The sequence below is a fragment of the Barbus barbus genome (assembly GCF_936440315.1).
Source record: "Barbus barbus genome assembly, chromosome: 2".
In the NCBI taxonomy this organism is placed as follows: domain Eukaryota; kingdom Metazoa; phylum Chordata; class Actinopteri; order Cypriniformes; family Cyprinidae; genus Barbus; species Barbus barbus.
Window position 1 is genome coordinate 3,511,529 of NC_136730.1, and position 72,089 is coordinate 3,583,617.

Sequence of the window (72,089 nt, forward strand, 5' to 3'; positions counted from 1 at the left end):
CTGAACCTGGGAAAATTGTAGTTGCATTGCTGTCTTTGCAGGACCTGAGAGCTCTCAGATTTCATCAAAAATATCTCAACTTGTGTTATGAAGATGAACAAAGGTCTTACAGGTTTGGAACAATGTTTTCATTTTTGTGTGAACTAACGCTATGCCATGTGTAAACATATCTGTGCGGCTTTTCGTTCCCATAAACTTGACTTCCTTACCTTACAATATTTCAAGTCTTACTAGTCTATGAGTAATAATCTAATACTCGCCATAACTTAACTATGATGAATATGGTCTTCTCATTTATATTTACATGTAGTCATTTAGCAGACACTTTTATCCAAAGCGACTTTCTTGGGAAATATGCTTGTTTCATTTGGCGTCTGCTGATTCGGATCTGCCCGATCTCCCACGCACCTGCATTAGAATTTACCTTACCAACGGTATTTTATTTATAAATTTTTTTCAGGCGCACGTAGATAGGATTAATTCAGTCAATACCAATTTTCACATTCACTTAGACTGACTGAGCACAATTAAAATGGTCGGCGATTTATGTTTAATTGTTTTTTTTTACTCAAGACCGTGTTATGATTACCACAATCTATTTGTTTGAGGACAGTTATTTGAAAGTCATTTATTGAGCCAATAAGGAATTGTTAATTTCCGCAATTTTCTTTCCATATATAACTTTCATTTTTAACTATGTAGACTGTGTTGTCAAATACAGCTGAGGAGAGAGATCACAATTCTTACTTATTCTAAAATTCTGATTAATATAGCCTACATTTGCAAATCTGCTTGAATGTTTAAACAATTGTCAAATGTAAACTATACTATTGCCAATGCTCTGAATTTTAAAATGTGGACAATTAAGCATTGACATAATGAAACTCACTCAAGCTGCTTTAAAACAAAGTATACTGTGAAATGTGTTAAATAAATTGACAATCTCACACAAAAAAGTCAGTTTATTGATGAGCATTTCTGGTCATGCTGTACAATTATTCTGAGAAACATTTGCATCTGTATTTTATAGACAGCCAAGTCTTCCACCATGCAGATCAACTCTGATTCATCAAGGTCTTCCAAAAAGATATTATCTACATACAGAGAAAAAAGTGATTGATGAATATGAGAAAGTCAGAAAATGGACTTACGGGATAAAAGACTCCAGTAAACTAAACAAAATAATTCTGCTGGTGGGAGAGACAGGCGTCGGCAAGACTACCATCATCAACACCATGGTCAACTACTTACTGGATGTGAAGTTTGAGGATGAAATATGGTATGAAATCACAGAAGCAGCAGCTGGAGATCAATCAGAATCCCAAACCTCTGAAATCACCATGTATGAGGTCTTTCCTGAAGAGAGTCCCATGTCTCTCACCATCATTGATACTCCAGGCTACGGAGACACTAGAGGACTGGACAAAGATCTGGAAGTTGCTGAGAATTTAGCCACTTTGTTTCAGAGCAATGATGGAGTCCGTGAAGTCGACGCTGTGTGTTTTGTGACTCAAGCATCTAAGAATCGTCTCTCAGACCGACAGCATTACGTTATCAGTTCAATTCTGTCTTTGTTTGGAAAAGACATTGTGGACAACATTGTGTTTTTAATCACACACTCTGATGGTCTGCCACCCAAAAATGTCCTCGGTGCCATTAAAAAAGCTAAAATCCCCTGCAGACGAGACAAAAATGGCAAACCCATTTATTTCTCATTCAACAATCGACAGGCTGAAGAACGCCACACTGAGAGACGATACATCCGAGCTCAAAGAGACGCCTGGGGAGACAGTGTGGAAGATATGAAGCAATTCCTTTGGTCTCTAAATGAAATGAACAGAAGAAGTTTAGAGTTGACTTCAGATGTCCTGATTGAGCGCATTAGATTTGAAGCATTCATCTGCAACTTACAGCTACGAGTTCAGGAGAAAGAGCTGAAAATAGCTGAAAAACAGCAGATTCAGGAGGCAATGATGCAAAACAAGGAAAAGATTGAGGAGTGTAAAAACTTTACCATTAAAATCAAAAAGACGGTCAAAGAGAGAGTGCCCATTGAGAGCAAATCATGGAAGCACAGAAAGGCAACGACCTGCACCGTCTGTGAGGAAAACTGTCATGAGTTTGACTGCTGGTGGAGTTCAAATCCAAGCAAATGTGAAGTCATGAAAGACGGCTTCTGCACCGTGTGTACAAGGAAGTGTCATCACAGCAAACACGTCAAAGAAAACAAGAAATATGTTGTTAGAACCTCAAGCACAATGATAGAATATGACTCTACAAGAAAGAAAAATAAAAAAGCCCAAGAGCAAACCAACAGGTTTTCAGCTGTAATGGATGATTTTGAGAAAGACCTGCAAGAGATTGAAACCCATAAGTCAATTCTTCTGTTCAATGCTTACAGGACCATTAAACATCTGTCTCAGATCGCATTAAAACCAGACTCAGCCTTCACTCTTCAGCATCTCGACTTCTTCATCCCCAGAGTGAGGGAGAATGGGAAAAAAGACTGGGTCCAAGAGCTGGAAGAAATGAGGAGAAACGCTGAAGCTGAAGAAGTGAATAAAGATGCTCTCAGTTATCTCAAAGCTGGTCTGGCAAAAATGTTCCTTAGTAGGAAATGAACAAATGTTATTACACTTGTCTGTTGTTTCATTAAAAGTAAAATAAAATATACAGACTTAAAAATGTGTTTTTACAGCAATGCCGTAAAATAAGCATTTTTGGCTCCCCAATAGGGTTCTTTCAGGGGAACAACTACAGTTTTCTTGAAAACCTGCACAGACAGCTCAGATGTCAGAGAAAGGGACAGCTTGTTTACTGCTACTGCTCTGTACTTCCTATCTACTTCCTATTGAAATTAACATGCATAAAGAAATTAATTATTGCATAGATTTTATTCTATAATTCTATATGTGAAATTATATGTTAGAGCCCGGTCTCATGAAATTGCGTAGAAATAGTACGCCAAATAAAAACGAAAACTTGTTGTATTGATATGTAAAAACAGACCTTGGCGTATATATGATACGAAGATGTTTGGCGTGCATATGATACGCAGTTTTCGCATACATGTGATATGCATCTACCCCACAACCCTAATCCTACCCATCGCGTAGCATATACACGCCAACGTCCATGTTTGCGTATCAATACCACGAGTTTTCATTTTAATTTGGCGTACTATTTATACACACTTTCATCGAGTTGTCTGAATACAGAGACGTCAATATTGGTAAACAATACACAATGACTGTAACATTCATGTCAGAGTATAAATCTGTCATTTTAAGTAGAAAATTAACTCCAGATGTAACAAAATCACAAGTAACTAAACCTAACAAAAGCAATACTAAAACAGTGTAAATACTGAAAACAAGGGAAAAAAACAACCTTATTGATTATTAATGCCCCAGTGCATGATATCAGTAAAGTTTTACTTCATTTTACAATGTTTATATTTACGCTTTATTCTACACGTGATGCTTTCTTCTTCTAAACTTCTACAAGATTAAATTGAGTACAAATATAGATTTTTATATTTTTTTTAATTATTGACTGAACTAACTTTTTCATTTAGAAATTACATTTGTTTTTCCTGTAGTATTTACTTCACCATTTTTTATCAGTGCAATTCATAATTGTTTTACATTATTTGAAGGAGGTTTATTGTAAAATGTTTTGTTCAAGAATAAAACCACTTGACTGAATTCATCTCGTATGATCATAATCATAATTGTTAAACAGTATTTCTTTAGGTGTGCTTTTTTAATGCAGAAAAACATTATTGTGCAATCTTAAAGTAAAATGGACATCAAATATGAGTTTGTTTCCTTACACGAAGGAAATTCCTTATACTATTTCCTTATGGAGTTATATTTCTTACTGTAACTCACAGAGATAGTTTGATGTCACTCATCCAGTCGCATTTTTCAGATTCCAGCTACAAAAAACAACAAAACTGTGGTTGTGGTTACACAGCTTTTCAACTATTTTTTCAGCAGCCCAGAGTCTGAAAGTCACAGGTAAACCCTGCCTACACCCTCCCCCTTGACAGCTTTGTAAAACTAGTCATTCACCCTTGATCTGATTTTTGGACATCCAGTAACATTCCTGTAGTGAGACAGAAACTAAACTCAGCACAGAAGTGAAGTGAAGTCTGAACTGCTCTGGCATGAAGACGAAAACAATTATTTCCCCCTCATGTTGCTCCAATAAGTCTCTGAATGCAAAAATTAATATTTCAGTTGCTATGCATTACAAAAACATACAAAACAATCATAAAAACGGCCATGAAAAGCAGATGTAACAACTGGTAGCATTAGCATATACATATGTATTTAAAGTATCAGCACTTTTCAAATTCCTAATTATTTCTATGAACATTACTTCAACAAAAATACATATAAATATCTGTATGCATGATACAAAACACACAGGCAGTGTTTTAATTCATTAGTTACAATGAGCAATTTCTACCAGCAGGCAACCATGTTTTCCTCGTCATTTTATTCATAAGCTACTCAGATATTAGAATGCACATTTGCCTGGGAGGGACTTCAGTTAGTTTGACTTGTTAAATAAACCAGTATTTCCATCAAAGCTGATATTTCAGCCAGACACTCGACGCAGAGGCTGCTGTGTAACAATATTTCTTTATATTTGTTAAATAGCTTCATTGTGTCTCTAAAAATATTTTGACATGGAAAAATATTCCTCAAATATATGTTTTTAATGTTTAAATGATTAAATATAATAATAGCTTATATGTTAAATAAACAACACAGCACTTTACATAAAAACACTCAAACTAAGTAATTCATTGTTTTGTTTTTTCCCTGTAAACAGACTGCAGAGAGAAGGCAAAGTTCTTCTGTTTAGTCCAGTGATCACCATGAATGGCCAGTGAGTTGAAATTCACGTGCTTTCTGTAAAGCTAAATTATTTGTGTATTTATTTATTGCTAATTAATATTCTCTAGTGATACTGAACTATGAACTGATTTTATAACAATCCAATACTGGTCACATACTAGTCCTGATCAGGTGCTCGATATTAAAAGGACTTGACAGAAAAAGTATCAAATGAAGGAGCATCATTCCATTGGCTGTAATGTTTTATGGTGACCTCGGGTGGACTGAATGGCTTTTGCACAAAATAGAAAAATGCTAGTGTAATTAGTTAAAAAGCAGCAAACAAGCAAATATATGCCAAAGTTGTATAATTTATGAAATATTTTATGAAAGTATTAAAAACAAAACATTTGTGTTTTGAAATTCAGTGATCATCTCTGGTTAATTTATATCACATCATAATAGATGTGACAATATCTCGAAGTGATTTAGCAAGCAGTCGCATGCATTCTGTTTGATTTAAAAGCTGCTATTCCAGTTATTTTTTCTAATAAATGAAGTATGAGCATAATATCCCTGAGGTAAATCTAATGTAACGAGACATGTTCACTTCATGCTTCACTGACATTCTGCGGTTAAAACACAGATTACATGAAAGCTAGATACGTTTTTAGTAAATTGTTCTGTATATTTAAACCCACCTTCTCAAGTTGATTCGTGCTAAAATTAGAAGAGAAGAGGAAGAGATGGTGGGTTCAGGTATCACTTGAACTGAGGTGCCTACACAGTGCAGAAATAGTTTGAATTTAGGGATCAATTTGACAGAAACACTGTTTCGTATTAAAACCTTCTAAGCACAAAGGTTTTGAGATTATTTGATGTGGCCTGTGCTCCAAATTATGTTAAGTGAAGTTTTATTTATGCATGAGCTTCTTCTTCTTCTTCTTGAAATTTGTATTGGCTGTTGAAACACAACAAAATTGTGTATTTCCGCCACCAACTGGTATGGAGTGTGGACATTTTGTTTTTTAAAGTACTGAAAAATAAAACTATAACAATATTTCTTGAGTTATTTTGTAAAATGTATATCGGTATAAATTGCATTTTTATTTTCTCCTAAAATTTCCATTAGAATCCTTCTTTCAGTCTCATATTTCTGACAGTACAGTATAAGAAGTTTCTTCTTGCCCACAAAATTCACTCCTTCCCATATCATATTTACCCATTTTATAAAGTGTACTATTTAATCTTGTGTCCAAATCTCATCCTTGATATTACTCATCTCTCTTGTTTTTCCCTGCACTTCTCATCTCTCCCACTTTCCTTTGAATTCCGTGTAACCATCAACCTTTTTTTTCTTCATCTCATTGTTTTTGCCACCTTTCCTTCAGTCTTTTCTTAATAATACTCTTGATTTCATTCTTACTTAGATTAACAATTAATCTTATTTCATTATTTTTAACTGTTTCTTTTGCTGCTTTATCTGCAGTTTCATTTTATGCATGATCTTAAAAAAAAACGGGATTATGGATTATGTATATTACAGGATTATGTAAAAGTAATGACAGAATGTGATGGGCCTTACCTGTTGAAATAATATCTAAAGGAATTACAATGTGTTAAAAAGTATGAATTAAATATTTACATTACCCATAATTTCACTCAAAATGACTGTGTTCTGATGGGTATTTAAAATATTGCTACCCAAACATTTTGAGAAATATTTGACTCCATCTGCATTTTACAGAGAGCCAAGACTACCAGCACGCAGACCAACTGTGATTCATGAAGGCCCTCCAAAACGATACCGTCTGCATACAGAGAGGAAATCTCTTGATGATAATGGGAAAGTAAGAAAATGGATTTATGGGGAAAAAGACGCCAGTCAACCAAACAAAATTGTTCTGCTGGTGGGAGAGACTGGTGCTGGTAAGACAACTCTCATCAATACAATGGTCAACCACATACTCGGGGTGAAGTTTGAGGATGAAAAGTGGTATGAAATCACAGAAGAAGCAGCTGGAGATCAAGCAGAGTCACAAACCTCTGAAATCACCATGTATGAGGTATTTCCTGTGAAGAGTCCCATGTCTCTCACCATCATTGATACTCCAGGCTACGGAGACACTAGAGGACTGGACAAAGATCTGGAAGTTGCTGAGAATTTATCTGCACTTTTTCAAAGCAAATATGGAGTTTGTGAAGTCGACGCTGTGTGTTTTGTGACTCAAGCATCTAAGAATCGTCTCTCAGACAGACAGCGTTATGTTATCAGTTCAATTCTGTCTTTGTTTGGAAAAGACATTGTGAACAACATTGTGTTTTTAATCACACACTCTGATGGTCTGCCACCCCAAAATGTTCTCGGTGGCATCAAAAAAGCTAGAATCCCCTGCAGACGAGACAAAAGTGGCCAACCTGTTCATTTCTTATTCAACAACAGGCAAACTGAAGAACGTCACACTAAAGAACGTCTTATTCGAGCTCAAAGAGACGCCTGGGAAGACAGTGTGGAAGAGATGAAGCAATTCTTTCAGTCTCTGAATGAAATGAACAGAAGAAGTTTAGAGTTGACTTCAGATGTCCTGATTGAGCGCATTAGATTTGAAGCATTCATCTGCAACTTACAGCTACGAGTTCAGGAGAAAGAGCTGAAAATAGCTGAAAAACAGCAGATTCAGGAGGCAATGATGCAAAACAAGGAAAAGATTGAGGAGTGTAAAAACTTTACCATTAAAGTCAAAAAGACGGTCAAAGAGAAGGTGCCCATTGAGAGCAAGTCATGGAAGCACAGAAAGGCAACGACCTGCACCGTCTGTGAGGAAAACTGTCATGAGTTTGACTGCTGGTGGGTTTCTGATCCAAGCAAATATGAAGTCATGAAAAAAGGCTACTGTACCGTGTGCACAAGGAAGTGTCATCACAGCAAACACGTCAAAGAAAACAAGAAATATGTCATCAGAATTTCAAACGTCATGATGGAGTTTGACTCTATAAAAAAAGAATATGAAAAAGCCCAAGAACAGTCAAAGATATATTCCATTTTAATGGATCATCTTGACAAAGATCTGAAGGAGATTGAGGACCAAAAGTCAAATCTTCTGTCCGATGCTTATAATAACATCAAGCATCTGTCTCAGATCGCATTAAAACCAGACTCAGCCTTCACTCTTCAGCATCTCGACTTCTTCATCCCCAGAGTGAGAGAGGCTGGAAAAGAAGACTGGGTCCAAGAGCTGGAGGAGATGAGGAGACAAGCTGTAGCAGACGAAGCCAATAAAGATGCTCTGAGTTATCTTAAAGCTGGCCTGACAAAACTTTTCTTGACTGGGAAATGATTGAATCCAGTAGAGTGAACAAAGGAAGTAGAAGCCTGCTGCTTACAATTAGAAATCAGTGCAGCTGACTGCCTGTGCACATGTGTTTCTGGGATGCTCTTCCATTGCCTTGCTTACAGTAGGCTACATCAATCAGATTTCAGTTCATTTTTGCAATATGAAGATCACATAAAAATGTATTATTTTCTTAAAATATGAAATTGTACCATCAAATTTTGTAACCTCATATTTTGTACTATTATATATAATGAGTATTATGTTTATATACTGTGTTACTTTCTTATGCCAATAAAAGGAAAAAAAAAGTGGAAAACTTGTGCTTGATTTGGCTTGCTTACATGTGCCCTAAAAAGTCATGCTAAATGCAAACTGACATGAACTACACATACTACAGATTATGAAGATGCGTCATAGAAGAACCTAATGTGTGATCCTGTACTGTTTTCAGGTGGAAGCAGAATAATTATCAATTCAATTACAGTAAACTAATTAAAGTCAGACAGGCAGACCATATACGTATATGCCAAATGCTTTACTGAATAACCATTAAGATGAGTTGGATGATCAAATGGATGAAAAATTACCAAATCTACTGTATTAAATGCAAAATAAAGAGTTTCATGAATTATGAAATAAACTGAAAAAACACGGCTAACCGCTTCACCGATCACATCTGTATGACAGCACCCAACACCCAACATAAACAATCCATATAACCTATACTGTCAAAACTGTTCTGTGAATTTGTATTTCAGCCACAAAACTGTTTTAATGAAGTATGACTGACTCCTGCTGGAGTCATGTTGCGTCACCCTTCCCCATCAAACAAAGCCTGCGGGAGAGACGCTGATGTGCGCACACATGTCCACAGATTCCGAAGTGCAAAGGGACTATTATTTAAACGTTTTCCTTTTCAGGTATGGTGCTGTATGTTCATTGAGTTATAATGAAAAAAAGCCTGTAACCCTTTATTTTAGGGTCTCTTAACTAGTTGCTTATTAGCATGCATATTACTAGAATATTAGCCATTTATTAGTAGTAATTAAGCACATATTAATGTCTTATTCTACAAGACCTTATTCTACATCCCTAATCCTACCCAATGCCTAAACTTAACAACTACCTTAATAACTATTAATAATCAGCAAATCAGGAATTTATTGAGGGAAAAGTCGTAGTTAATAGTGAATAAGTGTTCCCTATTCTAAAGTGTTGCTGAAAAGCCTAATTTTTGCATTAGGCAATTCAGCACTAACTTTGTGTGATTTCATGGATTTCATAAAATTTGATAAATAAAACTAGCCGCATATTCATTTTAATCATGTGACAGACTGAACTGGTATTACTGAAAAAAAAAAGAAAAAATAGAAAAATACAGCAAATATAGCAGGAAAGTCCTTTCTATTATTATTGTCTACCTTGAGATATTTCACAAACGGCCCAAGAGCTTTGCTGTGAGAAATCCATCACGATATGCTCTCAAATGGTGTAAGTCTTATTAATGCATGCTCTCCCAGAAAAAAAGTTTGAAATCGTTTTTGTTATCGTAATTATTCTTTCTTTCTTTCTTTCTATGAAACAATGAACATTTAGAAGACTGCTTACAAAGAGAAATCAATGCAGATGACATTCAGTACACAGGTGTTTCACTCATATATAACAGGGGTTGCTGTTATATAAATTGCCACGCTAGTGGAAATAACACGAGACCGTGGACATGAGACCATGCTACCACGACTGTCAAGACCGGCTCGACGGTGGTTAGTGTCCCATCAGCAGCAGCATGTATGATACGTGCCTTCAGCACAGCTGGAAGAGTTTCGCATTCAAGCACACAATAGGCTAAAGCTTGCCATAAAGCATCAGCAGAAGTAATTACCATGAATTTGTTGGGTGGAAATAGAAAGGACATATTTTAATTATTTATTAATAAACTAATGTTTTCTGAGTCAGTGTCGCAAAGATGAAGTTGATGATCCTTACTTGCCATCTCCTCATTGGATGCTCCTTTGCATCTTTACGTAATGAAAGAGTTTTTGTTTTCAATTTGAATTATTTCATTAGTAATTCAAAGCTTTCTATAGAGTTTTAGTTCATTTTTGTGAAGCACTCTTGTTCAAGACCGAGATGGCAGAAAGCGCATCCTGTTGTTTCCAATGCAAGTGATCGCGCAGGGTCCTCCATGTCCTGCAAAGTGCACTTTAGCTTCCACTTTCGGCACAAACGATTGGATATGCACCTATCACGTATTTATATAGGTTAAATGTTTAAACTAACATTGGGATATGCTTGAACTGTTTTATATCTATATATTTTATTTTATGCAAGTCGTGATGATTTGAGAAGGCTAAATTTATAAGCTATGATCGACTCACTGTCTGCCGCTGGCCACTTGGTCATGACTTTAAAAAACTAAAACTTACATTTAACAAACAAGAAATGCTCCAAACGTTTTTCTAAATTAGCATTTATATTGTTGTATACTGTGTTATATAGGAATACAATTAAAAAGTGAACAATTTTGTTCTTTAATTTGCTTTTTTTACTCTCGTATGAAAGTGTAAGCAGACATGAGCAAATTGACATGAAGAACACAACCACAGAAAACATAGAGAGTATAAGATGCTTTATTTAAAGAATAAGTAAAGAAGGGAAAAAATAATTAATCCTGTACTGTTAAACATATTGTAAAATTATTAGGCAAGGCATTAGGCATAATAGCTAAAAGCAGACTCCCCTTGTTTTGTGTGAACCCCTGGTATTTCTAACTGACTCGATCCTAATGATCTGAGTGGCCTGTTAGGTTTATATTCAGTGAGAATACCTGCAATGTATTTAGGTCTTAGGCCATTGAGGCCATTTAATCCTTGCAGTGTTTTTGAAATGAGAGTGTGCTGATTAATTACTGCTTTGACATGACTCCTGAAAATAAGGTCTGTCTCCAGAATCAACTCAAGATTCTTGACTTGATTTTTAGTTGTTTGACCCCTAGAGTCAAGGTATGCATTCACCTTGAGAACTTCATCTTTGATAATATAATACATATTTGATGTTTTTGGTTCACCTACAGCCGATGGAGGAGGGTTTGGGCCCTGGCGTTGTGGCAGCGGTCGGAGTGCTCTCACAGGAGGAGGAGGGAGAGCTGGGCCTGCAGCCTTTAGTGGTTGGGGGGCCCACCGTTAATTAGCTGATATCGGGGGGCTCACAGCAAAAGAGTGGGAGAGTTTGGTCCCAGCATACACCAGTTCCTCCATTTTCTATGAGACGCTTAGAAGTGGAGATGCTGGAGAAAGGAATAATGTGTCGTATCTGGGGTGGCGGATACTACATTTGAGGATTCCTCACCCACATTCATTAATGCTTCAAATCTGTTCTCAAGATGTATAGGGGGTGGTAGAATAGTGTTTGCCAGCCTTGTCGCAGCCGTATCTGGGGTGGCGGATACTACATTTGAGGATTCCTCACCCACATTCATTAATGCTTCAAATCTGTTCTCAAGATGTATAGGGGGTGGTAGAATAGTGTTTGCCAGCCTTGTCGCAGCCGTATCTGGGGTGGCGGATACTATGGCAGCAACATGAGATACTCGTGTCAATCTGATGTCTCAAATGTGTAAGATATCAGAGACTGAATCAGACAAATTTAAGATGCATCAGAACATTGAAACCCGAAGAGCTGGAATGCAGAGAGGCCTCAAAGCTGTAACAGGACAACGCCATAAATCGGATTCCTGGCTCCTAACCAGCAAGCCTCTTTCACAAAACAGCTTGCAACATTGAGACAAAAGAACACTTATTAATAATTCCAATTCAAGAAGGAGACTGTCAAATTTGTTTGCAAGTAATCAAGACTGATGGTTACATGTAAACCTGTGATAGAAAATCACGATCTACAGACTCTCTTGGGCAGGTCTCCACACACAGAAGACAAAGAACCAGACTGAAAGTCCTTCGCTCACAGAGACAATCTGTTCATGGGCACTAAAAATCATCTTAAAAGGACCTATGAGTTATTTCTCTGGATAGAAATAACCCATATTATGTTTATAACCCACACATTTGACTATCCATTGTTTTAATCAACTATTATGTATGTCTTTTTAATCATTATTGAATAGCTGAAGGATTCAGATGCATGTATGGTATGTATGAGTTTGAAAATTCATGTTTTAAATGTTTCTTCCAATCAATTCTTTGTCAAAGGCATCATAGTCTTGTTATAGAAATAATGTTCAAAAGTATACTTTGCAAGAGCCTGTATAGTTCGGACCTCTGACTGAACAGATAACAACGATTTATTAGTGGGGTGGAGAAGCAGATTTGGAAGGTTTTTGGATGGGCACAGGTGGACCTCTTTGCGACTCGAGAGTCAGCACAATGTCCCCTCTGGTTCGCTCTAGCTCCTCCAGCTCCTCTGGGACTGGACGCTATGGTACAGATGTGGCCGATGCTTTGTCGGTACGCCTTCCCACCGATCGCTCTGCTCTTGGGAGTTCTGGCGAAAGTGCGCCGGGACGAGGTCAGTCTACTGTTAGTAGCGCCGTTCTGGCCGGGCCGAGTATGGTTATCGGACCTGATTTCTCTCCTCGACGGCACCCCATGGCCGGTGCCGATCAGGAGAGATCTCCTCTCACAGGCCAGGGGCACCATTGTGCACCCTTGCCCGAAGCGGTGGAAGCTGTGGGTGTGCCCTCTGAGGGGGCGCAACTCATAGCTTCCAGTCTGTCAACCGAGGTTGTCGAGACCATCCTCCAATCCAGAGCTCCCTCCTCGAGGAAACTGTACGCCTTGAAGTGGAAACTCTTCACTTCTTGGTGCGGGGACCGCCAGCTCAACCCAGTCAACTGCCCGATTCGCGCAGTCCTGGAGTTCCTGCAGTCCCGTTTCTCCGCAGGGTTAACCCACTCCACTATTAAGGTCTATGTGGCAGCTATCTCGTCGTACCACGCCGTTATTGGTGGCCAGTCAGTGGGTAGACACCCCCTGGTTACACGTTTCTTCCGCGGTGCACTGAGGCCGCCTGTACGATCCCGTGTCGCCACGTAGGACCTGGCTGTGGTACTGGAGGCTTTGTGCAAGGCACCCTTTGAGCCCATTGAGGAGATAACAGATAGACTCCTCACCATTAAGACCGTCTTCTTGTTGGCCATCACTTCTCTGAGGAGGGTGAGTGACCTTCAGGCCCTGTCTGCGGCCCCTTCGTGCAATGACTTTGCACCCGGTTCGGCGAAAGTCTTTCTCTAACCCCGTGCGGGGTACGTACCGAAGGTTCCGACGGTCGTACCACAGCCAGTCGTACTCCAGGCCTTCTGTCCTCCTCCCTTCAGGGAGCCAGACCAGGAAAGGCACAACTGTATGTGTCCAGTGCGATATTAATCTTGCATACGAGGCCTCTGAGCGTCCCCCGCCGCTGGGAGTCAGAGCGCACTCAACTCGAGGTGTGGCGGCCTCCAAGGCCTTCTGGGCAGGTGTCTCCATGCAGGACATCTGCAACGCTGCTGGGTGGTCCACGCCCCTGACATTTACAAGGTTCTATAACCTCGACAATCGAGCCACTCCAGGCTCCTCCGTCCTCTCAACCTGACACCATGCAGGGACTTGTCCGTCTGGCGGCGTTGGTATAGCGTTCCCATATGCGTTTTGACACAGCTCAAAGTTCCTGGAAGGGAACGTACCAGGTTACGTATTTAACCCAGGTTCCCTGAAGGGCACAAGAGCTGCGTCAAAATGCATATGGGAACGCTATACCAACGCCGCCAGACTGACAAGTCCCTGCATGGTGTCAGGCTGAGAGGACGGAGGAGCCTGGAGTGGCTCGATTGTCGAGGTTATAGAACCCCGCCCCTGATGCCGCGCCCTTCCATTGGACTAGTTGTATACGATATTCAGAGCGTGGTCACGCTGATGGCGTTCCCATATGCATTTTGACGCAGCTCTCATTCCCTTCAGGGAACCTGGGTTACATACGTAACCTGGTACGTTTTTCATCAACTGGTCAAAATTTACAACAGGGCATGAAAATTCGGTCAGACAATGAATGTAATTGTAAATCCACTCTCTGACACTAGGTGGCGCTTATGAAAAAGCAGAATTACATCAGTTTCTCTGTAACATCCATGAACAAAGCAGCATTGCAGTTAAGAAGACTACTTTATTAGGTATTATATGTAGAAAGGATGAAAACAAAATGCCATCGAATCTTTTCTGAAGACAGTCAGAACCTTCAGAGGTACATTCATTTATTCATTCATTCATTCAACCACATCTTAAAAAAAAACATTCTAGGTGATAAGAGAACAATGTCTGAAAACCGAGACAAAATATGAGGACAAAGAAACCAGCATAGTCATGCCAGTCAAACAAGTCGGTGAAGGAACCAAACCTGAAACACAAAGAAACCTGTATACACAAGAAACTACTGTGTCAAGACCATTAGGTATTTTCGGGAGTTCCCAACATTACTGAAAGTGAAAGAATGATCTTACAGACAAATATTAGGATTGGATGTAGTGTATTAAAGACAGCAAACTAAGAAAGTGAAAGTGCGAAATATACAGTTTTCTGACTACAGAGTGCATTTACATGCAAAAATCTTCATGCAGGTGCAATAGATTTTGGGCATAAAAAGAAAAGTCGAATTGTTGACTTGGTGCACAATTCAGTTCACTAACTTTTAAAATGAACTTTGCACGGTTTTACAGATTTGCAAAAAATGTGTCCTCTAAACGTAAACAAATAAAACTACCCAGCTCATGTTCCTTCCAATCACATGACAGACTTAAGATGATTAATATTCCTGGGAATTCCAGAGCAGGATAGATGTCCTCCTCTTATCCAGATATAATGCAGCTCCCTTGAGACTTTCCACAAATGACTCAGGAAGAACTGTGACTGTGAAAAATATCAAGACTCAGTTTACAGTTTTGAAAATGGAAGCATCAACAAAACTACTACTATGTAGGTGTTTGTTGAGAGAGAATGAAAGCTACTGAATGTTACATTATTTACATATGATGAGTTTTAACTCAATAGAAAGCAGCAAAATAAATGTTTCAATTATTTACTTGCTTGATCAACACAGGTTGAATTTGCAAATAATTGAATCTTAATTTAAAGATTTAGGCAATGACTAGACTATACAAAAATATTAATGTCAGATTATTTTTGAAAAGATTGGATTATTCTTTATCAATGTAAAATGCAAACACATTTTTTAAATTGGTCAAACAATTTAAATAAATTGAATTGAATTGAGAAACAAATAATGTTATTTCATCAAGGCCCTCAGAATTGCATGTTAAGTTTATAATGCTTTATATTTTTTACATGCTTTCCTTGTCTTTCTGCTCCCTGTCGCTGTGGTGGAGCAGTTATGAAGTATTGTTCTTTTAAATACTTTCCAGCATTTCATAAATAAATAAATATGTATGCAAATTACACCGATGTACAACCGTTACTGCACAGTGTTCGGGAGTGTTCAAAAAGGGTTTAAACACTGACTTTTGAATTGATTTCTTCTCGTAAACTCAGAGATGTGGATTCGGACGGCAATGAAATTACCACACAAACTTGTTGTTTGTCAAAAAACAGTAGGTAATTCGGCCGGGGATTTTTACGGGGGTGGTGAGAGAAAAACACCGACATCCTGGATTTGGATGGCATTAAAGTCACCAACTACCCCCTGTATGAATGAATGAATGATGCATTTATTTAGCACTTTATTGTATATTGCTGTACACCCAAAGCGCTTTACAATCATGTGGGGGGGGGGGGTCTCTCCTCAACCACCACCAGTAAATGGTGAAAATCACTTACGTCCCCCTGAGAAACAATTACCGTCCGAATCGGGCTTTATCCTCTATCCCAGAGATGTTGTTGTTTTATTTGCTCTTGAGCAATTTGTGAAATGTGAACCTAAAACAACAACATTACTGTAGATATTTTTGGGATTTATCCCCTTCTAAACTTTTCATCTGTTTTTTTCTTTTTTTTTCTTTTCTTTATTCAGGGAGAGAGGTAAGATTATTGTCTTTTATTTTGTTTTGCCAGGGAAGTTATTTTGTTATAACCTTTAGAAAGACTGTTGTGTTTGTTATTTTGGGATTTGCTCTCTCCTGACGCCTTGGCTATTTAAGTTGGTTAACTGCCCTGATATTGTATATTTTCAATATATATTATTTTGGTTTATGTTAAGCCCTTAATAAAATGCTTAAGTATATTTCTGGTATTTGGTATTGTTTTATATTATGGTGTTAAATAGAGGGTTTTGTGTGAACCTTTATGGGACGTGTCAATGGTGAAAGTGATAAGAGCTGGGACAGAGGAAAAGGAGATTTCTCAACGTTTACTTATTTAATCACATCTTTTAAATTCGTAACTTCCGCTCTGTAACCCCTAGACTAAAGAAATGATCGTAACCGTATACTTTTCTTAAAATATGAAATTACACCATCAACTTTTAAAAACCTCACATTTTGTACTATTACCTTTTATGTTTATATTGTTGTATACTGTGATACCTTCTTATGGCGATAAAATAAAAAAGTTAAAACGTTGTCCTTGAATTGGCCTGTTACTCTCAATGTGCTGTACTGTATGTGCACCAATCACATCTGTTTAACTGCCCAACACCCTTAAACATAATCCATATACTGTCAAAACTGTTCTGTGTATTTTGTGTTTCAGCAATATAACTGCTTTACTGAAGTATGACTGACCCCTGATGGCGTTATGTTGCATCATTCACCTTTCATTTTAAGCCCATTCCCTTCCCTGTCAAACGAGGCCTGAGGGAGAGACGGGCCGTTTCTCAATATGCATTCTTGTCTGTACTTGTGTTCTTGTGGACTTGTGAAACATCATCAGACGTTGCCCAAGTACTGCTCCAATTCAAAGTCCACATCTAGCCAAGTTCAAATCCCCGTATGTGTTCTTGCTCCGCCCCTTTTATCGAGGATGCATCAAGAGGTGACTTGTGCGAACTTGAGGCAGCCAGATATCCCAGAATGCAATTCGCAAGAACGAGTGAACATTAATAATTGATGTTATTAAAGAAAACCTGCATAATTTAAAAAAAATATTACTGTTATTGTGTCAGGAAATGTAGTTTTAAGAGTATGCAGTTGTTTAAAACTCAAATCTGCGTTTTTTTTTTCTTTATAAAGATAGCGCCTATTTGAAAATTTGCTTTACTGATTTTGGAGATGTGAGCTCCAGGCCATCAGCGGGCACTCAATGCTCATGCATCCCGCCGAGAGCAGTCTTACCTCAGCTAGTCCTTTTGACATTTGTCACTGGCTCTGATGTCTCTGTAGTGGTTAAACATGAGCTAAAAAACATTTAGGGTACATCTAACAGGTAATCTTTGGTCTCATGAATCTATTATTTGTTACAGGTCATATAGTTTTGGTAGAGTGCAAAGTTTCATAACTTTATATATTTACTTAATCTTAGTAACTGTTATTGTTTTCTTTTGTCTTTATTTACCATTCGTCTCTTTTACTTTATACTTATACTTTCATAATGGCTAATATTGTTCATTAAAACTGACGTTGTGCTTTATGTCATATTTCATTTTATTATACATACGGTGAAGATAATCAGAGTATTATGAAGTGAAGTGACATACGGCCAAGTATGGTGACCCATACTCGGAATTCGTGCTCTGCATTTAACCCATCCAACGTGCACACACACAGCAGTGAACACACACACACACAGCAGTGAACACACACACAGCAGTGAACACACACACCGTGAACACACACCCGGAGCAGTGGGCAGCCATGCTGCGGCGCCCGGGGAGCAGTTGGGGGTTCGGTGCCTTGCTCAAGGGCACCTCAGTCGTGGTATTGAGGGTGGAGAGAGCGCTGGACATTCACTCCCCCCACCTACAATCCCTGCCGCCCGAGACTCGAACCCGCAACCTTTAGATTACGAGTCCGACTCTCTAACCATTATATGTGGAAATATTGCCTAAACCACATATTAATGTTTTATATTTCTTTCTGAATGAAAATGAAAAGAGAGTTGTAGCCTATTTTCTATGTTGTTTTGTAAAGTATAGCCTACATACAGTAAAGTAAATGAAAAGAGGCAGTGATGTTTGATATATTTTATTTTGTTGTAATGTGGGTAGGCTACGCCTTACATGAACCGCATGTGGCTATTAAAAGCCTATGCTTAAATGAAAATGAAAAGAGGCAGAGGTGTTTGATATTATATTTATTTTATTGTAATGTGTGTACGTGTTGCATGAACCACATTTTTTTTGACTATTAACATGTTTAAATGATGTACGCACACATGCGCATGGAAGTCCACAGTTTCCAAAGTGCAGAGGGAATATTATTTAAACATTTTCCTCTTCATGTATGGTAATGAATGTTCAGTGAGTTATAATGAAGAAAAGCTTAATTGTTGAATTAGGCAATTAGAAATAAATAAAGTATAAAATTAGATAAATAAAAGCAGCCCACACATTCCTTTGAATCACGTGACTGACTGAACTGGTATTACTGGAAAAAATAGAGCAGGAAAGACATTTCTATTTTTGTCGTGATATTTCACAAATGACTCAAGAACTTTGCCGTGAGAACTCCACAACAATATGGTCTCAGATGGTGTAAGTATATTATAAATGCATGCTCTCGCAGAAAATAAAAGTTAGAAAAATGCTTTAGGAATACATTTTTAAAACAAGCTAAATATACTCTTCTTTATGTGAAGTATCTTTTGTTGTATTTCTTTCTTTCTCTTATGCAAGCTACTTGAGCAGACGTTGAATTGGTATCTATGGATTTCTTTTTTGAAAATTGTAAATTCTGAATTTCCAGAGTTTTGAAAACGGTTAAAAATATCACTACACACGCTGCAAAACTATATATTCTTTATATTTGAGGAGATTCAACTCAACATACAAAATCAGCAACAGTATACATGTTTCTATTTATGTAACTAATTCACTTCCTGGATTCACTTGTAACACAGAATGAATTTTGCTGAATCTTTAAATCAAAGAATTAAGCAACGTGATCTACTACACAAAATAGACTAAGAAGGGAAACTTGTTTTATTAGTAGATAGAGAACCTCAGAATTAGGCACAAAAGATTCCTGGGATGTATGTTTTATATTAATATTCATTGTTAAAGTGTGTTATCCCGCCACTTTGGGTGTGGTTATGTTTCCCCCTGTGTGTGCACTCTCTCTCCCTCTCTCTCTCTCACTCTCTGCTTGCTTGGCAGTTGCCAATTGGCCACAGGTGATGCTCATCAGAGAGTGTGCTGCAGAGGGTGCTGCTTCAAAAGAGCAGAGTGAACGTTCCGGTTACTTGACTATAACCTTGTTCCATGAGAAAGCGGAACGAGATGCTGCGCTGCTCAGCGCATTGGGAACGTCTTTAGTCGTGACCAGCTGTGAAAATTGCGTGTAACACGTCGATAGAATTGACCCGGAGGTAATATAGCCTCGGTCGATGACGTCATCGGCGCGCACCCGCAACACGAGGCTATAAATAGATGAGCCACAGGTGCATCATCAGGATATTTTGTCTGAAGAGCAGTCCTGGGACATCTTCAGCATGGCAAAGCAGCGCAGCATCTCGTTCCGCTTTCTCAGGGAACAAGGTTACAGTCAAGTAACCGGAACGTTCCCTTTCGAAAGCTACAATCGATGCTGCGCTGCTCAGCGCATTGGGAACGAGAATACCCACGCCGCCATGCTTGGAAATGTCTGGACCCCACGGTTGTGCAGGTGTGCCCACAAGAACGCAAGAAGGCCTCAGACATTAGCTTGTGACGTTGACTCAAGGACATAAGAGCCCGGAGTGGCATGAACATCCAAACTATAAAATCTTATGAATGTGTGCGGAGAGGACCAACCTGCCGCATAACAAACCTGTTGTAAGGGGGCACCCCTTGCCAAAGCCCTAGAGGAGGCGACCCCCCTGGTGGAGTGAGCCCTAAGACCTATAGGCGAAGCTTGACCGCGCACCTCATAAGCAAGAGCAATAGCATCCCTGACCCAATGAGACATGGTCTGCTTGGTGGCAGCTGCTCCTCTGTTACTACCACCATAACAGACGAACAGTTGCTCTGACTTACGCCACTGGCTAGTGCGGTGGATGTAAGCCTGAAGAGCACGGACTGGACACAGTCTATGAGATTTCTCCTGCTCCGGCGTTGTGAACGGTGGAGGGCAGAAGGCCTCTAGAATGACCGGATGTACAGCCGAAAATGGAACCTTAGGCAGGTAATCAGGATGTGGATGCAAAATCACTTTCACCATTCCTGGGGCAAAGTCTAAGCAGGATGGAGAGATAGACAGAGCCTGCATATCCCCAATTCTCTTCAAGGAAGTTATTGCCATGAGAAAAAACATTTTTAGAGTCAGAAGTTTATCAGACGCAGCTCCACATCTATTGTCAAATTCGCTGATGATACTGTGGTTCTGGGCCTCATCTCCAACAACGATGAGACCGCATAATTGGACGAGGTAGAGAGACTCACATCATGGTGCCAGGACAACTGTCTCTCTCTGAATGTGAGCAAAACTAAAGAGCTGATCATGGACTTCAGGAAGAGACAGCAGCAGCCCTACACACCTCTTATGATCAGTGGGACCCCTGTGGAGAGGGTGAGTAGCTTCAAGTACCTCGGTGTAAACATCTCCGAGAACCTGACTTGGACTACACACATCCAAACTCAGGTAAAGAAAGCCAGGCAAAGACTGTACCATCTGCGACAGCTGAGGAAATTCAGGGTCTCACCAGCAATCCTGAAAACTTTCTATTCAGGGACCATAGAAAGTGTATTGACTCAGTGCATCTCAGTGTGGTATGGAAACAGCTCCAATCAGGACTGCAAAGCACTACAGAGAGTTGTGCGCTTAGCTGAGCGCATCTCAGGGTCTGCTCTCCCCTCTCTGCAGGACATCTACCTCAAACGCTGCAAAAATAGAGCTGTCAAAATCTTCAAGGACTCTAATCACCCTGGTAACCATCTATTCACTTTGCTTCCATCTGGTAAGCGCTTCCGTAGCCTGATGGCAAAAACTGAGAGACTTAGGAGGAGCTTCTTCCCCCAGGCCATCAGGCTCCTAAACTCTAACTCTGTGTCATAACATCACTTGACTCCATGTAAATATCACCATATCAATAAGCTATTCACATTTTTTCTCTACCTCATATTGCTGCTATTATATACCCTGTACAACTTTTTTGCACATTATTTTGCACATTCCTCTTAGTACTATTTAAGTCAACAACATACTGACCTGCACATTTATATTTATATTTTTTATCTATCTTTTTATTTTATTCTTTTTATTTTATTTTATTTTTTAAATTTTTTTCTACTTTTCTTCTCTTAATATTTGTATACTTTATAATTGCACTGTCCTTGGAGCGGACCTGACCTACATTTCACTGCTGGTTATACTCTGTATAATTGTGTATGTGACGAATAAAACTCTTGAATCTTGAATAAAACTCTTGAAGACGCTGATTCTATAGGTTTAAAGGGGGTTTCAACCAGACCCTCGAGAACTGTAGCTAAGTCCCATGAAGGGATCTTGGTTTTTACTGGAGGCCTCAGTCGCCTGGCCCCCCGAAGGAAGCGAGAGAGCAGAGGATGTCTCCCGAGTGGCGCCCCGTCTACCAAGTTCAAATTCTGAATTTCCAGAGTTTTGAAAACGGTTAAAAATATCACTACACACGCTGCAAAACTATATATTCTTTATATTTGAGGAGATTCAACTCATTATACAAAATCAGCAACAGTATACATGTTTCTATTTATGTAACTAATTCACTTCCTGGATTAACTTGTAACACAGAATGAATTTTGCTGAATCTTTAAATCAAAGAATTAAGCAACGTGATCTACTACACAAGGCAGAGGATGTCTCCCGAGTGGCGCCCCGTCTACCAAGGTGTGGCAAGCCGAAAGAGCGGCCACATAAACCTTAAGAGTAGCAGGGCATGTGCCTGTTGATAATTTCTCCTGCATGAAGTCCAGAACTGAAGCAACCTGGCAGTTGACTGGATCTACATTGTGTAAAACACACAACCTTTCAAAAACACCCCATTTATTGGCATAACTTTGTCTAGTGGAGGAAGCTCTAGCACTCAGAATGGTCTCAATAACGGCAGGCGAAAGCCCAGTGTACCTCAGTTGGTTCCCATAAGGGGCCAAACGTGAAGATTCCACAGGTCGAGCCTGGGATGGAATATCGTGCCCTCCGCCTGAGACAGAAGGTCCCTCCTCTCCGGAATCGCCCACGGCGAGCCGTCGAGGAGAGATATTATCTCCGAGAACCACACTCTGTTCGGCCAACGTGGCGCTATCAGCAAGAGGCAAGACCCTTGTTGGCGAACTCTGGCTAGAACTGGAGGAAACGCATACAGGCGCATCTTGGGCCATGTGTGCGCCATCGCATCCAGACCCAGTGGAGCTGGGTGACTCAGAGAGAAGTAGAGGGGACATTGCGCTGTCTGAGGTCCACCTCCGCTTTGTAAAATTTGGTCCAAATCTGTTTCACTACTTCCGGGTGGAGTTTCCATTCCCCCGTCGGTAGTGTCTGCCTGGACAGTAAATCTGCTCCCACATTCAAATGCCCTGGAATGTATACTGCCCTGAGTGACAGGAACTTGTCCTGGGCCCAGAGAAAAATCTGCCTCGCTATTCTGTTCAGATTGCGTGAGCGCAGACCTCCCTAGTGATTTATACAAGAGACTGCTGCTGTGTTGTCCACCCGCACTAGGACATGACAGCCCCTCAATTGATGGAGAAAATATTTCAGAGCCAGAAATACGATTACAATTGATGTGCCAATCGAGCTGATAATAAGACTATGCCTCCCTTAGTCACAACGCGAAGGCTGAGGTTCCTTTTACAGATGTTTAATGCACTTATGGACATGGACATCAACACCAACGCCAACACAACACCGTAGAACTAAATAAACAGGACGAATAACAAACATCAGTCACACATTCAGTTACACGGAAAACACGTATAGGACTTTAAACTCTTAAATGAACAAAAAATACATCAACATACCACTTTTGCCTGCTTGTAAGCTAAGAGAGGGGGTTACATCTTGAAGTTTCTTGGACGGATGACTTGTAATCATACAGAGAAATCTTAAACCTTTTAATGATAACAACATTCCATCTCTTTGCGCAGATGACAAAACAGGAAGTGATATACAAAAGGCAAGATGGGAATAAAATAAAACAACCAAAAACTCTTTTTCAATCTTGCAATCTTGCTCAAGTAAACAATAACTCAGTATAGAAATCACAATAAATACTGTAAAATAACCAAAGTATAAAGTTATACAAATTAAACGAATGAAAAGTTATACTATGATAAGCAAGTGTCTAAGTACACAAGCGCCATCTAGTGGAAACAAATAAACTCAGAAAACTTTGTGATGGCAAATACACTCCCACCATCACACTATGTGTGATTCTTAAGAGAAGTATTATCATAAACTTAACATGCAGAAGGAATTTTGTACACGTTAAACATGCACAGTGGAATCATTCTCTTCAAACTTAACCCTTTAATCAGCTTCAAGTAATAAGACTGTTTTGTGTATGGGTCTTTCTAGATAAACTGACTTGCTTGTGCGTGCACCCTTACTATCCAGTGTTGCATCACTTACAAAAAGTTTAAGTCTTCTCACCCTTCCATCAGTCCCTGGGAAGACTTCTACCACTTTGGCTAGCTTCCACTGATTTCGTGGTGCTAAGTCATCTTGGAGCAGAACGATATCATTTATCTTAGCGTTTCTCCTGCTCTTATTCCACTTATTTCTCTGCTGCAAACTCAACAGATATTCTTTTCTCCATCTGGTCCAAAACTCATTCGCCAGAAACTGAACTCTCTTCCATCTTTTCTGAAGATATAGATCCTCCCTCACAAACTCTCCAGGAGGTGGTGCGATGATAGTTGACTTCATTGTTAGTATATGATTTGGCGTCAATGGTTCTGGTCCCACAGGATCACTGATGTGTTCTAAGGACAATGGACGACTATTGACAATCGCCATTACTTCATACATGAATGTTCTTAAAGAAGAAGTGTCCAGTCTCGCTGCAGACTGGTCTAGGATGGATGTCAGTACACTCCTTACAGTCCGGATCTGTCTCTCCCAGACACCACCCATGTGACTAGAAGCAGGCGGGTTCATGACAAAGGTACAACCTAACTCTTTCACACGTTCTCGATCCATTCCCTTCATCAACTCCAGGAACTCTCCCTTTGCACCGACAAAATTAGTACCTTGATCACTATGCAACTGACTTACATTGCCACGAATCGCAATGAAACAACGCAGAGCGTTAAGGAAAGCATCAGTGCTAAGATCATCCAGTACCTCAAGATGAACGGCCCACGAACACATGCAGGTGAACAGGAGTCCGTATCTCTTCAGCTCTCTCCTTCCCTCTTTAACATAAAACGGCCCGAAGCAGTCCATGCCACTATAGGTAAAAGGAGGGGTAGTTTCCATCCTTTCAGGTGGCAAATCAGCCATCTTTTGCTCCTGATTGCATTTCCGTAACTTCCTACACTTTATGCATTTGTAGATAAGAGATGACACTTCACTACTGCATCCCAAAATCCAAATGCCATTGGAGCGAATTTCATTCAAGGTCATGCCTCGACCTTGATGTTGCACTTTCTCATGGAAGTGTTTAATGAGTAGACGAGATACGTGATGACCTTTAGGAAGAATGGCCGGATGCTTGACATGAGGGTGAAGCTCAGCCTGCGTCAATCTTCCTCCCACCCGTAAGATATCATGATCATCAATAAACGGACTTAACTTATACAGCTTATTGGACTGATTTGATTGAACTTCCTTCCCTTGTCTTAGAGATTTTATTTCATCGCCAAACACTTCCTCTTGAACTGTTCGAATTATGAATTGCTCAGCATCCTTCCTTTCTTCGAGTGTTGTGACTTCGTTGGATCTTTCTACCAAACCCTTCACACTCCTCGCACAACGTTTGAGTCTAGCTATGGCTTTCACTACCCTCTTCCAATCTGAAAACCTTTCCAAGCGATCCGACAGAGACATCTCTTCTTTTACCTTGGTTGCAAGAACCTGTGCCCCTTTGAGTTCTGGGTCTCCTTCATAAACTTCTACCTTAATGTCTTCCTTAGGGAGTTCTCCTTGCCAGAGAAAACTTGGACCAGTAAACCAGTTAGATTCCGTGAGTTCCTTCACAGTGAGCCCACGAGAGGCATGGTCAGCTGGGTTTTGATCTGAAGCAACATATCTCCACTGACTAGGCTCAGTGCTTGTCCTGATCTGCTGAATTCGGTTGGCTACGAATACGTGGAACCGTCTTGCATCATTGTTAATATAACCAAGGACAACCTTGGAATCGGTCCAGTAGTATTCACAGATACCATCCAGTTCTAGTTCTCTTTTGAGCAGATCACCAGTTATTGTGGCTACAACTGCAGCTGAGAGCTCCAATCTTGGAATTGTTGTTACCTTTGTTGGGGCAACTCTTGCTTTACCCATAACGAGAGTGCAGTTAACTTCACCGGACTTGGTCACAGTTCTGAGGTATGAACATGCCCCATAGCCTGACGCGCTGGCATCAGCAAAATGGTGTAACTCATATTGCTGGACATCTTTGAACTCTGATGGCACATAACAACGTGGTATCTTTACTGAGGCGAGATTATCTCATTCTACATTCTCGTTTGGCTCTGTTCGAAGGCGGTCGCATTTTTCTTCCCTCCCTCCCTCCTGAACTTCCCTGCTTGCTCTCTTGTATTGTCCTGTCCTTCTTAAGAGACTCTCGCTGCACTATTTACAAAACCGAAATTATGGATCTGATCAACTGGTCTCTAAATGCAATTGACACCGAGTAGGAAAGCGGGATCTGGAGAACCGAAATGTCCCGCTGGGACGTTTGCTGCTGGCTACACGATGGACGCATGGGAGAGATGGCGGGTCGTGTGTCTGGCGGCTCTCTCCGTGGAGGACATTGAAGACATCTTCTTATTCGGAACAATGATAACTGGGTTTCTGCTATTTGGATTAGGCGTTGCCCTAAATTATCAGAAAATTAAGGAGACGGGACTGGCTATCCAAAACCTCTCACGGCTGCCCGTCATGAAAAATTGATTGACATGGAGATCAGAATGGACAATGAGAATAGCTGTGAAACTGGAAGACAGCTGTTCGCACTAAGACAAAACAATCTTATCTCTTTCCGGCTTCCCACAACAGAACGGCTTGGCAAGGCCGCTCTGGTATCAACTCTCCGGTGAATACTGCAGGGAGACGCTCTTTCTTCCATTCCCTCCTCCCAAAAACACCTTGTTATTGTCGGGCGCTTGTGCTCTGTCCAAGGACGTTTCCATGGCAATTGCTATGTCGCATCACAACCTGCGAACTGAGTCGACTGGTTTGGAGTGCTGGCGAAACGGATTTCAAGGCATACGAACTCACACGAACTTACACATACACACACTCATACACCTCCCTAACCCCATCCCACGCCTTCGTCGCTTCATCCTGTCAGGTGTTAACGGGTCCGTGGGTTTGCGCTGTAATGGCGGCTGGCCGGATGGCTGTTTCGTCTGAACTAGGATTACTATGCAAGTTATGTTCCTGTGTTGACTGTGCTTTATGCTGAGGTTTTTTGTCTGTTCTCACACTGCACTCTCTTCCAAGAACGCAGTGCGAGGACACTTTTTTTTCTCCTCTCTTTCCTCATGTTATGCTGTATTTCTTCTTCTCTATTGCATTTCGTTGCCTTGTACCTACATGTGCAATGACAATAAATTGAATCCAATCCAATCCAATCCAATTATGGAGGTCTTGTAGCCAAGCTTCCCAATGTGGCCTGAGGTCATCAGGAAGTGGCTCGTCCCAGCCTATCTTGTCATTGCACATCCTTTGCAAGGTCCTCTTCCCAACCAGAATGAAGGGAGCGACGAATCCTAGAGGATCAAAAATGGAAGCAACTGTAGACAACACACCTCTTCTAGTGAAAGGATTTTCCTTTACTAGTACTCTGAAATGGAACTCATCTGAAGCTATGCACCAATGAACTCCGAGTGCCCTTTCTATTTTAGGTTCTCCTAGGGCCAAGTCAAAGTCAGTTGCACCTTCAGTGCATTCCTCCTTCGGGATTGTGGTGATTACCCTCTTGCTGTTGGTGATGAATTTGTGCAAGTGGAGCTTCCCGGTATTGCAGAGATCCCTGGCTTCCTTCACCATCTGGATAGCCTCTGCTTCCGTATCCACACTTGCCAAGCCATCGTCAACATAAAAATTACGCTGTATAAACTTCATTGTGGCTTGATTAAACTTGCCTTCACCTTGTGAGGCAAGGTACTTGAGCCCGAAGTTTGCACAGCCAGGCGAGGAAGCAGCTCCAAACAAGTGGACCTTCATGCGGAAAACTGATGGTGGAGCTTGCATGTTGCCTTCTTCCCACCACAAAAACCTGAGGAAGTCACGATCCTTTGGAGCAACATAAAACTGATGGAACATACGCTCCACATCACACATGATGGCTACCTGCCCTTTCCGAAAGCGACACAAGACTCCAACAAGGGTATTTGTGAGGTCGGGCCCAGTCAGCAGATGCTCGTTCAGAGAAGTATTCTGAAATCGTGCAGAGCAATCAAAGACAATGCGAATCTTGCCTGGCTTCTGTGGGTTATAAACCCCATGGTGAGGGATATACCATGCTGGCTGATTGCTTAACTCCATCTCTGGGACCCTTTCAGCGTCACCTCTGGCTATTATGTCCTTCATGAAAGCTAGGTAGTCCTTGAAGTATTGTTCATCCCTCTTCAAACGCTTCTCTAAGGATTTGAGTCGATGCTCTGCACACGCTTTATTGTTCGGCAAGTACGGTTTCTCACCTTTAAAAGGCAACGGCATCTCATAGTGCCCATCTTGCAGTTGCTTAATGCCTTCATTTAACTTTGTCAGAAACCATAGGTCTTCTTGCGATGCAGAAGCTTCCTCATTAGTCCTTTCAACAAAGTCTGACTCAAAAACCTTCAGTATCTCTGCTGGAGTGATCATCTCCTTAACTTTGTTTTTGCGAACAAAGCAGACTTCAGACTTGAGTTTGTGAGAAGGTTCGCCAGCAGGTAGAACTTGCTTCATAATAATCCTATGACTCACGCCAATTTCATCTTCGTAATCACCATCGTAGTGGTTGCATCCGATTATACTCCAGCCTAACACAGACCTTTGTGCAAAGGGCTGATCTTCATTACCTCTGAGAACATCTCTGGGAAGTAAGGCTTGAGGACAGTTATACCCTATTAACAAACCTATTTCACAATCAAGTGCAGGAGCCATTTCATCTGCCAGATGTTCTAAATGAGGCCAGTTCTTTGCCGTTTCACAAGTGGGTATATGAGATCTATTTGCAGGTATATAGTCTCTAGTATAAGTCGTTGGAAGTTGGATTTTCACTTCAGACTTAATACCTCTTACTTGTAGTCCATTCAGTTTGTGACTGGACACAACCTTAGTCTTGGAAGTTATTGTAGAAATCTTGAGTTGAATCTTCAAGTGTCTCAGCTGTGTCCTTTAAAATGAAAGTGGTGTCGCTTTGAGTATCAAGCAAGGCGTACACTAAAATCTCCTTCCTTGGTTCAGCTATAGTTGAAACATACACTGGAACGATGGATGAAGTATAAGTGCCATTCTTTTCTTGAACCACTCTGTTTGAAGTCACAGGCATAGACTCTTGTATCCTCTGTGATTCAGTTGTTCTGTCTGCAAAGTCTTGATTAGACCTTGACTGATCTTGATTGAGTCTAGTTCTTTGTCCTGGGCCTTTATTTACCCGATCCTCATGTAAGCACGTTGGATGATACCTTTCACATTTTTCACACACACTCCTAGAGGTGCATCCCTTAGAGTTATGACCAGACTTAAGACAGCCAAAGCACAATTTCTCAGACTGTACAAACTTCAATCTTTCTTCAACTGGTCTTTCCATAATCTTACGACACTTATGAAGAGTGTGGCCATGTCTCTTACAAAAGACACACATGACGCTAGTCTTTTCACTGGAACTAGTAGTGAATGTCTTAATGCTTGAGTGGCGATTCCGTTGAAACTTGGAGTGATCTTGATCAGGTTGCTTGAATCTCTCTTGCTCTACTGGCTTTATTGCTTGCAGTGAGGTGATAGGATTGCATGCGATTCTAGCTTCCTTGTTGAGAAATTCAACAAAGTATTTGAAATCAGGGAATCCTTTGTATTCATCTTGGAACTTAGTAACTACTCTATTCCAACGTGAACTCAACCACTCTGGCAATTTAGCTGATATCCTTTGATTTTCAACACAGTCATTCAGAGCTTGTAAACCTTGAACATAAGGCATGGCTGATTCAACGCTGCTCAGGAAATCTACAAATTCCCGGAGGTCTTTGGTATCTTTGGTAGCAATCTTGTGCCATGACTGTATTTTGTCGCGGTATGACTTGCCAACTACAAATGGATTGCCAAACCGGTCCTCAAGTATGTTCCAGGCAGCCATATAAGCCGCTTCTGTTCCAACCAAGAAGTGTCCTTCAATAGCTTTCTTGGCTGGACCACTTACATACTTGCGTAGAAAGAAAAGCCTTTCTTGGGCTGGTAAGTTCTTGCGATCAATTAAGGTCCTGAAGGACAGTTTCCAATCATTATACTTCAGAGGTTCTCCTGAGAAAACAGCAGGTTCTGGAATCGGAATCCTATTGGCTGTAATAGCTTCAGCGAGTGCCTTCACAAGGTCATTAGAGGCTTCACTGGAAGCAGCTAATGCATCTGACTGAGATACATGAGCTTGAGTGACTGGAAACCTTTGAGGAGAATAAGCAGGTTGATTTGGTTGAGAGACATTCTGTAAAGAGAGAGAGATAGGAATGCTTGGCTGAGAGAGATAGTCTTCCTGCTTTTGTTGAAGAGGAGGAGCGGAACGCATTTTTCCCTCATCAGCTTCGATGCTTTCAGCATAAACTTGTAGCCTTGCTTGTGCTGCGTTATGTCTTTTTAGTTCTTCCAATCGCTCCACTTCCTTTTTCTTCTCTTCCAACCTTATTTTCCTGATAGTACTTTCTGAGATAAATTGAACTCCTTTTCTTGCATTCTCCGCTTCTATTTCCCTTTCTTGAGCTTCTCTCTCGGCCGTTAACCTTTCATCTTCTGCCTCAAGTTTCCTAATTTCCTCCTCGTATTGATGCTGTGTCTTCATTATTTTAATCACCTCTTGAGTAGCTGCTACTTCAGCCGCTGCTTCTTGTCTTTTCTGCAAAGAATAACGGGAAGACTGACTGGACATCTTAGAAATAGACCTTGACTTACTGGAGGTTGCAGAGATGATGCTGGACACAGTGGCTTCAAACACTGAATCTGAATCAGGCCAGGGTATGTTCTCAGAATCTCCGTTGAGAAAGTGTTGTGCCTTTTCATTTGCAGTGCTAGTAATGGCAAGACAAGTGTCATTTTTTCTCCGAATTTCTGGCTCAGGGCTTGTGATGCTTCTTATGTCACCATAAATATGGTCGACCTCAGACTGAATGGCATTAATTGTACTCACAACCTCAAAAATCAAATCTGCACCATCATTGTTCTTCATGGCTCTTTTCAAACCATTGATGTGATACTTCCATCTTCTATATTTCTGTTCAAAGCTTCTTTTCAGATTGTCCAGTCTAGTGTCTTGCAATGTTTTACCTTTTTCGGTGAGCATGCGTACACGCTGGCTTCTTCTGATATCTGTCTGTGTATTATCTGCGCCCACCTGAGGTTGTTGTACTTGTGCAGCTACTTCAACATGCTCAGCCTGCTGTGGTGGGAGAGCCTGCTCTGCATCGTCACCTTCTTGTGCTGTAGGATCTGCACAGATAGCTTCCTTGCTGGACAACACTGTATTTTCACTTGTATCTGACATGTCAATTCTGTATTGCACTATAATGTGATATTCAAAAGGAACAGTCTAAAGTTCTAGTGCAAGTGACTCAGCTAGGCTTGAGTGTTTCAACTGTGTAAATTAAGAACTATAGAATTGTGAAGTAGCAGAAGCATGAATACAACTTGTGAAATGCGAACACTCAAAATTATAAGTATGCAAAACTTAAAAACAGAAAATTTCAACTTCAGTCTCTCTCAATAATACATATAACACATTTGTTTGTCTCTTTAAGTCCTTATAGTTTCTTAATAAGCCGAGCAATTATTAGAAAATGTCCACTATTATCTTAGAATGTGGACGATGGAAATACCAGCAAAATTGAAGCTTCAGCAACAGTTCACAAAACCTTGTGCTGCTTCCAAGACACTAACTTAAAGGTGCTTGCTTGTTCAGCCTTTACTTGTTCACTGCTGCTTCAGTCAATCTATAGCGGTCGTTTTGAAAGTTGAACTTCCCTTATCCAACTCCTTTTGCCTCTTGCTGGATGACTTCCGCGTGCAGGTTTTACCATCTGATGATCTTGGCCTTCACCGATGCAGTGAAGTGTTCTACTATGCCTCCCTTAGTCACAACGCGAAGGCTGAGGTTCCTTTTACAGATGTTTAATGCACTTATGGACATGGACATCAACACCAACGCCAACACAACACCGTAAAACTAAATAAACAGGACGAATAACAAACATCAGTCACACATTCAGTTACACGGAAAACACGTATAGGACTTTAAACTCTTAAATGAACAAAAAATACATCAACATACCACTTTTGCCTGCTTGTAAGCTAAGAGAGGGGGTTACATCTTGAAGTTTCTTGGACGGATGACTTGTAATCATACAGAGAAATCTTAAACCTTTTAATGATAACAACATTCCATCTCTTTGCGCAGATGACAAAACAGGAAGTGATATACAAAAGGCAAGATGGGAATAAAATAAAACAACCAAAAACTTTTTCAATCTTGCAATCTTGCTCAAGTAAACAATAACTCAGTATAGAAATCACAATAAATACTGTAAAATAACCAAAGTATAAAGTTATACAAATTAAACGAATGAAAAGTTATACTATGATAAGCAAGTGTCTAAGTACACAAGCGCCATCTAGTGGAAACAAATAAACTCAGAAAACTTTGTGATGGCAAATACAAAGACCGCTCCCTAGCCCATCAGGGAGGCGTCCGTCGTTAGCAGTCTGCGACGACACGGCGCCCCTAGAGTGGGACCCAAGGCGAGGAACCGGGGTCTGAGCCACAGAGATAGTGTACGAAGCCCACGGCGCGTCACTTTTATTAGCCTTTGAGGATTGGCTCTTGGATAAAATCCTCTGGCTTTCAGCCACAACTGAAACGGTCTCATGTGCAACAGCCCCAGGGGAATCACTGTGGTGATGAAGCCATGTAACCTAACATCTTTTGGTACTGACGAACAGTGCGATCTTGGCCTAGCCTGACTTTGCTCATGGTCTGCCGAATGGTCTCGATACGAGCGGGAGACAGTTGTGCCCGCATCGTGATCGAATCCCAAATGATCCCGAGATAAGTCGTTCTCTGGGCAGGAGAAAGAACACTTTTCTTGGTGTTGAGTCTCAACCCTAGAGAAACTAGATGAGCTAACACGATGTCTCTGTGTTGGAGCGCCATCTATCGCGATTGTGCTAATATTAATCATCCTGATGCTGCCTTCATCATCGCGGGGGACTTTAACAAAGCCAACCTCAGGCAGGTCATGCCGAACTTCCATCAACACGTATCCTGTCCAACTAGAGGACCAAACACACTGGATCATTGCTACACTCAGTTCAAGGATGCCTACAAAGCCCGCTCACTACCGGCTTTTGGCAAATCGGACCATGCCGCCATTTTTCTAACACCGGGATACAAACAAAGGCTCGTTCAGGAACCTTCGGTGCAGAGAGTAGTGACGCACTGGTCCTCCCACTCAGAGACTATGCTGCAGGCGGCGCTTGATGACGTCGACTGGGACATGTTCCGGGCGAGTTCTTCTGACGTCAGCGAGTTCACGGATGTAGCATTAAGCTTTGTAAACACGCTAACCGAGCAAGCTACAGAAACAATAACGATAAGGACATTCTCCAATCAGAAACCGTGGGTGGACAGAACAATCCATGCCGCGGTTAACACACGCACTGCCGCTTACAATGAGGCTCTTCTATCTGGGAATACGAGTGAGTACAAAGCATCGTGCTATGCTCTCCGACGCGCAGTAAGAGCCGCCAAACACAGATACAGAGAGAGAATTGAGTCTCATTTCCAGCTCAACGACTCTCGACGGATGTGGCAGGGACTGAGGACCATCTGTGACTTTGGAAACAAATCCTCCACGGAGGTGAGAACAGATCCGTTGCTGGCCGACGAGTTAAACATCTTCTACGGCCGCTTCGATGGCAACGGCGGCGGCGCGTCTCTGCCGACCAGCGCGTCAGGAAGCAGCAGGCAGAGCAGCGATGATCCTGTAATCACCGTGTCGGAGGATGAGGTTTGGAGGGCGCTAAAGAGAGTGAACGTCAGGAAAGCAGCCAGACCTGATGGGATAACCGGCCGTGTTCTGAGGTCCTGCGCTGATCAGCTTGCTGGTTTGTTCACTTCCATCCTTAATGAGTCCCTTGCTACCTCCGTGGTTCTCACTTCATTCAAAAAATCCATTATTATCCCTGTGCCAAAGAACAATAAACCCTCTTGCCTGAATGACTGAATCGCCCAGTTGCCCTCACATCTATAGTCATGAAGGTGTTTGAGAGACTTGTAAAGAGCCACATTTGCTCCTCCATACCTGATACTCTGGACCCTCTTCAGTTTGCCTATCGCCCAAACAGATCCACGGACGATGCCATTTCTCACGTCCTCCACTCTTCCCTCACACACATGGACAGCAACAATGGGAATTATGTAAGGCTGCTATTCATTGACTATAGCTCAGCTTTCAACACTATAGTCCCCATCAAGCTGGAATCTAAACTCACAGACCTCGGCCTAAACTCCACACTCTGTGACTGGATTCAAGACTTCCTCACCGGCAGACCTCAAGTGGTGAAAGTTGGCCAGTTCACCTCAAACCCCATCACTCTGAACATAGGAGCCCCACAAGGCTGTGTCCTGAGTCCCCTGCTCTACTCTCTCTACATGCATGACTGCGTGTCCTCTCACAGCTCCACATCCATTGTCAAATTCGCTGATGATACTGTGGTTCTGGGCCTCATCTCCAACAACGATGAGACCGCATACTTGGATGAGGTAGAGAGACTCACATCTTGGTGCCAGGACATCTGTCTCTCTCTGAATGTGAGCAAAACTAAAGAGCTGATCATGGACTTTAGGAAGAGACAGCAGCAGCCCTACACTCCTCTTATGATCAGTGGGACCCCTGTGGAGAGGGTGAGTAGCTTCAAGTACCTCGGTGTAAACATCTCCGAGAACCTGACTTGGACTACACACATCCAAACACAGGTTAAGAAAGCCAGGCAAAGACTGTACCATCTGCGTCAGCTGAGGAAATGCAGGGTCTCACCAGCAATCCTGAAAACGTTCTATTCAGGGACAATAGAAAGTGTATTGACTCAGTGCATCTCAGTGTGGTATGGAAACAGCTCAAATCAGGACTGCAAAGCACTACAGAGAGTTGTGCGCTTAGCTGAGCTCATCTCAGGGTCTGCTCTCCCCTCTCTGCAGGACATCTACCTCAAACGCTGCAAAAATAGAGCTGTTAAAATCTTCAAGGACTCAAATCACCCTGGTAACCGTCAATTCACTTTGCTTCCATTTGGTAAGCGCTTCCGTAGCCTGATGGCAAAAACTGAGAGACTTAGGAGGAGCTTCTTCACCCAGACCATCAGGCTCCTAAACTCTAACTCTGTGTCATAACATCACTTAACTCCATGTAAATATCACCATATCAATAAGCTATTCATAATTTTTCTCCATGTAAATATCATATATCAATAAGGTATTCATAATTTTTCTCTACCTCATATTGCTGCTATGTAAATACCCTGTACAACCTTTGCACATTATTTTTGCACAACATACGGACCTGCACATTTATATTTATATTTTTTATCTTATCTTTTATTTTATTTTATCCCTTTATTTTATTTTTTCTACTTTTCTCTTTCTTAATATTTGTATACTTTATAATTGCACTGTCCTTGGAGCGGACCTGACCTACATTTCACTGCTGGTTATACTCTGTATAATTGTGTATGTGACAAATAAAAACTCTTGAATCTTGAATCTTGAATCTTAATCAATCGTCGATGTAATTCAAAATACGAATGCCCTGGAGTCTTAATGGAGCCAGTGCTGCATCCATGCATTTTGTGTATGTGCGGGGTGACAAGGCTAGGCCGAATGGAAGAACCCGAAATTGGTACGCTTCGCCCCCGAAAGCGAACCTCAGGAATTTCTGTGTTGTGGCAATATTTCTATGTGAAAATATGCGTCCTCCAGATCGATCGTGACGAACAAATCGTGATGTTGAATTTGCGCCATGACCGTCTTGACGGTTAACATCTTGAACTTGAGCGCTTTGACTGCACGGTTTAAGCCTCGAAGATCCAAGATTGGACGCACCCCCCCCATCCTTTTTGGGAACCAGGAAGTATCTGCTGTAATAGCCCAACTCTCTCTCTGGAAGAGCAACATGTTCTATGGCCTCTTTGCTCAGAAGAGTTTGCAGCTCTTGTGACAGTACGTGCATCAGCTCCGGTTTCACGGAAGTGAAAACCACGCCGTTGAAACGCGGAGGACGACGAATAAATTGGATTCTGTATCCTATCTGCACTGTGCTTAATACCCACGCAGAAATGCCTGGCAGAAGTTTCCACGCTGCCAGACTCTCTGAGAGTGGTATTAATTTAAATACTTCCTTTTGAGGGGATGTTAGATGTTCCGCGTCCGGAATGACAGCCGGAAACAATGGAACATCTAACATTTCGCTGGAAACCGCTGCCCCCCGAAGCACGAGAGGTGGCGGGGATGGAGTGATTTTGTGAGGGTAGCGGGAAGGGGCGAAGAGATCTTGAACGTGCCCCATCCCGCGGGACCATCAGGACTTTCGCTTCTTGTTAATAATAGTCCTGAGGTCTGGCTTGGGAGGTTGCTGAGCGCGGCGAGCCTGTCCCCAGTCTCTACGAGGGGGAGCACGCTCCGCCACGCTCTGCTTTTTAACCTCCCTAGCTTTTGAAGGACCGGCGCGGGGCTGGGACAGCCCCTCCCCTTGAGTGTGGTGAGGAAGGAACTGAACGAATGCTTCTTCGTGTTTCTTCACCTCTTTAAATCTGGCCACTACGGTGTTCACAGAGTCGCCAAACAAACCAGAGGGAGAAACAGGGGAGTCTAACAGAAACAAATGATCTTTCTCTTTAATACCTGTCAGATTCAGCCACAGGTGCCTCTCCGTGCTAACTAAAGCACTCATTGAACGGCCGATGGCAGAGACAGATCTGTGGCTCGACGAAGCTCAGAGAACGCTTCCTAGTCGATGGTACTGCCCATAACGACCTTTAGTTCTTATATGAAACACTATATCCTTGCACTTCTGGTTAGATGCTAACTGCATTTCATTAGCTCTGTACTTGTACTCTGCATAATGACAATAAAGTTGAATCTAATCTAATCTAATACTCAAATCCTTCAACAGGTCAGCCTGGTATGCCTGTAACAGTGCCATAGTGTGCAGCGCAGCATCAGCCTGACCTGCAGCTTGGAAAGCTTTACCCACTAGTGATGATGTCATACGACAAGGTTTAGTGGGGAGCGTAGGTTTCTTTATCGAAGATGCGGCTTCGGGCGAGAGATAGCTCGCGAGCGTCTCTTCAACCCGAGGCATCTCCGTATACCCCCGCGACTTCGCACCCACGATAGTTGAAAAAGTTGACGTCGAAGGCACAAAGACGCGAGAAGTATATGGTTTACTCCATGACTTAGACAGCTCATCATGGAGGTCCTCGAAAAAGGGGAGAGACTGATGTTGTGGTCTCTCCCTCCTGCCACCGGACAGAAGTCTCTTGTTCACGTGGCCAGTCAATCTGTAACCTGGCCACCGCGCGAGTAACCACCTCTAGCAATTCCTCGACAGATTTCTTTCCGCGAGAGGAATGCTCAGAGGCTGGCTGCTCGTGATCTGAAGAACCAAGAGATATATCATCCCCCTCCTGAACTGAAGAAGCACCGGAGCGCACTTCGAGATCACGAGAAGGGATGTTAGGATCTGGTGACGCAGCAAGCGAAAGGGATGGACCCGTCTCTTGCTCGTCATGCAGATCCATACGAGAGCCCCACGTTGGTAATGCGGGTGCGGACTGGAAATAGTTCAGACGGGAGCGAAGCATCTTAACTGTGAGCTGGTCACAATGCTCGCACCCGCCTTTCTCTATAGCCAGAACCGCGTGCTCTTCCCCCAAACAAACAAAACAATAATCGTGTGTATCCAGCTCAGACATGGGACGGGAGCATGGAGGAACACAACGCTTACTGTTTGTTGGCTCATTTCTCTTTGTTGTTAACGTGAGAGAAAAAGATTTGCAAATCTGCCAGAATGTTTCTTCGACGCACACATGCACAGAATGGTCTGAAGACAAAAGACCTGATGATGCACCTGTGGCTCATCTATTTATAGCCTCGTGTTGCGGGTGCGCGCCGATGACGTCATCGACCGAGGCTATATTACCTCCGGGTCAATTCTATCGACGTGTTACACACAATATTCACAGCTGGTCACGACTAAAGACGTTCCCAATGCGCTGAGCAGCGCAGCATCGATTGTAGCTTTCGAAAGGGAACACTGCTTAGAGAGGTTCACACGTCCCCTGCTGCAGACTTGTGTTGGGTGCTTCTTTCAAAGTCTTTGTCAGGGGTGCGTTTCCCAAAAGCAACTATGGTCACAAGATACGTCGTTACCAATAGAGTTCAATGGGACTTACCACCATAGTTAGCTAACGATGCTTTTGGGAAACCATTTTATTTTGCATTCTTGTTTATCCCTGTTTTTGGTTAGTGAGGGAGTTGAGGAAAGCTTTTGTTGTTGATTTCTTTTCTTTTATTTTACCTGGATAGGTTATTTAGTACTCCTCCGCATTTTATTGATTTCTTCCTTAGAAGTTTTAGTTAACCTGTTACTCCCACTCCCAACCCTAGACTGGGGAACGGGAACGTAACAAATTTATTTTTTATTTTTTTGGTCTATAACAATGATTGTCAGTGGAGCAAAGTGTTATTTGGTTTTTACCGTTCTTTAAAAACCTTACTGTGTGTTCCACAGAGCAAATAAAGTCATACAGTTTTGGAACGACATAAAAGAAAGTAAATGAAATCATAATTTTCATTTTTGGATGGACTAACATTTTAACCCCATCAACAATGGATTCACCCAGAAACCGCGGACAGCGCAGCAGCAGCATGAATGAAGGTCCCAATATACAGTAAGAGAATGTTCTTATGGATTATTCGAATAATTGGGTTTTTAAACAAAAAAAGAGTTTGTTGTATTAAGGAGTATATGTTGAACTTGTACATGCTATATTTGGAGGGACTTCTTGGTTTTAATTCTTTTCTAATTCTTTTCTAATTAGAAAATTATTTTCAAAAACTATGAATTAGATTACATTTTACATAATCACAAAATGGTTATTGGGTATTTAGACTTAATTTCTTGATTAATTTTTGCCTCTATTTGAATCTTACAGAAAGCCAAAGCTTCTACCACGCAGACTATCTCTGCTTCAAAGAGGTTCTCCAAAACGATTCCGTCTGCACACAGAGAAGAAAGTTCTTGATGAAAATGGAAAAGTTAGAAAATGGACTTATAAGAAAAAAGACAGTAGTAAACCAAACAAAATAATTCTTCTGGTGGGAGAGACAGGCACTGGTAAGACAACTCTCATCAACACCATGGTTAACTACTTACTGGGAGTGAAGTTTGAGGATGAAACATGGTATGAAATCACAGAAGAATCAACCAGAGATCAATCAGAATCACAAACCTCTGAAATCACCATGTATGAGGTCTTTCCTGTGAAGAGTCCCATGTCTCTCACCATCATTGATACTCCAGGCTACGGAGACACTAGAGGACTGGACAAAGATCTGGAAGTTGCTGAGAATTTAGCTACTCTGTTTCAGAGCAATGATGGAGTTCGTGAAGTCGATGCTGTGTGTTTTGTGACTCAAGCATCTAAGAATCGTCTCTCAGACCGACAGCATTATGTTATCAGTTCAGTTCTGTCTTTGTTTGGAAAAGACATTGTGAACAACATTGTGTTTTTAATCACACACTCTGATGGTCTGCCACCCCAAAATGTCCTCGGTGCCATTAATAAAGCTAAAATTCCCTGCAGACGAGACAAAAGTGGCCAACCTGTTCATTTCTTATTCAACAACCGGCAGGCTGATGATCGTCACACTAGAGAACGTCTTATTCGTGCACAAAAAGACGCCTGGGAAGACAGTGTGGAAGAGATGAAGCAATTCTTTCAGTCTCTAAATGAAATGAACAGAAGAAGTTTGGAGCTGACTTCAGATGTCCTGATTGAGCGCATTAGATTTGAAGCGTACATCTGCAACTTACAGCTGCGAGTTCAGGAGAAAGAGCTGAAAAAGGCTGAAAAAGTTCAGATTCAGGAGGCAATGGTGCAAAACAAGGAAAAGGTTGAGGGAAGTATAAACTTTACTATTAAAGTAAAAAAGACAGACAAAATGAAGGTTCCCATTGAGAGCAAATCATGGAAGCACAGAAAGGCAACGACCTGCACCGTCTGTCAGGAAAACTGTCATGAGTTTGACTGCTGGTGGAGTTCAAATCCCAGCAAATGCGAAGTCATGAAAAAAGGCTTCTGCACCGTGTGTTCAGGGAGGTGTCATCACAGCAAACACGTCAAAGAGAACAAAAAATACGTTGTTAGAAACTCCAGCATGCAGTTGGATTTTGATTCCATAAAAAAGGAATATGAAAAATCTCAAGATCAAACCAAAATATTTTTAATTTTAATGCAACATTTTGAGAAAGATCTCAAAGAGATTGAGGACCATAAGTCAATTCTTCTGACCGAAGCTTACATGACCATCAAGCATCTGTCTGAGATCGCATTAAAACCAGACTCTGCCTTCACTCTTCAGCATCTCGACTTCTTCATCCCCAGAGTGAGAGAGGCTGGAAAAGAAAACTGGTTCCAAGAGCTGGAGGAGATGAGGAGACAAGCTGAAACTGAAGAAGTGAATAAAGATGCTCTGAGTTATCTTAAAGCTGGTCTGGCAAAACTTTTTCTGACTGGGAAAGATTGAATCCAGACCTTTTATAAACCAGAGGATGCCTGAGGAGTTCAGTCCCTGGGTTACACCAAACTAATTTCAGCTATTTTCATTTTTGCAATATGAAGATTACATAAAAAAATGGGTAACACTTTACAATAATGTTCAGTTGTAAATCATTTTGATTAGTTAATGATGAATTAATAATTTACAAAACATTCATAAGCAATTAATGAGTGATGTGCTAATAATTTGTGTATGTTTTGTTAATTCATTTACAAGTCATTTACAAGTAATTAGTTTGATGAACTAATAATTTACAAAACATGACTGTGTTCATAGATGATAAGTAATATGTTAGTATTTTTATCTATGTTTTCTAGATTGTTATAAATAAATTACAAGTGATTAGATGATGAACTAATCATTTACAAAACATGACTATACATTCACAAATGATTAAGTAATATGCTAATGATTTACAAATCTGTCATAGGTTATCTTTAACCTGATCTTTAATCTGATAAAGACTTTTTGAGACATCACTATTCGAACCAGACAAATCTGCAAACTGTTCAATCACCCAAACCAGAATGCATGCAGATAATTATAATTATATAAAAAAATCTCTTTTTTTAATTTATTTTTTAAACTTGTCAAGTTGAAAATCATATAACTTAAAATTTAGTGAAATTGGTAAATTATGAGTTAAAGTAATGGATAAAACATGTTGACTGATCATATCATATTTTACAGTGTACCATGTAATATTTGATCATTAATAATAAAACTGTTGTTAAACTTGCTTGTTTTTCATAGCATCGGTAAATATGCTGCTGCTGACATCTAGTGGTAGATAGAATGATGTTAATAAAAATATAAAATTTCACTTAAATAACACTGCCTCATTGTCAAGTTACACTTTATACAATACAAATGGCTTCAAAGCAGCAATCAGGAATCAGTAGTTTCAGTTTTCACATACAACTTTATTGTGATCAGCAATAAATGGAGAAAATTCCAGCATGTAAATTAAGAACATCAAAGCTGATCTGAAGAGAGTTTAGGTTTCCCATCATCATCATCATCATCATTTCTTTCTTCCCGTCAGAAATCCCTCGTTCTGCCAGAACAGATTAAAGCTGAAATGAGCAGATCTCTTAAAACTGCTATCAATGTGATTTGATTTCAGATTTCTGTATGTTTCCTTCTCTCACCTGTGACAGGAGCTGGACTCTCATTTCAGGTTCAGACAGACTCAAACTTCAGGTTCGTCTTCACAGGAGTCTTCTTGGACAACAAGACCTAAAAGGGCACACAAGCATGAACATGCATAGAAGAGAAAAGAAAATGCTAAATGCAAATAATAAAAACATAAAATGCATTGAGTCTAAAATATCTACAGCAGTTTGTTATACATGCATATGTCACTTAAGATTAAACAGATGCAGTGAGAGTTTGTGTAGTGATCCTCAAAAAAACTAAGCTGCACAAAGTAAAAAAAAAACAACAACTAGATGACATTAAATACAGGTTCACCTGCGGTAGTCAAACACAAATACTGTTTTATGCAGTAAATTATTGAAAGCTGAGAGCACGCAACTGTTGAAGTTTCACATTTTCAAAAACCATAAATTGCCAAATTTCTACAGTTGTGAAGCCATTAATAGTTTCCTAAAACACTAAATCTGCTTGTTTGATCTCACCTTCTCCATAGACCTCCACCTCACACAGAGTAAGAATCCTTGAATCTCCAGGAATGAACAGATTCACGTATTGACCCTCCATATCGTTACATGTGTAGGTGGAGGAAACACCAGCTGGAATGCTAGAAATCACAGCACATCTAAAGAGAGACGGAGAGACCATTATTTATACTTCTAGTCTTTCTTCACATGTGTTTTCAGTGATCTTTATGGATATTAAGTCACAGAAAGAGGGTCTCACATGGGATTGTTGTTGCCGTTGTTCTCCAGAGAGTTTCCGATGTGAATCTCCGCTCTGTTTATTCGCTCTGGACAGCAGTCCAGTCTGTTTGTGATGACGACTCTATTAACTGTGTACACAGAGCTCAGATCCAGCCTCCACCATGGGTTAGTCTGAGTAGTGGTTGAGGAACATGATAACGACGGTTGTTTGAAACCTGGATTGAAGTCAATGGCTTGTCCAGCAGACCAGAGCTCATAGGTTGATGACTGTGTGACGGTTCTTCCTGTTGCTAAATTACCTGTAAGATGTCATAGGGTCAAGATATGGTTTTAGTCAGCTCATTTTATTCACTTAGAATGTTTTTGAGGAGGTTTTCTTAGGAATGCATATCTATCAGATCTGTCTGAACTGGTCCAATCTTGACAAAGTCATTTTTGAGGAATATCTTTTGACTTGGCGGCTGTATTTGTAGTGCCTCCGAGCAGAGGTTCTCCGCCAGTGGTGTCATGCACCACATATTTTTGAGGGGGCAGGAGTGTGTGTGTGTGTGTGGGGGGGGGGTCCTTGTCATGTGACACACAGCATAGCAATGTATAACTGATGTTATTAATTTTATTTTATTTATCTATTTATTTTATTTTATTCAAAATATTTCCAAACGTGTAAACTATAGTATGAAATAACTTGATTCTCAATTAGGTGTAAGTAAATGCACATTTTGCACATTAATCTATTACAGTGTTTCTTCTACCATTATATAGTGCAGCCTATCCCCTCTCCTTTTATTTTCCTTTTTCCTTTTATTTTCTATAGTGGCAGATTACAACAGAAGTCATTTAAGGTTACCTTTATTATAGAACATGTCTATACCTTGTTTTATTAAAAGCCTTATTTTATAGCCGCATTCTCCTCTGTTCTCTGTATGGTGGAATCCAGTCAGAAAAACTGAATTTACTGTAAATGCCGAATTGATCAAACTTTAAATGAATTCATCAAAAGTAGGAGATTACAACACTTAAATACGGACTAGTATGTATGCATATTAAGCCACAAAAGACTAGTTCAATATGAATCCTGCATGTTCTGTGTGCGAATGCAGATTTGAATTTAGCAGCTGGCGATGTGACACTGAATTAAAAATCCACTTGGCTCAAAAATCTGGTTTGAATGAGCATGAAGCCTCTGTCCCCCATGGTTAAAATCATTTTGTTTAAAAGCAGCCGTGATCAAAATGAGTACATGATGTTTGGAACTAATGTTACAGTTCAAATATAGACTGTAGGCCTATATGTTACATTATTCAAGTGGGTGGTCTCCAGTGACTTTTAAAATCTGTTTGATGTCTGAATCATTACTTCAAGTGATTTGTTCAAAAACTCTGGACAAAACAAGTCTTCATTCAGTTATTTCTAATTTTTTTTTTGTTTGTTTGTTTTTCATAGCTATTCAGATACACAAATATTTGTAAGTAAATGTATTTTATGTTTTAAACCATTCACAATGATCACAGTTGATGGCTTAGTTTAAGGGCTATATGTATGCTATAAGAGCTGTCGGATTTACATCCATTTCTTTTGAAAGACATGAAAGTGAGTGGCTAGTAAACAGGAAGAATAGAGTCAACCTTATGTGTAGGCTATTATTAAATGTATAAAACATTAAATATCCTAAAAATGACGTGGATGAAAACACTAACAAGTGCACACTGAGCGAGTCCCTCTCTGGCTCAGTTCCAAAAAACTGTGCTAACCATACGCTTCAGTAACCAGCCTATATTGATCAGAACTCTGTTTGTTTTTTTTTTTAGTTTTTTTTTTTAAGGTAGACCATAAATACTTGCCAAGTCACAGGTCTAAAGTCCAAGTCAAGTCATTGTTGTCAAAGTCTAAGTTGAGTCGCTAGTCTTCTTTATGTCGAGTCAAGTCAAATTTGGGACTCGAGTCCACAACTCTGGTGTCTTGTGACCGATTGTGTCATGCTACTGGACAGGAGTAAGTTTTTGAATGAGATGTGAGCGTGTTAATGGCTATCATTTTCAGTGATTAAAACCTCACGTTTTACTCTCTTCTTCACATAAAGAAATTGGATGGCTTCAGAAGACTTGGAATGCAACACGACTTGTTTGTAATGCTTTTATACTGCTTGTTTAAGGTCCGTTTTTGCAATAAATACCTGTGACTGCACTTATATTTGCCTGTTACGTGTTTTCTGTTGTTCAGTGGGTAGGTTCAAGGTTAAAGTGTTAGGTGCTCCAATGAAAGTATAAATCTGTTTTTTCTTTTTTTCTTTTTTTACAAACCAATAAATTAATACAAATAACTGAAAATAATGGAAGAACCTGCAAGATAACCCTCTATAGGACTAATTGTGAATTTACAGCTTAAAAAATAATTGACTTTATATTTTACATATATTTAGGAGTAAGATCATTTTCCAAAACTTGTTTTCTTCATCTGACCTTTGACCTTTTTTTTAGGGATCCATCATTTAAACTGACGTTGTCCCATTAGGGTAAATTATTTTTGGCAAATTGTCTGAAACTTCACATCCAATCAAAAGCTTTTTCACTATCTGAAAACAAGTGAAAAGGTCTTACTGTTTCAAAAAATATAAAAAATCTTCATGAACATTTTTTTTTTTTCTTGTGCTGCTATATTTGATTTGGAACTCATGCGTGAAAATGTCTAAACTTGACACAAATTCAGATGCAATTTCACTGCCTGAAAACCATGTGTTAGTGTTTCAAAAGCATTAAAACAACTTTAACATTGTGTTCCATCTTGAAATTTCTAATTAGAAACAAAAAACGAGGATTTGTAAAGAAAAATGTTGGAGGATTTCGATATAAGTCAAGAGGAGACTGTAAGTAAGGAAACTTTGCTTCCTTTGCTCCTGTAAACAAACTTGCGAGATTAGCATATCTCAGTGGTACGCACGCGACGCATATGTCCTACGTCATCCACCGGAACGACTTCAACACATGACAGTCAGCAGAATTGAGAGAAAAGTGTTTATTATGTTTGAAATATGGATTTTTTGGGGGTTTTTTTTGTGAAAATGCATGGATTCGCTACAGGAGGCCTTTATTCACGCCCCGCGCGTGAGGCACATTTTATTATGGATGCGCTTTATTTGACGACTTGTGGACAGTTGAACAGAAACACCCACTTACTGCAATGATAGAGCTTGGACTTGGAGCTTGAATAGCCAGGACTATTTTTAATATAACTCCGATATGATTCGTCTGAAAGAAGAAAGTCATGTACCTTGCCTCTAGGGTGAGTAAAACACAGGCTAATTTTAATTTTTGGGTGAACTAACCCTTAAAGTAGCTCTGAATTACCTGGAATCCAATAGACTCCCACTTCACAGAGAGTAAGAACCTTTGAAGTTCCAGGAATATTGACAGTAACATAACGTCCCTCCATCCCACGACACGAGTAGTTGTAGGTACCTCCTGCTGGAATAGTAGAAACTACAGCACACCTGGAGAAAGATGAAAGAGTGAGTTCCTGTGATTTTGTTGCTCATTATTAGTACGACTCTTGACTTGTATTTTCTTCTCTTATCCCTGAATGTATGTATAACGCTTTCTTTTACAACACAATATTTATTTTATAATTAGATATGTCATCTAACTTATGTAATGTTTTACACTATTTTTTATTATTTATTGGTATTATTATTATCAATATTATTAAGCAGCTAAGAAAATGTGCAATTATTTGTCATGCCAGTGAAGTGTTCATTATTAATACAAACATATAAAACACCTTGTTTTGTCTGACATCTAGACATTGTCACACTGTGTTTTATAATAAAATCATGTAAAAATAACTGTTGCAGTGCTGTTTTTACCACAAGAATAGCAATGCACAGTGAAATACTAGTAATTATCTACATTTATAAATAATTGCAACCACATTATATTTTAAACACATAATTCATATATTTTTTCTATTAATCTATTTGTCTGCATTGCTTGAACATATGTTTAGAGAAATTATATTTTTCACCCATTCGAAAATGAATCCCTCATTCACGAGGAATGTATGTGTCACTCCCGAAACCTTGTTGCATTTATAGGGTATATGGCCATTAGCAGCACAAAAACACAAAACTTTTATTCTAAATCTGAAAGGATTATATATCCTAGACATTGCACAGATAGCCCTTGCTTTAAAAAGGTGTCACTTACTTCAGTTCATCGTGATTTCACTAAGTTCCTTTATAATCAGTAGTGAGGGGAAGTGTGCAGGGAAAAAGTAAAATAAAAATCTACCATTTAGAGGTGAGTGAAGGCAATGGCCAATCACAGGTGTTCAGGAAATGTGATTGGCTACATTGCTCAGTGCTACAAAAAGATTTCCAGAGCACAAACACACGTGATGCGAGCTGCCATTTTAGAAAGACAGTAGTGTTGTCAAAAATATAGATATTTCGATAAATATCGATACTGAAATATCTGAACGGTACCAATATTAATTTCCCGAAGTATCGATACACCTATACTAGCCGAGCTGTCACTTTCACTTCTCTCCAAAGGCGCGTGGACAAGCACCACACGTGACCGCACTCGTCTCCTTCGCTCTGGTTAAATAGCAAAAGTGAAGTGAATAGAAAGATGACTGCTCTGGTTGTTAAAGAACACAGCAGGAGCGCTATCTGTAGGGATCTATGATCTCCGTGATGCAGAGAACGCGCACGGAATCCAGTCATAAACACGGAGTTTAAGGCGGAATGTCACGGAATTTGTCAAAGTTTGGATGAATTAATCAAAAGTAGATCATTACACTTAAATCAAATTGTGATATGGACTAGTATCTGTAAATATTAAGCTGCAAAAGTGGATTTAAATATGAATCCTGCATGTTCTGCGTGTCTCTGTGTGAATGTGCTGCACGTGCGGTTGTGTTTACTAATGTGACGCTCGCGGTGATTTCAGCGTCTGCCGTCTCAATGAGGACATAAATACATCAACAATATCTCCAGAACTGATCTGAAAGGCACTTTACGAGCATTTTACCATTTAATTTGAGTAAAACTAGCCTCATATCATACACACACAGAACTTTAGAAGTATTCACGGCAACCCGTCAAAATAAAAGTTCGGTTTAACTTAGCCTATTAAAGACCGTGTGCCAGAAATAGGCTATATTACTATTATTTAGTAGAATGTACATAATACTACTACTACTGTTAATTTTTTAAAAAGAAATAATCACAAAATATTTTTATTTTAATAGTAAATCCCCTTCATTTGCCAAAAATGTAAATGTTTAATTTTCATTAATTCAAATATAAATTAATTAAAATAGTTTTATGCCTTCATCTGATATCCAGTAAAATTTTAATACACAACACAGAATTTCTGATGGGGAAAACACATTTCATAAGGCTACTGTAAGAATAAATAAAAATAGTTTGTATGCATTCAAATAATAGACATGCTAAAACACAGAATTTGGTAACAATAAAACATAAGGTGAGAAAAAAATAAAACATTTCATACGGCCCTAAACGTGTCATTTTTCTTACACTTTTAATAAAATAAATGTTAAATTGTATAATTTTCATGATTTTAATGAATTAGACATGCTTTTAGATTAATAGCATTTAATTTGACCATTAAAAAAAAAAGAGTCCAGAAAAATTAAAACGGAAAAAAACGGAATCCAGAAAAATTAAAATGGAAAAAATTTAATGTAGAAAAAAATAAAACTGAAATTGGGGAAAAATCAAACGGATTTCATAGGGCCCTATATCTGGAAATATTTTGGTTATGAAGCAAATGAGAATATCAACAAATAGAACTTTGGATTTTAATTAGTACATGGATTAGTAAACGCTAGTTTCAATTAACATTTAACTAAGATTAATAAAAGATTAATAAATAAATCAACAAATGCAGTACCTCAAGACATTTTTTTGTTCATGTAAAATATACCGCATGTTCTCAACTTTTTTACATTTATCTTTAAATTAAAAAAATTACCCCCTTAATATTGTGGCAGTTTTTTTCTCCGTGGTATCAAAAATGGTATCGAATATCGATATTTTTCAAGGTATCGTATCGAAGCTAGAAATTCCAGTATCGTGACAACACTAAAAGATATAACATCAACCATGTGATTATTAGGTAGGTAAACCAGTGTTTCGTCCACTGATGATTACCACACCAAAAGAAAAACATAACAAAAAAAATAATAATAATTTAGCTCATATTTGAATGTGAGTTCACAGTCTTTATTGAATGTGATGGAATAATCTGTGTACTGTGAAATAATAGTGCGAAAGTCTTTGCATTGCAATAAACATAGCTACAATACAACCAACAAACAAATTACTCTTATGATCTGCTTCTTTTTACCCTAGTCTGATTCAGGAGCAAGTGACTCGTATAAGTTATCTAGATGAATTGTTCAAAAAGACGAGAGTGACCAGTTAGAATCAGTAAGACAAATCCTTCACTGAACTGAATCGACATCTGGCTCACTCACTAAACTGCAAATACCAATATTAACATAGTCTAAACACCTGCAAATAGTCAGTATATGAAACACACACACACACACACACACACACACTTGTCCAGAATCTGTATCAGAATATATCAGAGAGACTCACACTGGGTTGCTGAGAAGATCTGAAGAATGGTTTCCGATCCGAATCACTGCCCCGTTTATCCTGTCTGCACAGCAGTCGGGTCTGTTAGTGATGGTCACTCTGTTCATGCTGTACGTCTTCATCAGATCCAGCTTCCACCACGGGTCACTCTGTGTGTTTGTATGAGTACAGTTGGAGTTCAACCCATCCAGAGCTTTTTGGGCATACCAGTCAAAATATAATGACGACTGATCGGCTGTTCCCCATGCTGCTACGTTCACTGGAATGCATTCAAGAGAAAACCTTATTTACAATTACAATAATTTTTTACAATTATATATAGCCTTGCTGGGCTATTTAAGTTCATGGGTTTTCATGATGTGTCTGAAAATGTTTCACAGCAGCACAAACTCACAAACAAAAGATGTAATAGTGTTTAATTCATAAAATCTCACCTTCTTCTTCTGCCTTCGTCTGAACTGAGAAAAACCCTTGAAATGAGAAACACAGAATGATGCTCAGTATTTAGTAACTTAAAAGGATTGTTCTTATGAGCATACGCCTATATTTTGTTGGATTTATTCTTTACAAATATTTTCTATTTTGTTAAAATTGAGTATAATCTCTAAAATCATGTATGTGTCTTATATCATTTAGCCTCTCTAGTAAAATTATGTTGTTTAAGGCTGTTCAGATAACGTTAACCAAAAACAACACATTCAATTATAATTTAGGGTCTTCTGTGTTTCTTAAGTGTTTCTCTGTCTGAAGATGAAGCTGAAAACAGACTGTAGCTCAGGAATATATTAGAAAGAGTGTATGTTTTACTCACCCAGTAAAAACAACAGACTCTTGTAGAAAACTCTCATGTTGATTTCAGGCGATTCGTGACTCTTTCTGCTTCTGTTTGAGGAGGTTTGAATGAATCTTGTTCCTGGGAGAAATATATTAGTTCAAGTTACATCAGAGTCACATGATCCTAGTTTTCCTCCCACTTTTATTTCTGATTGGAGATGGAATTTTTTTTATAAATAATTATAAGTATTTTCTTACACTTCTTTTAGCAACAAAACAAGTGAACACATTTTCACTGAAAACAATGATAATTTGTATCTTCAGTTTAGTGATTAATGAAATCAAAATGTCAATGCTATTAATATTGCACATTATCTCTTTGGCGGACACTTTTATCTAAAGCAAGTCAAAGAATGACTTTCATGTTGACCTGCTCACATTGAATATGAGGTGATAACAACAATAGCACAATTCACCAAACTGGATTGGTTTGTTAGCAATGCTGACCTCTCCTGAAAGAAAAGTGAGGAAAAATCTTCCTGTGCTCCATTAAGGTTTGTATTCACTTTTGCTTTCATCAGATTTGACTTAAACTCTATTTTTATTCTATGTTGTTCTAACCTGTATGAGTTTCTTTCAGTGAAACACCAAAGATTAGTTTTTGAAGTGAAAGAGACCTGAAGCTTTCAAGCTCAAAAAATAAAAAATCATAACAGTGCCACAGAAGTGGTTCGACACGTCCCTGTCTTTATCTGGCATACTGCATGTTGTTTCCATCTTGTGTGCTGCACCTGCCATTTTTAAATTGATCTTTTCTTTCCCATCTTACAGACTTCTCAAGATCAACACAGATTTGCATTTTGTTGTTTTATGCACAAAGTCTGCCCTGTCTGAAAGCATACAAATACCATCTTTTGCTTACCGTCGTTTGCTTAAAATATGTTCCAAAAACCATGAATTTAAATGTAAATGTAAATGTAAATGCAAATGTTCCAAAAAATTTTTTGTTGTTGTTTGTTTTTCTTCACAGAAGAGCACAAATGTGTGAAGAAGCACACTATGACTGCATCCGTACTGGCGTCTTGGGGTTTGAAAGCAACCAGGTCATCATCATGTCTATTACGTTTTTCATTTTCAAACTTCAGATTAAGATTCATATTAACTTTATTGTCCCCCAAGAGGGAAATTATTTTCCACAGGACTGCACTTATTTGACACACACAACATAACAAACATTGTACAATTATATTATATTTACACACACACACACACACACAAAACCCTGTTAAATGTCTGTTGTTGAGATACACGATGGCTGCAGGAAACAGGCTTCTTCCAAAGCGGGCCCTCCAACACCTCACAGCCCTATACCTGCGCCAGGAGGGAAGTGGGGCTAAATACTCGTTAAGTGGATGCGTGGAGTCCTGTTCTATTGAAATGGCAATGCGTGTAATAGCTCTATTATTGAGTTCTGTGAGGTTGGGTGTTGAAAGACCTATAACTTTTGCAGCAATATTGGACACCTTTGTAAGTTTGGTCCAGTTTTTAACAGAAAGCATATTGTAAAAACAAGAAGAATAATACAATAGAATTGGCAGAATAATGCTTTGATAAAGTAGCAATAATAATGGAGGAGCAACATTAAGTCCTTTGAGTTTATGAATAACTGACAGTCTTTGGTGACTTCATTTCTGAATATCCATAATGTGCTGATCAAAGGTAAGTGTGTTATCCAATGTTACTCTGAGGTATTTGAAAAGTGTAGCCTACCATCATCAGTAAGGGGAAATGTTTGTCTTTGACTGTTGTTGTACAACAGTTAACAGTAATCTGACAAGCAAATCAACACTCTTATGGCAATGTACGATGATAAACACTCATGCAACTAAAGCTTTTAAATGATTCCAAAGTGGCCCCAATACTGATCCAAATTATGTGTCTCACTCAGATGTTAAAAGAACATAATCCTTAACTAATTTCAGATACATGTTCATGCAGAACTTTAGCTACATTATACACTGCATTACATTATTATACATTACATTCATTTGCAATCATTTGGCATGCTTCACTCTGTGATTACTGGTACAATTGGATTTTCCAAAAACTCATTGTAAAAACATATTCTTTACCATTTCATATTGCATGTGCTTTTAACTTTTCTAACTTTAATATTTTTGGCCATTTGTCATCTTTAGCATCTCTTAATATTTAGTATTTAGTGCCCTAGTACTTACTCAAGTTGTTCATCAATTTGAAACTAGAATTGTCAATTGGAGTGCACCATTCAAAATTAAATCAGATAGTGGTAATACATGTGCATACAAATTCCATTATGAATTGATGTGAGGAAAAAATCCCTTAAGGTTTGACCAAAATTACATCACTGTGACATTCTGGCATGGATAAATCATTGAATACACATCACATGATTTGACCATACCTTTGAGCGTGACAATTAAAAAAAAAAAAAATCTAACCATGAATTGACTTGACTGACTTTCTATGACGAATAAATGACTTAAAAACATCCCTGTATGTTAAAAACTAAAAGCACAAAATTCAAAACAGTTTCTGACTAGTCTCAGCCTCAGACGTCACGGACCGTTGGCTAAACGTCTGATGCATATGGCACACTTTTCTGGAAACACTTCAGGAATGTCGATGTCGTCACTTGACTGGTTGAATTAAACCGGATTTCCGGGAGACGCGAGTGTCGCATTTATTTTCAGTCCACCGAGAAAAAAAGATGCCATGGCCGGGAAACAAAGATGCCATCTAGAATCAGTCAAATCCACAGATTTGCATCTTGGCTTTAGCTGTGAGGGAGGTGTTTCAGTGCGCAGATGACATGCTTCAGCAGTGAAGATTTCTGCCGTTCATGCAGCATCAAGCCTGGTCAGCAAGGGTTCATCCGTCTCACTTTTTAGTGAGGAAACCACTCTTCTGTCAACCTGCTCCAAAGTCCTGCACAACACCAAAGGCATCACAGAAATCTGTGTTGATGTCAGCTGTTTTGTCATTTGCCAACTCGCATTTAGAGCAACCAAATTAACTGAGAGCAAGACTTTTAGTCTGTAGTTACTGCTTCACCTGCCTTGCATTCCCTATTGTTCACAAAAGATGAACAGCACAGAATATCTAATTAGAATTTAGAGTTCCAAATTATCTAAATGTTCTCTACCCTTAAAAAAGTCTTCATTAGCTCTGTACACTCTTGACCATTTGGAATTACTTCAGATACAAATAAATAAATTCCCCAAACATTATGTTTGGCAATTTTAACTTCCACTTGCCACACGTCCTGCTACTCAATAGACAAAAACGACTGTCTGAACTGTATAAACAAGGCAAAGGCCTTGAGTCGTAGTGTGGGTTGCGGTGAATAATGCCCCATAGTCAAAGTTATTCTGACTTCTCCTTTCTCGGGTTGACATAGATGTCATTTAACCAATGCAAAATCCCTACTGCTGTATCTGATATATTTAGCGCAAATGCTTCCTGTGTCAATTCCTTGAAAACTATATCTCAGTCTCAGTAGTTCTGTCACTGGGCCCTGAACCTAATAAATTGAAGAAAACTCTTCAACACTGCAGCTCATCTGCATAAATTGTAATTCAACTACACCTGTAGATACATCCTCAAAAAGAATCTCAGCCGTTGAATAGTTCCAGAAATCAGATGTGTCCTAGCATCTCACAGCAGCTAAATGAGAGTAATACACTAAAAAGGTGTTGAATCAAAATCTTCCAAAATATTTTTTTATATTTTCGAAAATATTTTTTGAACTTTGTAAAAATAACCTGATTAAATCACTCTTTCTCAGATTCTGAGACTAGATGATAATTTCCCACTCAGATGTTGTTTCTCAAGCTGATAAAACAAAGGGCGCAAGATTTCAACTCCCCAAAATTAATAACAGATATTATTATAAATATAAATTATAGTTATTCCCAGTTTTCTTGGAGGTTTTAGGACGCAATTAAGACTCGCACTGGCTTTAAGGCTAGCATTCTCTGCTCACGCTACATCTTTAGCAGCTATCATGATAATTTAACAGTGAGATTAGTGCATCAATGCATCTTAACCTGTAAACGAGATGGGTTTCAGTAAAACACATTCCGTCTGAGTTATTTACCCTAGTGTTAGTAATGTGCTCTTCGCACAAAAACAAACATCATCAAGCTTTTTTTCAAACTCTTCCCCAAATTGGAAAACCCTTCCAAAATTCCTAACTATTCCCTACTTCATCCCCTACTTTGACCATGATAAACCAAACACTTAGAAATCAGAGGTCCAACTTTCAACTGATTAACCAACAACTTTGTTTTTCATTGCCAACATTATCTTTACCTTCACAGCACTTACTTAAGCCTTCTGTTTCAACTGACAAATATCTTTAAAAACTCTGTAGGAAAGTGGATCTTGCAAGCCAGATTTGAGGATCTCTGGCCTATATTAGTTATAGCCTTCTGTCGCAGGATTTTTTCTTATTGTCTGTCCCAGTGTTACGTACTGAACTGGAAAAAAAAGTCATTTAAATTTGCTGTTCCCTTTGCTTGGAATAATTTGCAAATGAAATTACATTTTAAGGCGCTGTTGTCACTAGATATTTTTAAAGGGATTTTAAACAACATGGAGACAGAAACATTGGGCTTTAGATGTTTTGACTAGTTGTGTATTGATATGCTTGTTTGGGTGTATGTGTGTAATCTATGGATGTTATTTGTTAAACCAACGTGATCTGGGTTACTGTTAATCTTGGCCAGGATGCTCTTGTAAAATAGATTTTTTTCCTGGTAAAATAAAGGTTATAAATAAATAATAAACAACAGGTTCTGAAAAGGTGTTTTAGTTTGAGCCTTTCCAGTTCAACTGAGTGACTAATGAATGGCCAGTCAATGTTAGCACTGATATGGCTGCCTATACAAAACCTGCATGAGCTCAAAGGTACGAAAGTTAGTCTGGGCCCGAACGGGCTGGCCCACACTGGGCCATCATTGGATTAATATGGGCAGTCCCATAGTGTGGGCTGCTCACAGAGAGCCCATGGTGAGCACAAAGATATGGGCCTCACCTGGGCAAGCCCGCACTGGGCCTGTTTAGGTTTGGTGTGGACTGGCCCTAGCCTACTGTGCCCGCAAAAAGCCAGCATGGGCCCCGTAGAGGCATGTTTGCAGGGCTTCCTTGACATTTTAATCCATGCACTAATTTCCTATCGATTGTATTACTGTATCTCTGTACATTGGTTTACCTTAAATTGTTTTATATGTATTTACATTTTAATTGTTTTTTATACTTGTTTTATTTTCCTTTGCCTTTTTTCCTTTTCTCTTTTAAATTTAGATTTATTTTTTTATTGCACCCAGGGAAATGCCACACACCCTCAGGTGCTACTCAAGGAAACAGGTTCAATTCTACTGAATAAATGAGCAAGAGACATGGGTACAGAAATATACTTTATTTTATCAATTCAATTAATTGATTATTTTATTAAAAAGAATCACATGAACAACAACAAACTTAAAATGATGGTACTACTTGCTGCTGCCCTCCCAAAATACACAAACACCACACAGAAAAGAGAAACAGGGCTGTGGCCAACTGGTATCAACCTCTTAAAGAAGCATACATTTCCCACACACTATCAGTGCACACGTTCACACACACACTCACACAATAACCGGTGAAATTACTGTTGGTGATCGACACGGCACACCACTGCACACGGTGACAAGACAGCACCACCACCGCAGTGTGGAAAATCTGTGTCACGAATTCAGCCTCTGTGGCTCCCTCCGCTCACCACCAGAGGGCACCGTCACCTGCCTGAGTACTAACCATCATTGGACTTCATTTCCCACATGCCCCGTACCTGTGGCTGATTTCACTCACAGGTACGGGGCATTGACTCTCAACTATTTAAACTGTTCTCCCAGCTTCCTCATTGTGAAGTCTTTCCTTGCCATGGAAACATTTCAGAGCGTTAATGCCGTGTGTGATTCCCTGTGTATGACTTTTGACTTGTATGACTGTTTACTGGACTCTGATTCTCTGCCGCCTGCCAATTCTGATTCAATCTGCCTTGTCATTTGATTATCCTGTGTGTTTGCCACCTGCCCTGATCTCTAGCCTGAACTCTGACTTTGATTCTACCTTATCTACGTTGTGTTTGAAGCCCGTGATTGAACTGATTGCCTGTTTGACTTGCAGTCTGTTTTAATAAAGCTGCACATGGATCCTAATGTCACTGACTCCTCGTTACAATCTGCCTCCCTGCTTTTTTGGGGGGGGGGGGGGGGGGGGGGGGGTTGGACACACAGATGAACCACACAAAATAAACTACACACAAATTAAGAGAAAATAAACAATCAGATCATGAATCTAAATGAATAAGGTCACCAGGCATTTGGCATATAATGTATAGAGGCCGATTAGGCCTTATTTAAACTGATATTAAAATATAAAGCCAAGATGAACCATCCAACAGAGAAAAACTAATGCATAAAAAATTAAACTGATACAAAAAAAAAAAAAAAAAATCAACAAGGAAAAGACATCAGCGTATCACACCGCTAACAAGCACACGATGTCGAACGCCAGTACCAGTAAGGGGCAGGGGCACCTGAGAGTAACACATCTGACTGACACAAATCAGCCCTTTATAAACCCACCTATGCCCACTGATAGGCTAACAACATTCTAACGTGAATACAGGGAGGATCTAACTACCCTGCCACACGTACACCATGTGGTCATTTAGAAAGCACTAGAATTCAATATTGTTCACTCAAGTCTGCAAATTCTGAGCTTAATTAGCACACAATTACCGAAGTGGAAACGCTAAGAGTCAAAATTTAATCACACACCAATCAGAACCATCGATGGAGATAAAAGGGCCAAAGTCAGTTTACAGTTTTTCTCATTGGCTTTCGTGCATTTCTCAGATCAGAAATTAAATTCTCAAAACTACCTGTTCAACATCCACATCATCTAGTCACTTGTGCACATCATAAAAAGTTTGTCATTCTTTTGGACAAGTTGTCATTGGTTTGGCATATTCATGCAACTGATTATGTACATTTCTCTGTGGTTTCCTACATTATCAGTTACTATTGTCATGTTGCTCAAAACATATTATAGTTCTCTGTGCAATAGTCTTACCCCTCAAAACATCTAGTCATTAGTTCATCGAACAAGTCATTACGGTAAATGCAAAATGGTTGATCTAGTTGTCATAACTGGTTTCAAGTTCAACTGGAAGTATGTCCACAGTTAGATCCCTATCAGTTCGCATATAAACGTCAAAGAGGCACTGATGATGCTATCAACAGTTTAGTGCACCTAGTGATTAAACACCTTGAGAATCCTAGGGCATATGCTAAACTGTTGTTTGTAGATTTTAGTTTGGCCTTTAACACCTTGCAGCCTCATATTCTTCTGAAAACAATGCAGCGGATGAATGTCAGTCCCTTTATTATTAAGTGGTTCTACTCATTTCTGATCAATCGTAGCCAGCAGGTTAGGGTGAACAGGACGCTGTCTGAATCTACGATTATCAGCACTGGCGCCCCACAGGGGTGTGTCAGTTCCCCAGTCCTGTTCACATTATATACTAATGAATGTACATTGTGGCGGGAGGAGCAAACGACAGACACAGTGGGTGTGGCGTCAAGCCTCGGAGAGGTTTTTATTAAACAATAAAAAGGAAAATAAAGTGTCCAAAGGGGCAAAGTGTCCAAATAAACGGGGAATCTGGTGTCCTCGTTGTGCCGCGGGGCTAGTGAAGGAGGGTAGTGTTCGTCAGGGAAGGGTCCAGGGAAGGGGCGGAGTCCGGTGGCCGCACGCGCTCCCCTCTCGGGGCCGGGAGCGAGTGGCGGTGGCTTCGTCCATCTCCTGGGTTCTGGGGGATTCGGCGGCCCGGCATCCTGGCCCGTCAGCCGCCTAACGGGTGCGGCAGTCCTCCTCGACGCTCCCTTCCTGGACCCACGAGGACACCAGCGTGCATGCACGGGGAAGAGACCGGTCTCTCGAGGAGAGGCGCGCTCTGCGTTTAAACACCGGCGGTGATGAGGCTCTATTCACATCAGGTGCGCCTCATCACACGCCTCCAGCCCTAGGTGTTCAGCGCCCCTCCTCTCTCACACACCCACTCCCGTCGGGAGCCTGGTGAAGGGCGGCGAATACGGGACGGGGTGGTGATGATGGACAGGGGGGAGGCAGCCGACTCGTCACAACATGTAGTAATTTTAATAATTACATGATTAAGTTCTCTGACGATACAGTTATTTTAGGTCTCATATCTGAAACATCAGATGTTACTATTTACAAACAGGAGGTTCAGAACTTTGTTCAGTGGTGTGATAAACAGTTTCTTAGTATTAACACAAAAAAAACAGTGGAGATGATGTTTGACCCCAAATCCATTGGTGACCACTTACCAGTGGTCATTAATGGCCAGAATATAGCCCAGGTGGACTCCTGCAGATATCTGGGCATTCACATTGATAATAAACTGACATGGAGTGTCCAGGTTGAAAATGTCTGCATTAGGGTCCAACAGCGATTGTATTTTCTTCGCAGGTTGAGGGTCTTTGGCGTTAACCAGAAAGTGCTGCTTCTCTTTTATCATGCTGTAATCGAGAGCATTTTGCGATACGGCATCTCAGCCTGGTTTGGTAACCTTAGTGTACATTGGAAAGCCCAGATTACGCGGCTAATACAGAGAACCATGAAAATTATGGGAGTTAAGCAGTATCCCACACTTCAGGCTCTTTTTGAAGAAACTTTCAAAAAAATTATTAATTATTAATTATTAATTATTTAAGAAAAATTATTTCAGATCCCACTCATGTCCTTCACTCTGAGTACCAACTTCTTCCCTCGGGAAGACGCTTCAGAGTTCCTAAGTGTAGGCTTAATCGTTTTCAGAGCCGGACAGTAACGGAGTACATTTACTTGAGTACAGTACTTTAGTACAATTTTGAGGGATCTGTACTTTACTCGAGTATCATTTTTGGGGAGTACTCATGACTTTACTCAAGTACATTTGAGAGGCAAATATTGTACTCTTTACTCCGCTACATTTCTATCCATAACCGTGAGTACCCGTTACTTCTTCTAAAAAAAAAAAAAAGGAAAAGAGATCTCGGAAACCCTCAATTTGTTGTTTCCCTCTCAAACGTGATTGGATTGTGCAGGCGCCACTGATTGGGACAGCCTATCAGCAATCGCCTTCAGCTTTCCGCCAAAGTCAACTCCATGGTCAGATAATGATTTAGATAAGAGACGAAACCATGGACGAAACAATGGATGAAGACGCAGCAGGTCCATCCCAGGAATGTGCCAACCCGTGGCCCCACCTCGCCAGACTATTTAAATTTTCTGAACAAGTTAATGATAGTTTTCGCTTCAAGTGTTTGCTGTGTTTACCAAAACAGAACTTCATCACCGCCTACAAAAATTCATCCTCCAACTTGCGGAAGCATGTCAAGGTACGTACATTGAAATAAACTTCCTTACATTTCTAAGCTTCTAGATTCTAGCTACAGAAAAGTGCACTAAATGATTGGCTAGCTGCGATAATGCAGCTTTTCACATTCTCGGTTACGTTTGAGTAGTCGAAGTCACATGCACCCGCCAATTTGCCAGCTGTAGCTAGCCATTCAGATGGCTAACTTTGGCCTGACAATAGTTAGCATAAGCCGGGGCAAGCTAATCATGTAACCTAGATAATCAACTGAAGTCCTTTCAGATTCATGTTTTGACATGCCCCTGACAAATAGAGAGAGCATACAATGTATCTTTTCTAGTCTGAGCTTGAGTACGAAACGTCTTTTTTACCGTACAAAAAATGCAAAAGCCTAATTAGTTCAGTCGTAGGCTATGCTAGTTGCAAGCAGGGCATTTCAGCTCACTTATTTCACCAGAGCGAATAACTAGAGCTAGCCCTACAGGGGCTATTTGTTTTTTTTTTAAATAACAGTTCAGCTGGCCTAGACAGGATTACAATAGTGTTTGTTGAACTGTAAGTCTTAAATGCCTATTCAAGTGGGTGAAGGCTCTTGAGTGTACATATACCTGTCTTGTTATACCATAACAAATTGTTGTAGCCTACAATTGTATTTAAATACATGAGAGGTATGCTACCCAAAGTCTTGTATTTGCCTGACCTAATATTGCAGCACTTGTTAGAATGTCAGAAGCACCTAAATACTTTGCTGGTCCACGTAAATTAAAGTTAGTTGCACCAGTAAAACCAATTTAAAAAAGTTAGTCTGGAGCCATTGGAAAATTATGAACAACCAGCACTTCATAATTAATAATATTGCTATGTAGACTACATGATGGGTATCTTTTCTAATATTTATCAGTTTATTATAGTGTAAACTGAAATATTATACTGTGTTTTACAGAGAAGGCATGAGACACATCTGGAGGAATACTGTCAACTGACTTCAACAGCCTGCAAGAGGCCATCAGAAGGTGGAACAGGCTTCAAGGTGAAGCAACTGAAGCTGCTGGAGACCAAGCAGGTGTCTCAGAAGACGGTTGATCGGGCTATCCTCCGCTTCATCGTTCAAGGTCTCCAGTCCTTCTCCCTGGTTGAGAAACCATCCTTCCAAGACCTTATTGTAGAATTACAACCGAGTAATGCTGTCATGTCCCGCACAACTGATTCAGCTACATCTAAAATGAAAGAACGTCTCAAGAACGAAATGAAAAAGGTACCATACATTGCCACCACTACTGATTGTTGGACGGCCAGGAGAAGGAGCTTTATAGGTGTAACAGCCCACTGGCTCGATCCTTGCAGTTTTGAACGCCGTTCAGCTGCCCTTGCACTCTCATTAAAGCTCAACACAGCCCTGCCGGCTTCAGCAGCGTGTGAAAGGCTTTTTAGCATAGCAGGTTTGCTTTTCACCCCAAGAAGGGGATCAATTCATTCACAGAATTTTGAGAACCAACTTCTCCTCAAGTTGAACAAGGACTTCATGACATTTGATTGAATTGAAGAGTACACACACACACACACACACACACACACACACAGAGTTGTCACACATCGATTGTGTGTGTGAGAATGGTGTTATTCAGCTGAAAGTATTTTCTCCTGCCTTTGCCTGTATGTCAATGTGAGAGGAAGGGGCTTAATACTGTCACTCAAATGAGCTGAATTTTATTTTTCCTTCTTTGTACGCTGACCTAAACACAGCTGATTAGCTGATTTTCTTTAATCATTATTATTTTCTCTTCTTTGCTCTATGCTGCGTGTATAACACGGTCAGGTTCAGAGGTGTGTCAGAACATTGCTATATTGCCTTCTTTGCTGGTTTAGGTTTATTGATTTGATTGATGAAAAAACAGAGAAACTCACATGTACACACAATTGTTAGCTGAATTTTCTTTTCTGATATTACACATTAATGTAAGCTGAGTATTTGCTTTGATGTTCTTGAGTATGCGGTGTGTTTAACACAGTCAGGTTCAAATGTGCCTGCAAAAAATCCATTAAAACTCTAGCAGAGGTTTGTCAGAGTGTTGCCATTGTGCTATTGCCTTGTGGGCAAGTGAGAAATGTTAAATAAAGCAACATGGTAAAAAGATGAATGACTTGATTTTACTTTCAATTCCTTTTACATTCTCCAAGGTATTAACATTTTTCATAACTCCATTTAGGACGTTTCTGTACATAAATGTAAGCACTGTGGCAGTAGTAATGCAATATTTAGAAAATGTACTCTTGTACTCTTGATACTCAAGTACTTTTAAAAACAAGTACTTCAGTACTTTTACTTAAGTAGACATCTGACTGTAGTACTTTTACTTGTACTTGAGTAAAATTTAGCAAGGGGTATCTGTACTTTTACTCAAGTAATGAAGCTGTGTACTCTGTCCGCCTCTGATCGTTTTAAGAACTCCTTTGTCCCACTGTCCATTAAAGCATTACATGATAAGTTAGCTAGAGGTCAACAATTATAAGTATTTTATTTTTTTTTCCTTTATCTGGTGTGTGCAAATATATAAAAACATGATGATTATAGGTGTGTAGCACAATAGGTAGGGTGCAGTTTAGTGGTTCACTATATATCTTGGGGAGGGAAGAGAGGGGTTGTTGTAGGTATTAAATGTACGTAGTATGTTATTTGTGTAAAACAGCAGATATTGCATTGTATGTGTCCAACCCAAATTTCCTTCGGGACAATAAAGTTTATCTTATCTTATAAACTGTCAAGTATATTTTCTACACATTTCTATTGGACTTTTTATAAATTTGCCATGAATTGTTCAAGTGAATCTTGACTTTCACTAATGAAGAGAATATAGATCAACCAATGACAAACCAGTTCTCTGAAATAGCTCAAAGATACATCTCATCAACATTCAACTGGAAAGAACATATAGACAGAGCACAACACAAGTTACACATTTTTACTCTCTAATTTTTATTTATTTTTCACAATGACGTTGTTTTTTTGGGGGGGGGGTTTCAGACCACAAGTAAAAGTGTAACTGTGAATTATATCCAGTCTTTTTCTATCAACTTCCCACATACAGTAATGTGTAAATTTGTACTTTTAAAAAGCATATATGGCATTCATAAGAAGCACAGCCTTCTGCATTTCAGTAGAGTAACTGTCATCCAAACTGTTGCCATAGTTTACATCAGTTACAGTTTTTCTCCAATGGTTTGGCTCATTTCTTGAAACAGAAATTACATTCTCAAAACTCTAAGATCATTTGGCAAAACACTCTTACAGTTTAACACAACACTATAGCTCACCTGCAAAAGCTCATATCTCTTCCAAAACTGTTCACTCAGGCTTCAATCTAAATCCCTTTCTCATTTAAACAGTCAGTGTCTCCAAAATGGCAAAGATCCTTCTCAATAGCTTTGGCTCCTTTCTCAACACAGATCGGACATTCTCATCATTCTTGGTGCTTTTGTCAAAATAAACCTGGATGGTTGATCACAACAACATGGTTCACCTGCAAAAGCTCATATCTCTCCTAAAACAGTTCACTCATGTGTCAAAACTACATTTCTTTCTAAGCTGAATAGTCAGTGCCCCCAAAATGCATCGTCCCTTTGGCATTGTGTGAGTACTGCCATACAAAATGTTTAGATGTTTTGTCACTATGGCAGAGGACCAACAATATACAACGGAAAAGAGTAGCCTCCAAGGTTTGACATCACAGATTGCACTCACACTACCAAGGAAATTATAACCATTTTTTATTCACACGCAAAGAAAGTTTCATATGTAAAAAGAAAATGTACATTACAGTAATAAATTGTATAAACACAAAATCAAAAAACAAGGACTTATTCAGTGGTCGCTGTACTCATTCTCCCGCTCTTGTCCACTGTCTTCACCCTCCTGATTATTTACACGCTGTTGTCCGTCTGGCCACAGATTCTCGTCCACATCACAGCGGATACTTTCTCTTGCGATGCAACGAGGGAAGAAACGGCGTGCATGCCGCAACCATCCCCTGCATTGATCTCCTGTAATGTCGTCACACGCTGCGTCCATAGCATGGAGCAGGGACGGCTGATCCTGAGCATGATGCTCATACACTCTCCACCTCCAAGCAGAGAAAAACTCCTCTATCGGATTGAAGAAAGGAGAGTAAGGTGGTAGGAACTCCATGACCATCCTTGGATGCGTTGCAAACCAGCCCCTAATGAGTGGGCTATGGTGGAAATTGACATTGTCCCACACAATTACATAAATGGGTAGGTGAGGCCCTATGAGACCTCTCTCATTTTCAGGGATAAAATCGGTATAAAGGCGATCCAAGAAGATGAGGAGCTTGTGTGTGTTGTATGGGCCAAGACTGGGGATGTGAGTGGCCACACCATTTTCAGAAATGGCAGCACACATAGTTATATTGCCCCCTCGCTGACCTGGGACATCCACTGTGGCCCGGTGGCCAATAATATTACGGCCACGTCTTCGGCCCTTGGCCAGGTTGAAGCCAGCTTCATCCACGAACACCAGGATGTGAGGGGTCTCATATCCTTCCAATGCCATTATTCTCTGAAATAGAGTAAAGAACATAAAATCAGTCATACAGAAGAGTCATATACTACAGTTAGACAATTACATGTTCTCCCCCACAGGTTCAATATACTACAGGCCACTACTCCAGTGGTTCTAAACTAGTGATAGGCCTATGAGGAAGTACTGCAGGGGTATTTGATAGAAAGGGGAGTGGGAAATACTTATGACTTACTGAGATGTTACAGTACAACCTACAGTATTAGATAGATTTGATTGGGAGACAACAAAATAAGGATTATAATGATAATTGTATAATACAGTAAACTGCAGTTTTCTGTTGAAATTGTTGAAGTCAGATGAAGCAAATACTGATTCTGAAATCAGGTAAAGGAGGTATTGAAACCAAATAAGTGAACTACTGCTTACTGTGATTACAGGTACGGTTATAATGAGAGACAACCAGTAACTGACTTACATTTACATACTGGTACCGCAGCTCCTTCACTCTGTCAGAGTTCCTCTCAAATGGTACCTTGTAGATTTGTTTCATTGTCATCTGATGCTTCTTCAAAACCCGGTCTATTGTGGAGATGCTTATTGTGTTTATATTCTGGAATATATGATTGTCCTGAAGGATGGCAGCACGGATCTGTCTCAATGTGATGGCATTATTTGCCATCACCATGTTACTAATCTCTCTTTCCTGTTGTTCATTGAGCAGGTTTCCTCTGCCACCCACGCGAGGTTGTCGTCCAATCCTACACAAAAAACAGAATACAGTAAGTTACCAGTGTAATTGTATTATTGTTTTACTCACAGTAACTTCACCACAATCCTAATGCAACATTGCACAGTGACTGGAATACTACTCTAAACTGTATAAATTATGTAATTCCATTGTTTACAGTAATTTGTTCAATATATTTCTTGTCATATTTAGTATCAAAACATTCCACTAGTCCTCTTTACCTGCTAGTATAGACCTACTACTGTAGGCAGATGCACACAAAATCTCTACAGTAAGTTATACATTTTTTGCCTCACGCACAGTGCCCTGTCCTATACAACATATAATTCCATCATAGATTACATAGAGTACATACCTGTTTTCCCTGCGAAAGGTTTGGATGATGGAGGACACTGTAGAGTGAGGCACATTAGGCTGCACTCGACGACCTGCCTCTGCCATTGTGAGGCCATGGTTTATGACATGGTCTATAATTGTGGCCCGAATTTCATTCGGGACAGCACAGTGTCTTCCCGCTCCTCGGCCTCTTCCCCCTATTCCTCCACCACGCATTCTCAGTCCTCCTCTTCTTCTTCTTCTTCTTCTTCCACCTCTTCCTTGAGGAAGAACTTCCCCTTGTCCGTTTGCTTGGCCTTGTCTATCCATGTTCAGAGATCGGACTGGCGCTGGTCAAGCTCTATATATCTGTGTTTGGCAGCACACGATCAGGGAAAACACCTGTGTGTGACACTCCCCCTTCGTTAGTCTAGTTTCACCTGACTGTAAATGACTGTCATCAATTTATCAAATATTCAAAGAAATTCATATATGGTATTCATGGTATTATGTTCTTGACCAATTTTGACAATTGAACAGACAGTTGTGCATGCGAGTACTTATACAATGAAATCATGCTGACATGTTTTGGAGAGAATGATCATTAGACTGAGAATCAACTAATCAGTTTAGATCTACAAGATCTATTCATTTGGAAAATGTGCTAAATGTGGGCTAACTGTATAACTGTAGGCTACTTGTACTTAATCATTTGCAAAGATGCACTGAGACAATTGAGACATGTACTAAGGCATTTGCCATTTGATAAAATGAATAAGAAATGCCATTCTGTTGTGAACATTTGCCAAGAGGTTTGGAGGTTTGTCCATGTTATTTTGAGAATGTAATTTCTGTTTCAAGAAATGAGCCAAACCAATGGAGAAAAACTGTAATACTAACAGAGTGCACTGTTATATTGACAACATGACTAAGCATTTTGACTATCTTATTTGTGAACAATGACACAAGGACTTTTCTTTCTGATGGAGCTGGGGTGTATTCCAGAAAGCACAGTTAACTTACCGTCAGATAAACCCTGAACTTTGGGTTGATTAACCCCACATCTTGCTTATTCGAGGTATGTGTTTCCAAAAACGTGTCTGGGAGTAAGTTCATTCAACTCAGAGTATGTTCCTGGGTAAGACTCAAGACATTCTCAACAGAGCGACGAATCAACGAGTCACTATGGAAACGGATGCTAAGAAAAAGCACACCATGCTGTTTCTTTCTTCTTCTCTTGTGCAATGGTCGTTTTCATGATTAGTGCATATCGCCACCTAATTGATGGTTGTGTAATCATTTTTTCCCCCCGTTTAATCTTCAATCCTTGAGAATATGACTTATATTTTTAGTTTGATGCTAATTATATATTAAGTCATATCAGATATGGGTAACACTTTAGAATAAGGTTCTATTAACATTAGTTAACAACATTAGTAAACATGAACTAAGAATGAACAATACTTCTACAGCATTTATTAATCTTAGTTAATGCTAATTTCAGCATTTACTGATGCATTATTAAATTCACAACTTGTGTTTGTTAACATTAGTTAATGTAGTGTGAACTAACATGAATAAACAATGAACAACTCTATTTTCATTAACTAACATTAACAAAGTTTAATAAATAGTGTAATAAATGCATTGTTCATTGTTTGTTCGTGTTAGTTAATGCATTAACTAATGTTAATAAATGGAACCTTATTCTAAAGTGTTACCCAGATATGTATTTTTATTATAGAAATACATTATAGAAAATGCCAATCCATGTGAGATGATAATATAAAATGTAATAAGTATATATAATATAATAAATTAAACATTACCTTGTCATAGTGTTTTATAATTTATACAGATAACTGTTATATATGCCAATAAAATAAACATATTAGAATAATATATGACCTTATTTATTACTGATATTAGCGCCGAGTTTATCCGCTTGCTTATCCTCAAACTTACCCGGGTATGTCACATAACCTGCTTTCTGGAATACACCCCAGGAAAGACTTAAATTGTTTACAATTGATGAAGGTAAAATGTAGAAGAGATTAACCAAGGTTAACACAAGTGGTTGTGATATTTTAGTTTGTGACAAGTTAACATCCGTACTAAAACTAATTTACAGTATAATTAGAGTACATTAACTAATAGGAGATTAAAACATTATCAATCTTGCCTAGTTTTAAATAAACGCTAAAAACAGAGATAAAAATGAACTTGATGGTATGGTTAAATGAACGCTATTATATTCCGGTATACAGAGAGCCACTGGCATTTATTGTATTTCTCATAGTAAACCGTTTTCTTCATTGTCATTGATTTATCTGTTGTCTTGTCTGCATGTGTTCATTGCCCACTAAAAAAGAGATCTAGTTTTGTCAGACCTGCCTGGAGATAACTCAGAGCATCTTTATTGGCTTCTTCAGTTTCAGCGTTTCTCCTCAATTCCTCCAGCAATCTGACCCAGTCTTCTTTCCCAGCCTCCCTCACTCTGGGGATGAAGAAGTCGAGATGCTGAAGAGTGAAGGCTGAGTCTGGTTTTAAAGCGATCTGAGTCAGATGCTTGATGATCCTGTAAGCATTGAACAGAAGAATTGACTTCTGGTCCTCAATCTCGTGCAGATCTTTGACAAGTCTATCCTTTATAACCGAAAACTTCTTGGACTTTTCTTCAGCTTTTTCATATTCTTTTATAAAGTTGTCAAACTGTATGATTATGCTGGAGTTTCTGATGATGCATTTCTTGCTTTCTTTGACGTGTTTGCTGTGATGACACTTCCCTGTGCACACGGTGCAGAAGCTGTCTTTCATGACTTCACATTTGCTGGGATTTGAACCCCACCAGCATCCAAACTCATGACAGTTTTCCTCACAGACGGTGCAGGTCGTCGCCTTCCTGTTTTTCCATGATGCATTTTCAATGGGCACCTTCATTTTAACTGTCTTTTTAAATGTAATGTTAAAGTTTTTACACTCTTCGATCTTTTCCTTGTTTAGCATTATTGCCTCTTGGATCTGAAGTTTTTCAGCCATTTTCACTTCCATCTCTTGAAGTCGCAGCTGTAAGTTGCTGATTAATGCTTCAAACTGAATGCGCTCCATCAGGACATCTGAAGTCAACTCTAAACTTCTTCTGTTCTTTTCATGCAGAGACTGAATAAATGTATTTGTCTCTTCCATGCTGTCTTCCCAGGCGCCTCTTTGAGCTCGAAGATAACGTTTCTCATTTTGACGGGCTTCAGCCTGTCGATTGTTGAATAAGAAATGAACAGGTTCACCGCTTTCATCTCGTTTGCAGGGGATTCCAGCTTTATTAATGGCTCCGATGACGTTTGTGGGTGCCATACCATCAGAGTGTGTGATTAAAAACACAATGATGTCCACAATGTCTTTTCCAAACAAAGACAGAACTGAACTGAAAATGTAATGCTGTCGGTCTGAGAGACGATTCTTAGATGCTTGAATCACAAAACACACAGCGTCGACTTCACGGACTCCATCATTGCTCTGAAACAAAGTGGCTAAATTCTCAGCGACTTCCAGATCTTTGTCCAGTCCTCTAGTGTCTCCGTAGCCTGGAGTATCAATGATGTGAGAGACATGGGACTCTCTTCAGGAAAGACCTCATACATGGTGATTTCAGAGGTTTGTGATTCTGATTGATCTCTGGTTGATTCTTCTGTGATTTCATACCATATTTCATCCTCAAACTTCACTCCCATTAAGTAGTTAACCATGGTGTTGATGAGAGTTGTCTTACCAGTGCCTGTCTCTCCCACCAGCAGAATTATTTTATTTGGTTTACTGGTGTCTTTTATCCCATAAGTCCATTTTCTGACTTTTCCATATTCATCAAGCACATTTCTCTCTGTATGTAGACGGTATCGTTTAGGAGGACCTTGATGAATCAGAGTTGATCTGCGTCGTGGAAGACTTGGCTCTCTGTACAATAAAGATGTAGGCAAAAGTCAGAAACTTGACTGATTTCAAACCAATAAATAAAAATCAAATAAAAATGCAGACATTTTGTGTTATGTAAATCTGTAACATGAACAAACATTTAAAGAAACAATATTTTACTCATATTACAGTTGACATTTAAAACATTCACATTTATCTGGAGATCACTGGGAAAGAGTGCAGCATCTCATTGTGCATTTTTACAGGTTGAACTTCTTTGAAATTGACACATTGATTTAAAGCTGCAGTCTGACATTTTTTGGTTAAAAATTAATACATTTTTGAGCAAGGACATAACCAGACAGTGTTCAAAACTATCGCCTTATTTTAGCCCGATTCACAACGGTAAGATTATAATAATGTTTTATTTGAGTGGTACTGGTAGGAATTTGCATTAAATTCAAGCATGTTGCCGTGTCATTACATCACGTCTGTAAAGACTGTGTAGGCTATATTGCATGTGAGGATGCTGCAGGTGGCGGATCATTCATAGCCTTTTCTCACATCAACTGGAATAATTCAAATTGATCAATTTCATGGTGGATTTTAGGATTATGTGTTTATGAAATACATGTAAGTGACTGAAATTACTGTAGATTATTCCAGTTTTAAATGTGCATCTGATTACAGATAGCCTATGTGGGATTATACACGATTTTAAAGAGAACCAGTTCTAAGAAAGAATAATTTGCATGAAATGCATGTTTGCACTTAATGCCATGATGAAGGTACGAAAAGCACAAATAGATGCACTTTTAAAAGTTGAATTTATTTTAACTTTACTGCTATAATTTTTTTTACTATTTGTTTTTTACTATTTTAACTATTTACTGCTTTTTTTTAATGCTGTGAAATGCTGAGAAAAGGCAGCAGACACATCCATCTGGTGCCAGCTCTTTCGGTGAAACGTCATTTGATGTTGTGGTATTCTCAGATTAGTTTAGCTGCCATTTCCAACCCCTAGATTTTTATTTTTTTGATTTTAGATTTATTATAAAATTACCATTATAACAAATTGTTGTACTTTTAATTATAAAGTATAAAGCGCAGGAAGTCTAATATCAAAAAAAAAAAAAAACATAAATAAATAAATAAACAAATAAGCCCAGACACCAACAGCCAAGAATGGTTAATAATTTAAATACGTAACTAGTTATCTTAAAATTAAATTAGTTAATTATTGATGATTTTTACTAGCTAAAGTTTAATCTTTAGCTGTCAAAGCTGCTAAATATATTCAGCCAACACAGACTAGTCTGAATCACTTAAAGCACAGGGAGAGAAACCATGCAACTGACCGAGCTTACTCACTCCAAAATTCCTGATATAATCAATGACTGACTACACAATTAATCTCTTATTTACATATGTGTGCTTTTTTTATAATAATGGGGAGATCTGCAAGTGCATAGAACTCCGTAAACTGCAGAAAACAAAAAATAAAGAAAGAAAGAAACAAATAAATAAATAATAATAATTTGAAACTAGAGTGTGCACAAAAAACACACAGGAGCACTTGAAAGCGGTCGCCTTCGAGCGGGTACGGAATTCAGTTGGTACTGTAAAAATACTCACAAAAATCACCCCTTTTGCGTTCAAAACAGTGAATTTTGCCCGTAGGTGACAAGATAGTTTCCCCTACCTCCTCAGAGAAAATACTCCTGGGACAGGATTAGGATTAGGATCCAGAAAAGCAGAGATATTTCCAGTCAGAGAAGCAACAGCGGCTACCATTAACCTACAGAGGTGCACTTTTATATCTGTAGACTTTATGAATCTTCAGAAAAGTATTTTTCAAGTCTTCCCTAGGGATTTCACCCACAGTAAGGAAACCTTTTTTAATATTTGACGAAAACAACCTTTGTACTTATTGTAGTTAGGGTGTGGTTTTTAAGATTTATCTTCATGGTTATGATTACTGCTTTGATCCACACAACTTAGTCAAATTTATATTGCTGTGCAAATACAAGTTTAATTTTTGGTGTACTGCAAAACTAATCTTACTTTAAACAGGTATTTATTATTATTATTATTATTAGTAGTAGTAGTAGTAGTAGTAGTAGATTTAAATACTTCTGAATGGCAAACAATGTAGTGAAATGGTATTGGCGGTTTCTATCAGCAGGTATAAATTGAACCACATAATCAGCTAAACATCACCCATCGGTAGTTACTGCAGAGGCTGACCTTGATGCAGTCACACTGACTCATGGTTACTGCCCATTACTCTTAATAAAATTTGTTTACCAAACATTTCATACCTCCATGATATACTGTATGTGTATGTGTATATATTAATCTCATTTTCACAAATAATACCATTATCACTTTTACTGTGCAAAAACAATTTGGAAAGAAAACACAAAGTAAGCCTACTGTTGCTATAGTAGCAGACAGTTTGCATCAGACATTCAGCAGTTTAACAGCATTAACAGCAAGCCAAAGATGGCAAGAAATATGCCATTTGTATGCCACACGTACAGTACATTATGTTCTTGCACCATCCATGCAACAAATACATGTTCTTAAATGAGCGAGGTTTTCTAGCATAAGAGCTATTAAACTCTGCATAATTTGCACCTTCACAGCACACAAATATTTTTGATTGTCAGCCTGCTTCTGCGCCGCATATGAACCGCACATGGCTTGCATACACACTGCAAACGGAGCATGTGTGAACCTGCATCAGCCTTTACACCGCAGACTGACGCCGCCTCGAGTACTACAACACATATTTTTGCTTAAATTATTGACAAGCATCAATCACTCAATCAATCAAAGCATTCTTTTTATTCATATTTCTTGTAAATACCTCTTCTGCACATTGCATCTTGGACAAATGTGTTTAGTCACCTGTGCATCTATTTTCTGTACATTCTTTTATTCTTATTTTGATTATGTTTCCCATATTTGTCTCTGTGTGTGTGTGTGTGTGTGCGCGCACACATTTTTGTGACAAATGAGGACATAAATTTGTATAATGACATGGGTATGACACAAGTATTACAAGGTGAAGGTGACTTATGAGGACGTTACCCCATGTCCCCATATTTCAAAACGCTTATAAATCATACAGAATGATATTTTTTGAGAAAGTAAAAATGCACTCCTGTAAGGGATAGGTTTAGGTGTAGGGCGATAGAAAATACAGTTTGTACAGTATAAAAACCATTACGCCTATGGAATGTCCCCACTTTTCAGAAAAACAAACGTGTGTGTGTGTGTGTGTGTGTGTGTGTTTTATTCATTTAGAGCTTCTTGTCTATTCTTTGGTAAGACTCATTTTGTGACTCTTACAATCATAACAC

At 39.5% G+C, this 72,089-nt stretch overlaps 4 protein-coding genes and 1 pseudogene across 7 annotated transcripts in view; 3 read left to right on the forward strand and 2 right to left on the reverse strand.

The window, feature by feature from the left end:
- LOC306885056 (uncharacterized protein) overlaps nt 1-3,710 on the forward strand; it is a 4,829-nt gene extending 1,119 nt beyond the window's left edge. Inside the window, exon 3 of one of the 2 annotated variants that reach the window (XM_079441374.1) lies at nt 1,031-3,710. In XM_079441374.1, the coding sequence (XP_079297500.1) occupies nt 1,031-2,621 (1,591 nt within the window). In that variant the 3' untranslated portion in view covers nt 2,622-3,710. The remainder of the gene's footprint in view (nt 1-1,030) is intronic. The other variant, XM_079441375.1, reaches the window with a different exon arrangement.
- Nucleotides 3,711-4,891: 1,181 nt separating this feature from the next.
- On the forward strand, nt 4,892-8,188 carry LOC306876870 (uncharacterized protein; the record flags this gene model as incomplete). Its single annotated transcript, XM_079428310.1, has 2 exons — nt 4,892-4,902; nt 6,598-8,188. 2 exons carry the CDS (start codon nt 4,892-4,894, stop codon nt 8,186-8,188), a joined length of 1,602 nt encoding a protein of 533 aa, XP_079284436.1.
- A 10,572-nt stretch (nt 8,189-18,760) lies between these two features.
- On the forward strand, nt 18,761-41,305 carry LOC306885049 (uncharacterized protein). Its single transcript, XM_079441362.1, has 3 exons — nt 18,761-18,811; nt 38,429-38,588; nt 38,853-41,305. The coding sequence occupies exons 2-3, from the start codon at nt 38,527-38,529 to the stop codon at nt 40,444-40,446; spliced, it is 1,656 nt and encodes a 551-aa protein (XP_079297488.1). The 5' UTR covers nt 18,761-18,811; nt 38,429-38,526; the 3' UTR covers nt 40,447-41,305.
- A 79-nt stretch (nt 41,306-41,384) lies between these two features.
- Nucleotides 41,385-49,865, reverse strand: LOC306878049 (uncharacterized protein). 2 transcript variants are annotated; one of them, XM_079430145.1, is made up of 8 exons: nt 49,781-49,865; nt 49,404-49,439; nt 48,970-49,228; nt 45,686-45,828; nt 42,361-42,640; nt 42,120-42,259; nt 41,631-41,718; nt 41,385-41,536 (listed from the first exon to the last, which is right to left on the reverse strand). In XM_079430145.1, the coding sequence occupies exons 1-7, from the start codon at nt 49,815-49,817 to the stop codon at nt 41,672-41,674; spliced, it is 942 nt and encodes a 313-aa protein (XP_079286271.1). In that variant the 5' UTR covers nt 49,818-49,865; the 3' UTR covers nt 41,385-41,536; nt 41,631-41,671. The 2 variants fall into 2 exon arrangements, with proteins under 2 accessions (XP_079286271.1, XP_079286272.1); XM_079430146.1 differs by having other exon boundaries at nt 41,385-41,555.
- A 17,302-nt stretch (nt 49,866-67,167) lies between these two features.
- LOC306876879 overlaps nt 67,168-72,089 on the reverse strand; it is a 10,510-nt pseudogene continuing 5,588 nt past the window's right edge. The window contains exon 2 of the transcript in view: nt 67,168-68,763. The product of the transcript in view is annotated as an uncharacterized misc_RNA (transcript). The remainder of the gene's footprint in view (nt 68,764-72,089) is intronic.

Bases quoted from the DNA above. Each gene is read 5' to 3' on its own strand.
- LOC306878049 (XM_079430145.1), bottom strand. From the start codon at position 49,817: ATGAGAGTTTTCTACAAGAGTCTGTTGTTTTTACTGG. The intron at 49,440-49,780 runs GTGAGTAAAACA...TCTCATTTCAAG, and splicing joins GAGTCTGTTGTTTTTACTGG to GGTTTTTCTCAGTTCAGACG. The intron at 42,641-45,685 runs GTAATTCAGAGC...GACATCTTACAG, and splicing joins GGGAGTCTATTGGATTCCAG to GTAATTTAGCAACAGGAAGA.
- LOC306885049 (XM_079441362.1), top strand. From the start codon at position 38,527: ATGGATTCACCCAGAAACCGCGGACAGCGCAGCAGCAGCATGAATGAA. The intron at 38,589-38,852 runs GTAAGAGAATGT...TGAATCTTACAG, and splicing joins AATGAAGGTCCCAATATACA to AAAGCCAAAGCTTCTACCAC.